Source organism: Magnolia sinica, chromosome 9, assembly GCF_029962835.1.
Source record: "Magnolia sinica isolate HGM2019 chromosome 9, MsV1, whole genome shotgun sequence".
In the NCBI taxonomy this organism is placed as follows: Eukaryota; Viridiplantae; Streptophyta; class Magnoliopsida; order Magnoliales; family Magnoliaceae; genus Magnolia; species Magnolia sinica.
Window position 1 is genome coordinate 8,826,402 of NC_080581.1, and position 72,089 is coordinate 8,898,490.

The following is a 72,089-nucleotide window of genomic DNA, read 5'->3' on the forward strand; positions in this document are numbered from 1 at the left end:
TAAAACTGCATTAGATGGAATTAACACCATTTTTGCACAATGATTGCATGCTTGCATATACCATGGTATTTGAACCATCCAATCCCCCCTTATTTGGGATCAAATTCTTCATTTGAGAAAAACATTGTATTAACAGATCATGGAATTGTAACCAATGGATCATATTTCACGACCCATGCCAGTCACCTGTACACATGCAACATTCAACATGGGGCCCACAGATGAGTGGATTTTAAAATCCACCTGAAATCCAGTATATACTATTGGGACTGGATAATGTAATACTTAGATTAATCCAATCATTTCCATCATTTCCAAACACCATATAGAATTTGCACGGAACCAAATGCAATTCCACACCACCTAATCCCACGGTCCAAACAGGCCTATGCATATGTAGGCATAATCTATAAGGCATATGGATGAATGACACGTGGCATAATCCAAACCACTGATGTAATATGCAAGTGAGCTCTCCTTATTTATAATTCACTCGCAAGTGTAAAAATATCATCTGGTAAACTCCGGCATTCCTGCTAAACTCCTACAGTATCTAATATCCTGTACCCAATAAATTCCTGCATGTCAGTCCGTGAATGTCGGTCTGCCGTAGAAAACAGTGTGTGACAGACAAAAATGAAACATCTGCTTTTTCTAGCATGCGACCTGATCTCTCCACATCATGTAATTGCACCGGTCACCTTCGTTTTTTACGTCTTCACAAAGGGTTGCTTTCTCTACAATGACATTGGAGCTACTGTTGATTCTGTATGAAACCTTGACTCCTTCCAATATCAAGTGATATGTTACATCCATGGCAGCATTTGAGTTTCCGTTAGAAACACCATCTGATTCAGCATCATCATCGTCGTCCTCTGATACAGATGATGGATTATCATTCACATGTATTTCTTCCTTTGAGTGAGCATGATGGGGACGTTTCCGCTGCGCCACTGACCTTATATCCCATGAAAGTACTTGCCTGATTAAGCTCTGAAATTCATCTGGGGAAGCATACAACGAGTGTTTCTCCTGGAACGAAAAACCAAAGACCAACTCATGGACTTGATAGAATGAAGGTGCGTTTGGATGCACTGTCATCAATCGAATTGCAAGTGTTTGTCTAAGAAAGTGGAAATAACGAAATAATTTCCTGAGAGTTCATATGGACAGCCCAGGGTTTGAATTGCAGTAAGGCTACTTTCAATTATGTTACAGCAATTTGTGGGCTACTAGTTCATTAGTAGTTGTAGGAGATATCATTTATCTTCTCTTCTTGATTAGATTAAATATTCATGATCTACAATTAAATTCAATTGTGCAGTCAAACGCAGCATTAGGGCCTGTTTGGGTGCCACCTAAAAAATGAGCTAATCTCATTTTAGTGAATCATAATTATGTACTAGAGATAGTTAACTCTTTTTGTGGTAAGGGTTAGAAATAACCAGATCTCTAATACATAATTACAATTAATTAAAAATGAGATGAACTCATTTTTTAAGCAGCACCCAAACAGGCCCATTTCCACGCCCTATTTCAATTGGGCGCAGTCTTTCATCAGAATGCCCACTGCTTCTAGAATGATTCCAAATCGCCTGAACTATTGTTGTGTGTAAACCAAAGGCTCAATCCAAAAAATTGCCATGCATTCCGAATTTAGTGATGGGTTAGATCAGCTGTGTGCAACTCGGTGTTTGACTTGGAATTTGGGTGAGTCAAGATGGGCCTGAAGTGTCTGAAGCTTCATTTTACATGACATTCCACAGAACAATCACCAATTCGGATGATATCTTGATGAAAGCAGTAGCCTTGTCATTATCTTGAGCAAGTGAAACTCATGAAAACAAGAGCGAAACAAAAGCCTAAAAGCCAAGCCCAAGTCTATGAGTGTGGGGTTAGAAATTTGAATTTTGTGATAAATCCATCTAATACAAAAGGTCAAATGGATGACAGGTGGATCATTCTAGAAGATGACTTGACTGAAACGCATCACAAAAGGTCACAGATTGCAACTTGGAAGCAATCCAGATTTGAACCTTCAACAACAGTCCCTCCCAAAAGTAAAAGGAAAATGCAAGAAAAAAGAAAGAAAGAAGAAAAAGCAGGAATTGTTGACTTCTAAAGGGATGAAAAAAGAACTTACTGCTGTCACCCAGCAACTGGCAAGAGTGGTTTTGAATTCTGGGGAGAAGTTAACAGATGCTGTAGTTAGTGAACTATCCCCCTGCATGGGACATGTTGTATTAGTTGCAGACCTGCAGTATGTATATAATGTGGCAGTTATTGAAATACCTGAAAGCTTTCTCAACAAAGCATTTACCTAATCTGCCATTGAGTTCATTTCCTGGAATACAAGAAGTGAACTTAATGGTGATTTTATTCCAGATAAACAGAAAAACCTACTAGGCAAACTGTTGATGCACTGTTGGAGCTAACTAAAAATGGAGTGAGAAACAAAAACAGTAGTGAATGCCACTGAAATTGGGGGTGCATAACCATTTTGATGCTTATCCAAATGCAGCCTTAAAAGTTAAATCTTTAAAAGCTATATTTAATTGCCACAAACGACTTGTTTCCACCTTCATTAGGCTTCTCCAGCTGTATAGAGAAAGCAATTCTTTGCAGTTTCTTTTTCAAGTCTTCATTTTAAGCATGACAGCAACAACAATAGAGAGAGGATGAGGAATATCAATATTATGATAGTCATCAAGCGCTCATTATCAGTACATGCGGCAATCATGTATGGCATCGAGACTTTTCATGTGTTGGGACTTGGGACCTATTGTGTATAGGGTCGTCGTCATCATCATATAACGCTTATCCCAATTAATTGGGGTTGGCAACATGAATCCTTTTCTGTCATTCCACTCCATCAAGGGCCATAACTTCAGTTGGATGATAGGTCATCTTTTCTTACAACCTCCATCCACGTCCTTTCGGGCCTTCCCCTTTCCCTTTTAGAGCCTTCAACTTGTACCTATTTGTGGATATGTGTAATCCCAAAATCACCATAGTAGGGTGATCCAAGCCATTGATTGGGAGGACTCTTGAGGATTACAAATGGCCAGTTAGGAAAAAGTCAAACCAACAGTTGATGTTCATGAGGGGAAAAAAAACCCCCCAATCGACAGCTAGGATTATCTTACCGATGTGATTTCTGCTGTAAGGCGTATTCACTGTAGGGTACGACAGATGAATATTTGGGAACTCAAACATGTGTGCCATGTGTATGGATATTGGGTCTTTCATAACTTCAATCTTAGCGTTTAACACCAAATATTTCTAAATAAAAAAGCCCATGTACTATTTCATACCACTGGAGAATATGGGTGCATGTGAAACAAAACAAAGATTACTTGTGTTGAAGAAAGAAAAAGATCCATAAACAACTGTTTTCATTGGACATTAGAGGTTTGATGTGCTTTCCTAATACATTCAAGTGCGTTTAATGAGAAGTTCATCATAAGACATAGACCTACATCCTGTGAAGCAAAGACCGAAGATGACTCCAGTAAGGAAGGGGATAATTAAGGCTGAAGGGCCTGAAAAGAGGATGTGAGGAAGACCCGAACAAACTTGGATTGAGGTGACGGGAAGTGATATGAAGGCTTGACAAGGCCTTAGGATTGATTGGCAAAATAGAATCACCCTGAATAGCTGGGACAAGGCTATGATGATGATACGAGCTAAATCCCAAAACAAAAACACACTGCATATGAATCTTAAAAATAAAGAGGAAAAAAAAAACGCAAATTAGCCAATTCTTGAGGATAGCTTGCGTAAATTCACACAAAATGCATTAAGGCATTGCATTGACATGAGAAGCATGTAAAGCATGCAACACAAAAATTCTACATAGTATTGTGGAAGAAATACCGTTACCCACTTCGGTACCGTTGCTCCTTGAATGCTGTCAGAATATGGTAGATAAGGTTTGACATCAAGTACTGGCTGTCGATAAAGGTGGAGCCGTGAGCACAAATTCAGAACTAAAACTGCCAAACCCGCAAATGCTACTTAATTCTGCACTACGACCAAGAAGACAGTTAACATGTGACTGGCACACGACAATAATGGAAGAATTTATACCGTGCCATCAACTAGATCCACACCAGAAAGTAGAATAACACGCCCATGCACCGCCTCCACCTGGAGAACGAAAAGCAAAAAATAAAAAATAAAAAAATGAGGGAGAGGAAAATTAGAAACATAAATCACATTAGATGCATCAAGAGTGGAGATGCTACTTTCGGAGGTTGCTGAAAGAATGTGCGCGCACAGCGATAGAAGTAGGGGGTGCCCAAAACCTTGGGGGTTAGAAGCACATGTACACTACCGTCAAATTCGGGTAGGGAAAATAAAGGTAGCCTTTACAAATATGAGGGAAGGAAAGGCTGTGGGAAGTGGGGACGGATGATATTTATAGGTGGAATATATTGGATGAAATCAGATTAGTTAGGTTAACTATTCTTTTCAATAAAAATTTCCAGAGAAGAAAATGCCAAAATAAATGGGGAGAAGCGTTGTAATACCTATTTAAAAGAACAAAGTAGAAGTAAAAAGTTGCACCAACTGTTGGAGGATTGAATTTATGAGGCATGCTATGAAGCTCTGAGAGAGGGTGGAGGAACAAAGATTACAACAAGATACAAGGGTATCAGAGAATCAGTTCGGTTCATGCTATGGAAATTGATAGCTGAAACATTTTTTCCACTTAGACAGTTGATGGAGAAGTATAGAGATAAGGAGGAAAATTTACACACGGTTTTTATGCATCCAGAGATAGCATAAGAAAAGGTTATGTGGTGGACCATAAGTAGAAGGGGGTCCCAGGAGGGCAGAAGAATATATCAACGCCATTACATACATGTATGAGGGTGTCATTTCAAGAGTAAGAACCACCTTTAATGGGAGTAGGAAGTTCCAATAGCAGTGGATCATCAACAGGGGTCAGCAATAAGGAAGAATAAATTGATGCAACAAGAACAAGGTCTGTGTTTCTGGCAGATGACATGGTGTTGGTCGATGACATGAGAGAGAGAGAGAGATAGCAACGCTAGCTGGAGGTTTGGAGGAAGGCCCTAGAATCTGAAGGCTTAAAAAATTAGCAGCAACGAGAAAGACCAATTGGAATCAACTTGGAAGAATTATTGATACAAGACTTCAGTTAAAATTGATAGTTGATAAATTCCCTAAACTGATGTGTTCCATTACCTTGGTGCTATTATTCAAAAGGATATGCAGATTGATGGGAATGTTTCCAATAGAATTAGAGCCAGCCAGCCATGTGGATGAGGTGGAGATATGCCTCGGTGTGTGTGTGTGTGGGGGGGGGGGGGGTGCAGCCTATGAGTAGTCCCAATAAGAGCTACAACAATGTGGAGTAGATTGACATGGTTCAGTCAGGTGCAACAAAAACTGGAGACAATTTTCGTTAGGATGGAGGAGTGTTTTTGAATAGGATTGCAACGCCTGGAAAGAAGATGAGTGGAAGAACTAAAAGCACATGGCTTAAGGTTTTGAGAAGGGATATGAAAGCTTGTTCACTTACTGAGAATTGGCATTAAATAGAATTGGCTGGTGAAACATGAATAGCTGCTTCAAGGCTATGATGATGACTGACTACCAGGGTTTTGGTTTTCTGACTCATTATCTCACACGTAAGAAGGTATGATGAACTGATGAAGCTACAACTTTCCAACTCTGGACTTTCTCAAAGAAGCCAGCAAATGGATGGAAGGATTCTAATATCCGTTTTAGGGTGCAACTCATCTGATAATCAGACTGAGTCATATCACTGATATTGATATGATTCATCCGATGCAGGATCAGTTGGCCGTAGAAAGAAAAAGGAAAACAGAATAGAGCTGATGCAGGACATGGAAAATTAAATATGATATGCAAGATTGCAGGCTTAGATCACACCAATTCAGAAACAATCACACAACTTCCACATCCCACATGAAAATCCAAACATTCAATTAAAGGGGAATCTATGCTGGTCCAAGGCGACACAGGCTAGGACTGGACCAATAAAATTATAGACCAAACAATGTCAAAGGGAAATAAAATCAACTACTCATGCATAAAAATCAGTCCCTAATCCAAGGGATTCCCTAATTTCAATTCAAGGAACCCTAAGGTGATAAAAAGGGGCAAATCAATTAGGGATCATGTAATATAGGGCTAGGATTCATGAAAAAAACGGCTATGAGAGGATAAAAGAAGATAAAAACCTGAACCAAAAGATGATCCCGCGCGTGGACAGCAACAATGGTCCAGATGGACGTGTGTGTGATCCCGGCCGCACGTGTGTGGAGCCCACTATTCAGAAAAAGGCCACCTTGGCCCTGGTCGGCCAGGGATGGACTCCAAAACCTCCAAATTTCAGCTCGATCCGATGTACAGTTTGTGCGTGGTGCTCCGCCGAAGTTTCAGCTCGCCTGCGGGCCGAAATCTGGAAACCTGCTTCAATGAAGAAATCTGATGCAACAAAAGGACAAATTCGAAGTATGGATGGTGGGGGAAGATGGAAAAAAAAAGATGATGGAAGATGGGGGTGAATTGGGATCGATGTGGCTTCGCACCACGGTAATTAGCCCTTCGAAAAGGGAGGGCTTCACACCCACTTTTGAATTTTTCCACAACTCACGAAGAGAGCAGAAAAATAAAGCAGGAATTTTTTTATTAACTTCAATGAATGAAAAGAACTACAAGGGGTGCCTATTTATAGGGAGAAATCCTATACTCAAAAACTCGCACCATGTGCGACACCTATTACTTGGCGATGAAGTAAACTAAAATAAAAACCAAACAAGAAAATCTAAAACGTTCACGATGTTCTAAATAATAACAATAAGCAAAACTTAAAATATAAAACCAATCCGACGAGTGGGCCACGATCATGAGATCTCATGGTGGGCTTTTCTTGACTATCGGGCCACTTTTCTGAACCAAAACTTGTCTTCTAGCTAGGAGGCCCTCTCTGGACGTCGTCATCGAGCCAGATCGATGGTGGGGTCCTCCTTCTACGTACGTACGTGCGTAGGGGGGGCGACGTGAGTGCGTGTGTGCGCGTGATGTCCCCATCAATTCTCCCCGGCTGCAAAGATTTCGCCACTGGAGAAATAAAACTCCTGAACTGCTCCAGGATGTCAGGATCAAGTCTCTGAAGCTCCTCCTCAGTGAGCCACATGCTGTCCGAAGTTGGGCGTGACTTCCATTTAACCACGTACTTCTGAAACCCGCCGTCCGACGTTGAAACTATCTGATGGTCCTGGATATCCTCTATTTCCTTTTTGGGTGTGTGAAGGTTAGGTATGGGAGATAGAGGCTGGAAAAATGAGTCGGGAAGGATAGGTATGGGAGGTAGAGGCTGAGAAGATGGGTCGGGATGGGTAGGTATGGGAGGTAGAGGCTGGGAACATGGGTTGGGACGGGTAGGTATGAGACGTAGAGGCTGAAAAAATGGGTTGGGAAGGGTAGATATGGGAGGTAGAGGCTGGAAAAATGGGTTGGGATGGGTAGGTATGGGACATAGAAGCTGGGAAAATGGGTTGAGAATGGTAGGTATGGGAGGTAGAGGCTGGGAAAAAAGGTTAGGAAAAGTAGATATGGGAGGTAGAGGTTGGGAAAATGGGTTGGAAAGGGGCCATGGTTCAAGGGATAAATATGAGGAATCAGGATGGGTGGGCGAAGGGCCGGACAAAGTATCAGTGGTCCTCTGAAAAGTAACTAAATCCTCCACATCAGATATGAAACTAATTCTCATGGAAGGTGGAAGATCTATCTCATACACATTGAGACCGTTTCGTTTTATAATTTTGACGGGTCCAGCGCTACACGCGTGTAACTTACGAACGGCCCTCGAAGGATACCGCTCGGGCTTGATGCAGACCATCATAGAGTCCCCAATATTGAATCCTTTGAAACATTTATACTGGTCTGTATAAAATGTGTAATGTTCATTATTAGTCATGATCTTCTGCCTGATTTCTTGATGCCATGAATGAATGTGATGCGCAAAAGACTCTGCAGACTCTGACGGCCTATGGGACAGTGACATAGGGACAAGATTAATAAGTTTCCTAGGTTTATAATCAGTAACGACTTCACAAGGACTTAGACCTGTGGACCTATCGACAAACTTATTCAACGTGAACTCGGTTGTAGGTATTACGATGTCCCATATTCTGGTGTGCTCTATATCCTTCCTAGGGGACTCATCCGGTAGATCATCAGGAAAGATATCACGTAACTCATCCATTACGGGAATAGCCTCAGTGGGTAACTCTACACTAACCGCTGGTGCACTCTCTCTAGCCACAAGGCCACACATGTTGTACCCCTCAAAATAGTGGTCTTTATGTCTCTCATGGGGTGGGTGTCTGGGTGCACACCCATAACTGATTCCTTGACCAACTCCATTCATTGGTGTATCCTCCAGGCCACCTGCTTGAGATTGGACATCTACCCCAATGGTGGGGTTTGTCCTAGCGATGGTCTTTAGTCGGGTAATGCGTACATCAAGCTGTTCACAGCATTGGTCCATTTCTAAGCGCTTAATCATAGACTCCAACGTCTGAGATATCTTGTTTAGTGACTCTTGCAATTGTTCCATGTTTAGTGTAGGGTGCAAACCGAAACTGCGACCTGTACGTGTGGGCATATAGTGACTTGCTCAACCTAAAGACCTTCTATGACAACTATATGTGTCTAAAAACTAAATGACCCTACGAGACTCTATATGAAGGAGACTACACACTGTTACTAAAATTCAGCTATATATGATGGACTGAATGCATGAAGGACTCAAACTAAACCCTAAATATGTTGTGAATTCCCCTACAAGAACCCTAGGCTTTGATACCAAATTTGATGCAGGACATGGAAAATTAAATATGATATGCAAGATTGCAGGCTTAGATCACACCAATTCAGAAACAATCACACAACTTCCACATCCCACATGAAAATCCAAACATTCAATTAAAGGGGAATCTATGCTGGTCCAAGGCGACACAGGCTAGGACTGGACCAATAAAATTATAGACCAAACAATGTCAAAGGGAAATAAAATCAACTACTCATGCATAAAAATCAGTCCCTAATCCAAGGGATTCCCTAATTTCAATTCAAGGAACCCTAAGGTGATAAAAAGGGGCAAATCAATTAGGGATCATGTAATATAGGGTTAGGATTCATGAAAAAAACGGCTATGAGAGGATAAAAGAAGATAAAAACCTGAACCAAAAGATGATCCCGCGCGTGGACAGCAACAATGGTCCAGATGGACGTGTGTGTGATCCCGGCCGCACGTGTGGGAAGCTCACTATTCAGAAAAAGGCCACCTTGGCCCTGGTCGGCCAGGGATGGACTCCAAAACCTCCAAATTTCAGCTCGATCCGATGTACGGTTTGTGTGTGGTGCTCCGCCGAAGTTTCAGCTCGCCTGCGGGCCGAAATCTGGAATGAAGAAATCTGATGCAACAAAAGGACAAATTCGAAGTATGGATGGTGGGGGAAGATGGAAAAAAAAAGATGATGGAAGATGGGGGTGAATTGGGATCGATGTGGCTTCGCACCACGGTAGTTAGCCCTTCGAAAAGGGAGGGCTTCACACCCACTTTTGAATTCTTCCACAACTCACGAAGAGAGCAGAAAAATAAAGCAGGAATTTTTTTATTAACTTCAATGAATGAAAAGAACTACAAGGGGTGCCTATTTATAGGGAGAAATCCTATACTCAAAAACTCGCACCATGTGCGACACCTATTACTTGGCGATGAAGTAAACTAAAATAAAAACCAAACAAGAAAATCTAAAGCGTTCACGATGTTCTAAATAATAACAATAAGCAAAACTTAAAATATAAAACCAATCCGACGAGTGGGCCACGATCATGAGATCTCATGGTGGGCTTTTCTTGACTATCGGGCCACTTTTCTGAACCAAAACTTGTCTTCTAGCTAGGAGGCCCTCTCTGGACGTCGTCATCGAGCCAGATCGATGGTGGGGTCCTCCTTCTACGTACGTACGTGCGTAGGGGGGGCGACGTGAGTGCGTGTGTGCGCGTGATGTCCCCATCAAGAGCAATTGGGATAAAAATTTAAACCTAAATCTCCTCCTCTTTTTCTTCTTCATCATTTATAGACGCACACACACACGCACACGAACACCCACATAGATATATAGTCATTGTATAGACTACAGATGCACACACACACGCACGAACACCCACATAGATATATAGTTATTGTATAGACTATAGACGCGCACGCACACACGCACGAACACCCACATAGATATATAGTTATTGTATAGACGCACACACGAACACCCACATAGATATATAGTTATCGTATAGACACACACACAAACACCCACATAGATATATAGATACTCAAAAACCAGCTGTCCCTCTCTCCAACAATCCCCATCATGCACATCTTTTTTGGAAAAATGCATCTCTTGAGATGGTTCAACCCAGTGTTGGCACGGTCCGACCCGTCCAACTCAGGATGACCCAAACTGAGTCCAGGTTGAGTCACCTAATTCTCATGTACAGGTGGCCTGACGCATCCTGTTTCCCAATTGAAACCTATACGACTCTGTAACAAGTTGGTGTCGTATGATATTTTAAACCATGTATGGATAACAAGTCGAATAAGATGTGGACCATTCATCTGACAGATGGCAGTCCCACTAATCAAGGCATGCTCATGAATGTTCATCTAATAAACTTCAACACCAATGTGAAAACATTCAATATGAATTCTTTCACAACAGTGGAAATTGGGTACCTTTCCGTCTTCTTTTTTAACCTAGCCGAGCGGATAAATTTACCCAAGTCCCAAGAGAGATTACTTGATGAGCACATGAATCCTGAACTCAAGGTAGTATTTCTTTAATATGCTACATGTAGCGCTCATATAGTGGTCATGTGTGCACTGGCAGTACTTTAATGGCTGATTGGGTTGCATATCAAAGACAATGTTACCTTTGCAACAGTAAGACCAATAGGGCAAGGTCGATGCGGAGATCTTGTAGCAAGCACTCCCATCTTTCCACCTTTCAATTTAGGTACTCTTACCTATCCATATAGCAAGTGAGACAATTAGATCAAAATGAATTATATTAATCAGGCATCGGGTCTTAAGAACCACAGACATACAATGAATGAAACAAGAGTCCATATAAACAAGAACATCAAACATGCTACACCACAAACCTTTGCCTTAAGCTTCGATTTGGATGGTTGCTTCCACAACTTCTCCAGGTCAGTGTTCAGATGGAAGATATAAAGGATCCAACAATGAGAGTAGTCGGCCAGGCCCTCGAGTGCTTCTGCAGGAGCCCGGCCCGAATCAAGTACCAAACATGCCCTAGCGAGTGGTACAATTAGAGGTTGCCTTGGTGTTCCATTTCTGCACAAGGATGAGGATTGAGGGCAGATTGCTTTTTTAAGGGATATCACATGTATGTGTGCATAAATGCATGCATATGGAGCAGATGTATATCCGTATCCATGCCTGTCAAACTCAGTGGAAATATTGTGATATTACCATACAAAAAGAGAAATGATCACCTATAACACAAAGAGTTTCTTAAATGCCAACATGTCACCTGTGTAGGACATCCTAACTGTGCAAAAGGTGGCCTACCATGAAGATCCCAACCAGCAAAAATTGGTATGGTCCACTCATCAGGCAGGCCACATATGTATGAAAACCAGACCATCAGCGGGTTTGATTTAAATCGTTCGTTGTTTTCATACACGAGTGCCTTGTTTAATGAATGGACGATAGGCCAGAATTTCACTCCAGGTGATCTTCGTGATGGGACCTACCTTTGAAATGGCTCAGATGTCCTCCACATGGCACATGAGAACCCACTGCTCGGATGCCCTTCAAATGTTAGTAATTAGAAGAACTTGAATTAAATTCAAATTAAAAAGAAATTGATACAGGTAAGAAAGCTTAATCACTACAGTTAGGATCACAAAATACCTGGTAGAAAAGCATGACTGAACAGTAGCAATGGGTGTCATTGGGAAAGAAGCTGGCTTTGATTTGTCGGAGCCATGTTGTTCCAGTGTTTTCCTCAAAGCCTGTATGTACCAAAATCTAAATCACAGTCAGCATTATGCCTGGCGAGCCCCATCATGGACAGGCCTCAGCACAAGATCACCCTTGTCAGATGATCCCAACCATTCAATCAAAAACACTTTTCACATCAAATATGAACCTTTGGTAATTTCAAGAAAATAAAAGCTGTTCAGCAAAACAAAACAGTGTTTTTATTCAGCCAGCCAATGTACGAGTTGACCTCACCATTCCATGACCCACACCGTTCACCCGATAGGCTCATCATGAATGTGCCATACACTAAAGATATCCCCATCAGAATATTTCAGTCAAACTATTAGCAGGTTCTTTCCTGTTAAAATTTGGACCGTTAGCTAAACTGTCCATTTGCAGGTCATCAATCAGACAATTAGGATCATCCATTGGAGAAGGTTTTCATAGCGTGGTCCATTCATAGTAGGTCACACCAGACATTCTGGATCACTGGAAAGTGGGCCCAACCTGTATGGTTTTGCAGCACATAATAGCTGGTTATTTTGGAGGAAATGTAAAATGGCCAAGCCCAAAATTACAGGCGTCAAGCCCACCTTTTTTGTGATTCAAAAAATCCATCCAGTGCAATACACCATGGATGATCTTTGCTGCAAACGAGGTGGACATCATAGCCATCCAGTTGTTGAACTGCAAATGGATAGTTGACAACATATAGCCAACAGTTAATCTGAAGTGAAAAAGGTACACCTAGCAAAAAGAGATTTTCACTTTTCAATCCATCTCGCATCCATGGCAGACCCCACCAGGTGAACGATCTAGATCACTAAAAGCCAGGACCCCTGTAAAAAAGATGGAATTGATTGAAAAACGCTAGTAATTTAGTTGAAGCATTGCATAAGAATAACACCCCACTGCTTTGACCATCTGTTTCTGAACCATTGATTGTACAGTTAGGAAACATCCAATAAAAATTCAAAATCAATATTACAAAAATATAAGAAAATAAAAGATAGGCCAAGAGTTTATACAGTACACTTGGGTCAGATTAGAACTGCTGTTGCAATCTCTTTCTTAATCGTCTATTTGTGGACCACCCATTGAAGGGTGGAATTGACCAAATCTAGAAGTTTTCAGTGCATGGATCATACATTGTTTGGCAGATGAGGCCCCTTGAATCAACGGCTTTGATCAGTTAAACATTGGCCTCACTTGCACAGAACTGAAAATTCATGGGCACGTTACACAGGTACAAACTTGACTCCCACCATTATATCACATGATTTAGTAAACCAGACAACTGGTCTGTTGCGTCCTGCGGTTGGATAGACCATTCCCATAATAAATATCATAACCTTTCTTACTTGAGTCCCCAGATAGATGGTCCAAATTCTTATGACAACTGAAGTCCTGAGAATGGTGCCTATGATCTTCCAACCTGGGAGATTTACGGGGCATGCTCCATCCACATGGAGATGCAACAGAACAATGGTCTGGACTGCCCAACCATGGACCCCACTTATCAAAAATTCAAACAAATTACAAATGAGAAATGCTCATGCACAACTAGCTGTACGTCCAACTAGTTGGCGCGCAGGACCCACCATAGTATTTGAATGACATCTCACCCAACCAGCAAGGTCATCCCACAGTGAAAATGGGGCACCCCAAAAATAAGGTCGATCCAACCATTAGATGGGTCCCACGTTACTGTGGAGGCTTATGGATGGCTCTTCATTGTTTTCAATGCTGTGGCCCACCTGATCAGTAGATCGACCTGAATTTTTGGATGTCCCATTTTCATGGTGGGACAGCCTTGCTAGATGGGTTGGATGTTATACAAACACAACGGTTGGCCCCACACCAACTACTTGGGCGTACGAATAAGTTGTGTTGTGTGTGAGAATTTCTAATTAGAAATAAAAGGTTACCTGTTGAGCCCTAATTCTACCTTGTCTTTCAGCAATAGATTTCTTCAAAGAAGCTTTCATAGAGATTTCTAGCTCCCGAATCCTCGACTCCAAACCTTTTGATTTCCTCCTCCAAATGCAGACTGCATGTTACAGGAAGGTAACACACAGATTTTGCTAAGCGATCCAAACCATTGACATGATGGTCCCACTTTCGATGGACCATCCACGAAAAAAGAACCTCCAAGATAAGAAAATCCTAGCCCTTGAATTCACGTCCTGAAATTAGATGGTTATGAAGGAAATAGAGCAATGGTCCAGATTCAACTAAAACAAAAGGAAAAAGATCCAGTGGCTAGGGTCTTCCAAAGTTGAGGCGTACATGGACCATCCAAGGTGGCGTCCATCATTTCAACGTCTTGAGAGAGAGAGAGAGAGAGAGAATACCAGAGAAAGCTGCAGCTGCAGAAATTGCAGCAGTGACTGTTAAAACGATGGTCGATGCCAGCCATTTCTTGTTCTCAGAGAGAGCCATGATCGGCTCTGCTCTGCTTCTCCAAAACCCTAAACCTTATTGGAGGGCGGGGAATCGCGCAAAGAAACACTGAAGGAGAGAGTCGTGTGCACGTGCCAACGTAGAACACGTGTGCCACGTCTTCTCCTCTCATCATCAGGCGGATTGAACATGGCCCCAGTATTTGGACCCTATCTTCCGGACGCGGTTTGGCCAGTGACCCCAACATCAGCTAGCTAGCTGGTATCAAAGCTCTGTGGGGCCCACCATGATGTATGTATTTTTATCCATGCCGTCCATCCATTTTGTCAGATCATTTTAGTACATGAGGACGAAAATGAGGCAGACCCAAATCTTAGTTGGACCACACCACAGTAAAAAGTGAGCATTGAATGCTTACCATTGAAATTTTTAAGGGGCCACAGAAGTTTTGTTTTCCCTTCATCCAAGTCAATGCGACCTTATCAACAGGTTGGATGGCAAATAAATATTACAGTGGGCTCTAGAAAGTTTTAATGGTAGACGTTCAATCAACACTGTTTTCCTGTGGTGTGGTCCACCTTACATTTGGATCTTACTAATTTTTGGTCTCATGCCCTAAAATGAGCTGGAAAAATGGATAGATGGCATGGATTAAACACATACATCATGGTATGTCCCGCACACACAGTGTCCCTATCTTCTAATTTGTCAGACATGTCCCAACGCACCACGTGTCACCATCCATTTGCGCCCACATAATGAAAAGAACCTCAAAGCTAACTTTTCACTGTCCTTACACGTGTGCCACCATCCATCTTCAATCGAGCCTTACATATAAAAGCACCACGCATGTGCCTCGTGTGCTAATTCTCCACCGTTGATCATCTTTTGTGGCTTACACATGCATGCTGGCATCTATTGGATGCAATCCGCATTTTACATGACATTCATGACTAGTTTCTTAAACCACTTGAGGCCCACCGTCCTGATGTTTGGACCAACGAATGTGCAGCCATCTGGTAAATGGCGTGGATCTTGTGTTTGCACGTGTGCAGGATCATCGGACTGTCTCAAGTGAGCTTCCATCCGTGACCCAGACTCCCTGCCCATACGTACGAATGTTCAATCAAGACCGTCCAGTAATGACCCCTGGCACGAATAGCACTGTACCAGTTGGACCACATGTCGGGTTTTAGGATCCGACATGACAACGGACCCGTATTAAGACCATCGGGCCTGCACGGGTGTAGTTCATCAAGCAGCCCACATCTAGAATACATCCTTTTAGCCTTCGGATCAGGTCGTATTAAAAAAAACCCAAACCGTTCATATGATGGGCCTGCCGAGGTTTTCTGTTCTGGAAAGTGGAGCCCATAATTCAAAAATAGCAAAAATGGGGACTAGATCTTCTGATTTGGGGAGTTTTAGGGCATGGTTCATCAACGGTTGGGACACGACATGGTCAGCGGTCCAAATTCAATGGGTGAACTCAAGCGGCTCAGATGGTCTTGAGCCTAATACCTAATAAGCTTTAGTCGGTTTGCTCGGCCTGACTTTTGGGAATTTTGGGCTAACTGTTGCTTACCTGGCTCAGGGATCTACCAGAGTCACCTTCTCTAACGTGGGAAACGACTTAACATACATGAAATCCACTCCATCCATTTTTGTTTATGCTTGTTCCTCTAAATCAGTCTGATTCAACACTTAAGTGGGCCACCATATAAAATTATGTATAAAAACCTCTAAATTCAAGTAGCACAGCTCACCCAAATTTTGAAACATTACGACCTTTGGGCAATTCTTTAGTTCAGATGAGAAACATCAGATGAATGAAACATAAACATGTTACCATAGGTGGGCATCCTATCCCAACTTTTTCCTAAGGTGTGGCCTATCTAAGTTCTTGTTGGTTATAAAGTGTTATGGCAGTGGAGAATATATCTCGAGGGATCGACTCTCTCTCCTCTCTTATTCTCTCTTGCCACACACCGGCTTTAGCATGTGAGCTCTCTGTGATCTATATAAGCAGAGCTACTGGTGATTCTATTCTGTTGTATTAATCTCCTGGAATATTTCTGAGCACGATATTCTTAGTACTAGTTGGAAAGTGACAAGTCTTATATTTTTATTTCTTTAGTTTATAGTCAAGAAAAAAATTCTACGTTACCAGCCCGTAAAATAAATATATTGTCAAACCATAAAAATTCTTATGCTTCTTGTTTTTTGTTTTGATTTGGCCATTTTGGCTTTTATTTAGCCTTAATCAAGTGTGGGCACTTTTCCACAACATGAAGTACCCCTTATGAAAAGTTTGCCCACATGGCTCTTGGTGCACAAGGTGCCTATAGCTCAGGAGTGAATTTAGCCAGCTCAAGATAACACCAATTTCAGTTAGGCTCTGACAAGGCACCATTTTATTCTTCCTACCAGACCCTTGTCTAAGGGCACCTACCAGTATCTAGCCGGCCAATGAAATAGTGCCACATCATTAGACTAACAAAACTCAATATTACTGTAGCCTGACCGAATTCACTCCCATTGTGTTTAGACTGGGGCACCACGTCCATGTCAACAGTCCACCGTTTAAAAACACGTACAAAGCTTGAGACGTTTGTGAGGGCCCTCTACAGACCCCTGTACTGGGCTAGCACCAGCCGCTTCTCTTCCAGCACGCTCGCAACATGTAATGCATGTGAGCTTCAAGCCACCCATAGGGGTATGCACAATCCCTAGCCCAATGATAAAAACCAGTTCACTAATCAGATGGGGCACACAAAAATAAGCACTCTAAAATCAACGGTCTACATTCACTCTATATTTATGACCCGATAAAAATGAACCAGTCGGCTTCATTGCATGCACGCATCTAGATGGTATAGTTTCATATTCTGCGAGTTAGATCTTGACCACCAATTTCCATGTTGGCAAGTGTGTAATAGATTCTCAAGCTCACATCCCTTCTGCATGAGTCCAACATCCAGCCCCGTCTCACATGTGTGAGATCAAGACCATTCATCAAGCATGGCCGCTATAAGCATTTTATTGGATCAGATGTGCTCTCAGTGTGACCCAAATGACGAAAGAATGTGAATGGGCAAAAGTCCTCTAATTGGAGGATCATGGAGCTCCAGACCCACACTATATATTAAACGGTACACAATCATTTAGAGAGAGAGAAGAAGAAAAACAGCTCTTCAGTCCCTCAAGGGCCTGTTCGGAAGCATGGGATAGGGGTAAAACAATTTTCTTTGATACCATAGCTGAATTTAAAGGAACTTTGATTACCCTGGCAGATTGAGATGAATGATACACGGGCACTCAGGAAATTACTTTGAAATTGTATACGAGGCATGCAACTTAGTCAAATTAAACTGTCCAAGTTATAGTTCCCAGTTTAGACTTGCCATGAACCAAAAATTAAGTTGGTGGGCATTTTTATTGGACGGTTAAAAATGAAAAAAAAAAAAATCCAATCAGAGGAAAAGATCAATGGTTCAAACAATCTGTTTTTTGGGACTGTGACTTAACAACACTGGATTACAAATTTTAGTTGGTTTAATGTGACTTTGTTTATGTCATTGTGTACAATTTCTGAGTGCCTGTGCATCAAGTGTCATACACCGCCTGAGTTCCATGTAACTCCCCATTATTATCATATCATTATTTTGGAGTAACAGAATGAAAGTAGAAAGAGATTACCCACACAGGCAAATTTAATCACATGACAAACAATGCAGTGCACAAAATCCTTTTATCGCTTATCATGGGCCGGTTGATGACCAATGCCCCTTGCATCTTGTACCCACATAGACGGAGAGTGGAAAAGAAGAAGAAGCAACCAGTGCATGTCTGCATTTATGAATGTATCACATCATGCGTGAAAAATCACAGATCATCTACAACCACAAGCCAAATTGAGAAATTCCTTGGCAAGGAATAAAAAGCTGAATTAGTGTTATAACAGCCATTGTCTTATTACCAACCCCGAAATGTGATTTGATTAAGAAAAAATCTCAGAACATCATCAAGACTACATCGAAAGAAAGATTAAACAACTAACCTGAAAAACCCAGCCAACTCTATCAAGGCACACAATCCACTAGACATCTTCAGCCGCAGAGACCCCCCTTCCCTCTAGAGTCACTCATCGGGTGAATCCGAACGAATGGCTAATGGACAAACAAACGGAGAAAATCATCAGCCCAGGAATATGTTTTATACAAAAATGAAGGGAAAGATTTACTCAACCAATGCATGCATTTGCCAAATGTTTCTTGTTCTGCAAGGTCTCATTGTCGAAGCAATAAAATGGAAAATGATTCATGGCAAGATGGTGGAGAATATCACAAGAGAACAAAGTGAATGAACAAGATCCAATCTGATCTGTTCTACTGTGGATAATCTTTGCAAAACAGGCATGGTGCTCCCCAATATATGCCTTCTTTATTTCAAGGATGCAGAATCTGTGGACCAGTTATTTATTCATTGTCATCTTGCGAGGGAGGTTTGTAGTATCCTTTGACTGTTTGGCACTCAGTGGGTAATGCCACCATGGCTGATTTGTTTTGGGCTTGGCACTCGGGTGGCCAGGTAAAAAGAAATCAGCTAGTCGAAAGATTGCGCTCCTTGTGGTCATCTGGAGACTCTGGCTTGAGAGGAATGATCGCCACTTCAGGAATAGGAGCTGTTGTAATCTTAGGGTGATCAGTAGGGTTAATCAATGTATTAGGGAGTGGGCGCCTTAGCTGGCTGTTTGCATTTGTATTTGTACCTTTCTCTTGTTCTTTTCTTTTGTGGTTCTGTTTTCTTTTCTTCGCCTTTTGTGGCTTCAATAAATTCAGTATCTTTCACCAAAAAAAAAATAATTTGCAAATTCATCAAGCGAACTAGGAATCATATCTGAAGTAGGATAGGTGTGGTGTTCGGAGTTCCCAAGGCTGAAAGGATGTGTCACTGCCAAATTCTATCCAAGACTGGGAACCTGATGTTCTTATCTGGCTTGTGAATTGGGATGGAAAAAGCAGCAACACTAGCCTGCTCAATGGTATCTGCTCTCAGCACCAACCCAAACAAGGAATGTATTAACTACTAAAGGCATGTTTGAAAAGAAAGGAAAATAAAGCACTTCTCCCATAATGGGACATTTCGCTGGATTTGGTTAGCAAACAAAATAATTGAATCCACATAGTGATTCATTACCCTTCCCATAGTCAAATTCTAAAGCACAAGATACAAGGTGACTGCTGTGAAAGGAATATGAGATTTCCTATTCAAACAAAACCCCTAAAAATGGAATTCATGGGAATCAACATTTCAAAACTGCTCATCAAATTCATCATCAGATAATTACATTACATTTTCTTTTCTTTCCCCACTAATCAAACAGGCCCCAAGTGAACTTGGGAAGGCTTCACCAACTACAATTTGGCAAGCACTCCTTAAAGCCACCTTAACCTCACCCACCAACCTCATCGATCTCCACAGCCATGCAGCTGGAAGAATCAATGAATATAAACTACTTGACCTCAGTGCATGGCAAATCTTACTTCTCACAATGAAAGTAGCATCAGCATTCAGCGGTCAGAGAGATTTTCAAGATCTACCTTAGAACAAAAAGGTTGCAGTTATGGACAAGCTCAGAAATCCAGCTTGCAGATGGCCAAACCTTGATGAAAAGAACAGTTCATCAATGGTTTGAACTTTGACAACACATCATCATCATCGTTGTCACCATCATCTAAGCCTTGTCCCAACTAATTGGAAGCCATTCCACTCTATAACGGATCCTATATCCCTGGTTAAACATTAGCTCATCAATTTCCTTACTACCTCTCCCCACATCCTTTTGGGCCTTCCCCTTGCCCTTTTAGAGATGATGATGGCAATTACAAGCCAGGTTTAGTTCCACAGTTCAATCTATGAGCTTGTTTGGATTTGGGCAAAGTTGTGTCACAATTAGCAATCCATGAATGACGTCGGCACAACCTGCTCTTGGACATATTGTCACTAACTAGTTTTTCCATCCCTTATTGGTCAAATACTTTGGAATTGGAAAAAGGATGGATTGTGACACATTTAGAAAACTTAAAATATTGATTGGTGGCCCATTGAAATGTATATATGCACATTGACACATGCCACATTTTTTAGTAACTGAAGATTGATGGTGGCACACATGCACTTGTGAGATGCTTGAACTTGGTCATTATACAAGTGTCACATTGAAACATGTCACACATGTGCACATATGAGAATGATCATCATGCGCACTAAAACCATAAAATTTTATTGACAAGCAGTTCCCATCTCTCTAGCAAAGATGGGCTAATCCATAGTTAAACAGTCATATCCATGAATAATTGTCCAAAAGTGCCTTCTTGTGCACAAGAGGGTTGACAAGTCATGGATGTACTTTTGTCCATGATTGGGCTTTTTGGACTCAGTTAAAGTTGCATCATTGACAAGTAGTCGGGACTAAAATACATCTGCATTGCAGTGTCTAGCTACATGAATTAGCTTAGCCATCACACTATGTAGCTCATGAAAATAGCTTAAGTCGCATGTAACTTATGCTACATGCTATATAGCCTACGTTACAAGCAATGTAGCTTACACTACAAGCTAATTTTCATCAAACAATAAAATTAATTAATGTTTTACATTTTCCGATTTAAAAATAAAAATACTAAATGTCTTCCACGATTTTAGTAAAATAGCACAGGTAATAGTGTTGAACTAATTTTGTTCTATTTCTTTATTTTTATACTTTACATTTGCCTTATTTTTCTTATTATTTTAGGACATGTTTGGTTGATGAAATTTCATAATGTTTGGTGCAAACAAGTGCGACCATAATTAAACATCTATGTAGCTTATGCTTCACAGTTCAAAGGGGTGAACACTACGTTACACACTATTTGCTTCTATGGTTTGTTGACCCCCTTATGCACGGAGACTTAGGCACTTTTGGACAACCAGTCCCAAATATATGATCGTTAAAGCATGAATTGCTTGTTTATATTAAAGCGGTGAAACTCCTTATCAATAACACTATAGTTTCGATGCACATGAGGAACACTCTTATCTGTATACAAGCATAACATGTTCCACTATGCCACGTATATAATAGCCCAAGCTCAAGCACTCCACATGTGCTCATAAGCCACCATCAATCTTCAAGCACCCATAAATGTAGCACATGTCAAATGTGCACATGCAAGTGTTAATGTGTCACTATCCATATTAAGCTCCCCACATATGCCACAATTTATCCTTCTTCCTCGTTTAGAGGGTTTGACAAACAAAGAACCAAACAACTAATCACGACAGCATGTCAACAAACAACTAGAGCCGACAATATGTCCATGGATGACTTATCACCACAACTTGGCCTCGATCCAAGAATAACGTCTTTGTGTTCCATGGCCAAGGTGAATGGCAAATAAAATAAACTTACCATCTGCAAAGCGTATTTGAATCATTAACATTATTATTCATCTATGGACTAAATATAATATGCATTGTAGATGAACATGGGCACAATTTGTTGTTTTGATGCATTTTGAACACCATTACAAATTGTATCAATTTCATACAATGGTTATCTTACAACTTACAAGCCAATGGAAGTTCTATATCATCATCATGATCATCAACAACAACAACATCTAAGCCTTATGAGAACTAATTGGGGTAAGCTACGTGAAACCTGTTCAGCCATTCCACTATAGAAGTTCCATATGATTTATCTAATCAACTGATGTCACCACTAAATTGAGCACAGAGCATGTGTGCAAAAATGCCCAAGGGACATTTTTGTCGTTCAATGAGGCCAGTGGCAAGTTTTAAAATATCAATATCAGCAGCCTGATCGGTCAGGCCAAAATCATTGGTTGCATCTGTGCCCATGTCAGCTGAACCAATGTCATTTTTTCACGTATAAAAAATATAGCCCAATAAAAAAAATGAAAATTACTAATATTTATATTTACTTTGTTCACAGTATTTTTTATGCATGTACAACACTGTTATGGCTGCCATCTCTACTGACCTTTCCGGTGACCCTATGTACTCTATTGTTGGAGTTGTGAGGCACTCGGTAGTTTTCAAATCACATGCATTTGTCTGTGAAGGTGCAGAACACACTAGAAAGATATAGGACAAGCCAGGGATAAGAGTCCAACAATGGAAAGGCTATTCTTAAGCAAGCTAAAAACTGCTACATCATTTCCTTGCCTCTCACCAAACATGATGAGAGGAAATATTGCAGGAATTTAGTTTTAGATTTAGAGTTTTGAGGGCTGTAGTACTTTTTAAAGCAATTAAGACAAAATGTGTAATTTGTTATATGTTGCATTTGCATGCAGTGTCTTTTATTATGTTTTACCTATTCATGTGCACTATACACCCTGCCGTATGCGGAAGGGCCCTAGGGTGTGGACCCACCTAGGGGGTCTAGGGGCAAGCAACCTCTTGGACAGAAGCGATGCCCCAACCTAAACTTTTTTAGGGTATTTCTAGTGTAGAAAATATGTAACCATGTTTGAGATAAATTAGAGTTAAAGAGCATAAAAGATTTCGATTAGCGGTGGCTCTCAATTGACTGCAAATTGAAAACTCTCCAATTGTTTTCTTCCGTGGATGATCCATGCAAATTCGTGTTTCTATTTTGTCCCTTTCATTTATATGCTTTTGTTTGTGCCATCACAATCACATACCATAAATGACAACTCTACATGTGAAAGAAGCCTTTCACCGCTTCCGCTACGAAAAAAGACAAAAATAAATAAATAAATTTGTGGAATTGAAAATTGTGCATCAGCAGGTAGATATTGGCTAATATTTGTTTTATTTTATTTTATTTTATTTTATAGGCAACACAATTTTTTCATCAAGAAACTTATCAGGGTCTGGCATGATTTGTAGAAATGACCAAGTCACATTAAAATTATTGTATCGGGAATATGTATCCCAATTAATTGGGGCCAGCTACATGAATCTTGTTCTACCATTCTACCCTATCAAGGGCCATAACTTCAGTTAGACCATAGGCAATTGAGTCATTTCTAACTACCTCTATCCCCCTGCCCTTTTAGAGCCTTCAACTCGTGCCAACTCACTCCTAACCAATGCGGTTTATGGTCTTCAATGCACATAAACAAACCATCTAAGTCTACTTCCCCTCATCTCATTACCTATTCGTGCTACTCCTAAGTTCCCTAGAATGCATTCCTAATTCTATCCGTCCTCATCCTGCCACTCATCCATCTCAAAATCCTCATTTCAGCTGCACTCAGACCATGAACATCCTGTTCCTTGACTGACCAGCATTCTATCTCATAAAGCATGGCAGGTCTTGTAGCTAGCCTACAAAATTTCCCTTTCAATCGAGTGGTACACGACGATCACATAAAACTACATAGGCACATCTTTTTTTTCCCACCCAGATTGATTCTATGGGCAACATCCTTCTTGATCCATCCACTCTTATGAATTATTGATCCAAGATGTCGAAAGTGGTCATATTGGGAAACTTTTTGTCAGCAATCTTAACTAATTTCTCATTTTCACTCCTATTGTTACTAAAATTGCACTCTAGATACTTTGTTTTAATTCAACTACTTTTAAATCCTTATGATTCTAAAGCACCCCTCCATAAAACTAGCTTTCTGTTTAGATCTTCCCTCATCTTGTGAATCAAAATTATGTCATATGCAAACAACATAAATCATGGGATCTCTTCATGCAAATGCCTCATTAACTCGTACGTAGCCAATGTGAGAAGCTACAGGCTTAATGCCGCCCCCTTGTGCAAGCCTACAGTAATTGGCAACTCACTTGTCTCTCCACTAATGGTCCTCACATTTGTTACCACTCCCTCATTCATAAACTTAATTATGTCAAAATATCATCTGAAAACTCCTTTCTTTCCCAACACACACCATATTAACTCTCTCAGGACCCTATCATATGCTTTCTCAATGTAGAGATCCTTCCTTCACTCCCTATATTTCTCCATCAATTGTTTGGGTAGGAAAATAGCTTATGTAGTAAACCTCATGGGCATGAAACCAAACTCATCTTATGATACATTCGTCTCATCCCCTAGTCTTTGCTCAATTGCTTTCTTCCAAAGTTTCATAGTATGGCTCAGAAGTATAATCCCATGATAATTAGTGCAGCTTTGTATGTCTCCATTATTCCTATAAATAAGTACCACGGTACTTTTCTTCCATTCATCTAGCATTTTCTTTCATCTTACAATCTTGTTGAACAACTTTGTCAACCAAAATAACCCAATATCTCCCATATACTTCCAAACTTCTATTGGTATACAATCTGATCCGAGGGCCTTTCCTATTGTCATCTTTATCAAAGTTTCTTTCACTTCAGATATACCTTAATTCGACAACAGTATCTATAGTTTCTAATGTCATTTGAGTTTAAGGTTCCTTCTATACTTATGCTCTCAAAGAGGTTATCATTTAACAAGTTCTGAAAATAGAGTCTCCACCTTTCATTGATTTCATTGTCCTTTATTAGTATCCTTTGGTCATTGCTCTTAATGCATCTAACATAATCTAAGTCCCTAGCATTCCTCTTTCTCACTTATGCAAGTTTTAAAACATCTTTCTTACCTTCTCTTGTTCCCAATCTATTGCAAAGATCATCATAAGCCTTGAGTTTCGCCTCACTTGCTACGTTCTTGGCAACCGCTTTTACAGTTTTATATTGTTCAAAATTTTCATCGTTTCTTATCCCTTCTTAGGCTTTGAAATGCTTGAGGCCTATTTAGAATCATGGAAAGGAAATGAAAGGCAACACCATTTCTAACGAAACTAACTTTCCATTATTTGTGAAGCCTTTCTTTGTTGGAATTTGTGGGAAACAAAATTTCCTACTTAATTTTTTTGTTGGAAAATTAATATATTTATTTTCTAACCTCCATCCCTAAGAAAGGCATTTTCCTACAACGAAAGGAAAATGAATTCTTTAAGAGTTAAACCCAAAGATGCCACCATCCACCTTTAATAGCCTCACATGTACCGCATTTACCAATGTAACCCACAATGTGATTTGATTCGTATGATTTGAACCATACCATTATAGCGTCGTGTGCGCCCATTGTGCCATTTGGTCCCTATAACCCTCGCATTTGTCACATGTAATACCTATAACCCTCGCATTTGTCACATTTAATACCTATAACCCTCGCATTTGCCACATTTAGTCCTTGTAACACATTTGGTCCCTATAACCTAAATGTGCTACCATCCACCTTCAATAGCCTCACATGTGCCACATTTTCTAAAAGCTTGCTTGTTTCCGCAAGTTCCACTGTAAAGTAGTGTAAAACGCACACCAACCAATGAAATCCGACAACTAGATATTTGCTTTACTGCCGAATTTTCTTTAAGGGGAACCAAGCCTTATTTATTTTCGCATTCCACCACCATCCTTCCAAATTCGGATGATTTCTTCCCTGTCATCGAAATCTCTCCACAGAGATACGACACAACTATGGTGGTCGTTGGATCACGGCATTCTGTAGACACGCTTCCCATGCAAGATAAAAGAACCCCTTCACTCTCACAACGTTACTCCATCACGTCACCATTTGATGATACGAAAGAAGAGAAGCTTTCTAAGCAAGCAGCTCGCAAGTTCGGCAATTGCATTCAAATCCCTAATGTTGCAAATACCGTGCAACGAGGAGATCGCCGAAATCACAAAAACCGTTGAGTGCTTTGAAGGTAATGTGAAATATGTGGACCTGCCATGCTTGCTTTGAGATGAATATACCCTCTGATCACTAATTCTAGTTTTTCATGCCTAATCTTCAATACCTTGCCTGCATGCATAACCATACCACCTCTAATCATTCCAAATCCATTTTTATGTGATGGCCATGACTCTTGTGAAATCTATTGCGGTTTGGCCGTATATTTCTATATGCATGGCTTCACTGATTTGATGCATCCAAAACCCAGCCCGTCAATGACAAGGATGGCTTGATTTGGGGCCCGCAAAGAACCGTCTAGTAGCCAGCAACGTCAATAGCCTTTCTGCGTCAACCTAAGGTCCCGAAGGTGAACTGTCCATGCGCAGAAGCATCAAAAGACCGCATTTCATAGAACAGGTGGTGTTATAGAATCCAATCACCGTAATACGGTCCTTAAGTGGATTCAAGCAAATCAAGGGTTCGTGGCCCGATATTGTAATGCATTTGCATAGTGTAGGTAATCATTACATAAATACACCACTTTATTGTGGAACTTGTAGAAACAAATAGGCCCTAATGTAACCCCCAACTCGATATGGTCCCCATGAATTGGAGAATGCCATTATAGCATCACGTGTGCAATGTGCCATTTGGTCCCTATAACCCCCTTGTGGCGGTCCTGATAATGTGCCATTTGGACAATACCATTACAATGTCACATGCATGTGTTAAATGCAAGCCCCATGGTGGAAAGGGAAATATCATCACTTCACATAGGGGAATCTTTTCTTTTCTAACATCTAATATGTACACATGATGCTTTTCATTGGACCGCATCAAGGGTTATAGGGGGCCCTTTAACCAAGCGTTACTAGCAATTCACATCCCCTACACTCCACATGTACAAAACAACCGATGTGTACCAATGTGACACATGTGCCTTTGTCCATCTTCGATTGCTCCATATATGCCACATGTGCTAATGTGCGCAAGTGTTACCCTCTAGCTTTTAAGTGCCCGCGTGTCAAATGTGCCAATGTATCTCTTGTGCCACATGTGCCACTATACAACTTCAAGCACCCCACATGTGCCACTATACAACTTCAAGCATTCCACATCCGTTGCATGTGTAGCTATTCATTTTCTAATGTCCCAACTCCCATATGTGCCAAATGTGCTAATTTGACACATGGCAATAACTAGTAGGAAACTTTTTTTAAGAAAAAATTTTTGTTTTGCCTAACAACAATTTGAAAATAAGTCTTAAATTTCTAGGAAAATCTTGTGGAAAAAAAAAAAAAAACAAGGAAAACTATGTTTCCTTTCCCACAGTCTCCTAGAAATAAGGTTTCCTGATAAACATTATTTACTTTGCCGTGCTATTCACCAATCCAAACAAGCCCTTAGCAATCTTTTTGTCCTTTTTAAATTGTTCAAAATTTTCATCATTTCTAGTCCATTTTCAGGCTTTGGAACATGAATGTTTCTCATGAATAGCTTTTTAGAAATGGTCATTCCACCACCTACCAAATTTCCTTAGGGTCTATTTAGATTCACAAAATGCATAGAAACCATATTTTCAAGAAACCGCGGGAAAGGAAACATTGTTTTCCTTGTTTGTTTTTCAACAAGATTTTCCTAGAAAGTTACGATATGCGTTCAAATTTGTTGTTTGGCAAAAAAAAAAAGACGAAGAAAATCTTGGGGAAAAAATCTAGGTAGTCACTAGCATGTGTCAGATTAACACATGTGGCACATGTGGGATGCTTGAAGATAGATAGCGGCACGTGTGGCATATGCAGCGTATGTAGGCACTTGAAGCTGAATTGTGGCACACATGACGGATGTAAGGTTCTTGAAGCTATACAGTAGCACGTGTGGCACAAGACACACATTGGAACATTTGACAGGTGGCCAATTGAAGCCAAATGGCATCACTTGCGCACATTGGCGCCATTGGCACATGTGGCATATTTGGAGCAATTGAAGATGGGTGATGGCATATGTGGCACATTGGTGCATGTGGAGTCCTTTGCACATGTGGCACACAAGAGAATATGAATGATGATTCATGCGGCATGTTAGCACATGTAGGCCATAAGAGAAGATGGATGGTATCACAGGTGGCACATTGGCACACGTGGGACGCTTTACGCATGTGGGGCGCAAGAGAAGATGGATGGTTACACATGCAGCACACTGGCACGTGTAGCATAGTGGCACATGTGGCATATAACCGAAGATGGATAATGGCTCATTTGGCATATTAACACATGAGGTACATGTGAGGCGATTGAAGATGGATGGTGACACATTTAGGCTTAACTCTTGAGAAACTCATTTTCCTTCTATTGTAAGGAAATGCTTTTCTTAGGGGTGGAGATGAGAAAATAAATTTGATTATTTTCCAACAAAGATGGGAAGTGTAAAATAGTGTTTCCCACAAAGACCAGCTTAACAATCAATGGAATTGACTTTCATGTTCCTTTGCTTCCCATGAATCTAAACAGACCCTTATATGATTGGCTTTTCCCTTCAAATACTCCTAAAACATCTTTTTTGACTTCCTTAATGCACTCGGCCAACTCATTCCACATAACATTTACTTCTTCCTCAACATTCCACTTTCTTTCTTCCATAAATTTATTTCGTGATAACATTATTCTCTCCTTCTGAATTCAACCACCTAGTTTTTGGACACCTGTTAATTTCATTCCCCTCTTCATCTCTTAATGCAAACATCCATAATCCTTAACCTATGTTGCGCATCATACTCTCTCTTGGTTACAATCTTTACATATTGATTGTTTTATTTTCATAAGTAGAAATAAATCTATTTGATTTGTATATGATCCACTTTTGAAAGTTATTATGTCCAACTCTCTTTTATGCATGTGTCTATTAGAGCTAGATTCTATGCCACTGGGAAATCAAGATAGCGTCTCCTAAAACCGTATCCTCTATGTATGCTCTCATATGCTCTCAAGCCAATTGATCAAGATTTGAAGAAACGACCAACATCTCATGCGTGCTTGCTCCACACGTGTGCATAAGAAAAGGCCCACTTTATTTTCTTTTCTTTTTTTAAGCTTATCTATAATTTCCTTTCCTTTCGCATCTCTATATTAGGAAATACGTAGTCTTAGAATTTTCTTATTTCCCTTTTTAGCCTATCTCGATTTTTCTTTTCTTCTGTACCTTTATATTAGGCAATAAATAATCTTAGATTTTTGTTATTTAAGTGCTTTCTTAATTAAAGCACTTCCTTATTTTTAGAGATTTTTATTTAAGTACTTTCTTATTTAGGTACTTTCCTACTTTTCAAATATTGGCTACATAGGAATTCTATTTTTAGATTCCATAAGATTTTATTGAAGATTGTCAGCATTCATTATAAATAAGGCTTAGGCCCATGGAATAAAACATTTGAATGATATTCTCCGAAATGCTTTACAGGTTGTAAATCATTTATAGCTTTTAGTTGCAAATAAATCCCTCTGAAATGCTTTGATTCCATTTAGAGCTTGTTTTGATGCCTATAAATTTCGTAAGTGGTAAATGATTTGCAAGTGTAAATCATTTACAACCTATCTTGTTTGGCTTTAAGCTGTGATCTGTTTACAGGTAAATAGTTGTTCGTGTTTGGATAGTCTGTAAATTGTTTGAGGGATTTCATTTGCAAGTAAAAGTTCAAAATTATAAACATTAGGCTGTAAATGATTTGCAAGGACATGAAATCACAGCTTTTCAGAAGGATTTCATTTGCAGCTAAAAGCTGAAATTTTTCAGCATCCAAACACTGCTTATAAATCACTTAACTGTAATTCATTTACAGTTAGCCCAATTTACAAGCATCCAAACGACCCCTTACCTGCGAATGCAAAACAAATCATTTACAACCTAACGGCCATAATTTTCAACTTTCAGCTGCAAATGAAACTCTTCTAAACAATTTACAGGCTATCCAAACACAGACACCTATTTACAGCTAAAAGCCAAACAGGAAAAGCTGTAAATGACTTACACCTGCAAATCATTTGCCACTTACAAATTTTACAGTCATCCAAACAAGCCCTTATTGCAACTAGTTTCTTCCTTGATCTAGTTGCATTACCCCTGCATCTGACAATCACACATGGCACTTTTTCATTGGACCACCTCAGTGTTTACAGGAATCCCTGTAATTTGTATCCATCCTATCATGTCATTTCCCTCCAAATCAGGACATGAAACAATCTAGAAACCGAATACTGGAATCAGAATCCGAGACAGAAAGAGGAAGATAAGGATGATTCCCGGGTGCAAACCAAACCCTAGATTCCATTTTTTAGATCTACAAAGCATTTGGAGAGATACGAGACGGAAACCCTAGATAATGAAGAAATCAAAAGAACAGAGTTGGAATCGGAGCTTACTCGGTTTCTCGGGCTTGCCGTCAGTCCATTTGGAGACAGCGAAATGGACTTTCTCACGGGAAATGGATTCGGATTTGTAGGGCTCTTTGAGGCAGCTGCGGACGAGAGAGGCGCAGATGTTGGAGTAGGTTATGTATGTCATGCCTGCTGCTCTCCAGAAGGGAACGGCCGCGTTCGATGCTGCTGCTGATGCCATCGATCTTCTTCGTTCTCTCTCCTTCGTCTCCCCAATTCTATATATATATATATATATATATATATATATATATATAGCGGATTTAAAGTTCCTGCGCTGGGAAGTTAGTTGGGGCCCACCATGATGTTTGTGATCAATCCATCCTGTTCATCCGTTTTGTAAGTTTATTTTAAGACATGAGACGAAAAATGAGGCGGGCTAAACCAGAGGAAAGATTGGAGAAAGAAATGTCTACCGGCGAAAGCTTCCCGGGTACACCTTGATGTTTATATGCCATCTTCACCCTTTATAATGTCACCCATTGCATTAACTAAAATCTTAAAGAGTCATTCGGGATTTGGGGACCTGAGAAGGCGTGAACCTGTGTTAAGTTATGAAATTATCCTTAGGGCCTGTTTAAATGGCTATAAATTTTATTTAAATTGTAAAAGAATTGTATATAACTTACTCACCGATGAAAGAAAATTACAAGTAATTATGTTTCGATGTAAATTGTAACTTACAAGTAATTATATTTTTATGTTTTGATAACTTATAACTTTATTACAGGTAATTATATTTTTATGTTTTGATAACTTATAACTTTATCACAGGTGATAAGTTGTATATTTACGCTGAGTAGAACTCGAAATGAGGAATGGTTGGGAAATTATATTGATAGAAACAAATAATAATAATAAATAAATAAATAAAATTATTACATTTTATTAAACTTAGATAAATGAATAGTTTAATCGATTTTTATGTTAAACTAATCAACAAGTGGGCTATAAAAATAGACCTGCGTTTTCAAAATGCTTATAATGTGAGAAAAAAAACTTAAGATAACACATAAATCATAGTAGGCCCACACAACACCATCAATAGCAGCCACTTTTAGCTGACTACTATGGTTTGGTTGTTGACATGTTATGTTATAATGTATTTGTTTCATCCACACTATCTATCCATTATTTCATATCATTTTAAGTCATTAACCCAAAAACAATGTATATCCAAATTTGTTAAACCCCGATGTATGGATAAAACAAATACAAGATGGTGGGCCCCACAGACCACCAACCATTACCCACATATCCTAGCCAAGTCGCGTTTGTGAAACCCGATGAAAAAAAAAGGACAAGGTTTTCCAATCTTGCTGGAGGTCGACAAGAGAGGGAGAAGGATTCTGGGAGAGGGAGAAGGAGATTGAGAGAGAAGGAGACGGAGACATTAGAGGGGGATAAGGTGTTTATATAAATATAAGCTACAATTCTTCCCGTTAATTTTGATTTCAATATAGATAACTTAAAAAACGAAAGTGCCTGTATCATTTTCACATTTTTATCCTGTAAGAAAGTCACAAGTTGAGAGAAAGTTACCTGTGACTTTTCTCTCCCAACACCAACTATAACAATCTCACCTATAACTTTGTTATATTTAAAAAATGTTATGAGGGGCATCCAAACAGATCCTTACCTCTAATGTGTAGATACTTTTTGTTAAAATAGGATTATAGTATTTTTCTTATAGTTAGATGTCCAATAAATGTCCACCTGTCCATTAGTTAGATGATCAAATAAATTTATTTTTTAATCCATGACACATCTAAACTGAATTTCACAATCTGCTGATTTTATCTAGAGATATTTACCATTGTAGATGCCACCTCATATCTTAGTAATTAGAGATATTAAAGTTGATTTAGTAATTAAATTGAAGTCCTTGTAAATATATCATGCATAGGTACTTTTGGATTAAAGTTGATTCATATTCTAAGGTGCCTAACACATCATGAGGATTGTAAATTTAGGGAGTTTCGAATCCATGCTTCTAAACAGATCTTAAAGAAAATGGTGTGCGGTACCTATTGCTACGGTTATAATCCGTAGCCATAGGGCCTCCCAGATCGGTGTGGCCCCACCGAAGAGGCTCGCAACTGCCGCGCGGGCCGGGGGGGGGGGGCACTAGTTCGTGAGCCCGTGCCCGTCCCGATCCGGGTTTATTTTGAGGTATGAATTATGTAATATATGGCTACGGTTATAATCCGTAGTGATAGGTCTACTTTAAAGTGCAAAGGTATTGTCCTAACTACCCGACCGTACTTGCAAAGTCTAAGTTGACAAGGTAAGGTTTGTATTCTCCGTAAAAATCGCTGGATAAAAGGTAGCTTCTACAGTTGTAAATTTCTCTTTTATCTAAGTTTTAAGTGCCTGCTTATGATCGATCACAGCTTGCTGAGTATCAAAGTCTCTCCTTCTCCAACAACTGTCGTGGGTAATATATATGGCATCCATACCGTCCCAAAGGAACTATCCTCCATGATGTTTTACCCAGCTTGAAAATCAGGGCAATCCAAACCTTAGGTGGGCCACACCATAGAAAACAGCTTACGACCACCCAAAAACACTGTTTTCATGTGCTGGGCCCTAAGTGGTATGGGTATGGTCTTCAACCGTCCAAAAAATGTGCCTCAAGACGACCATCAGACGCCCAAACTTTAGGCCAATCTACTGGGCCCCATTACTTGAATCCGGACTTTTTTGTATTATTTTATTTTTCATACGGAATGGGCCATCTAACGGTTTGATTGCTCCGATTTTCGGATATTCTGACCATCACGGTGATTCTCGCATTTTGGACGGTTTGGATGTCACAGTAGGCACTTGATGTCCACAACAACATGGCACCACCGTTCCTTAATTGTTGGATTGGTGCCTTGGCGATTGTAACCATCACGAGCCAAGACTGCAGGTGGGACCCATGGGGCTTCGAAATCCAAAGCGTCGATGTGATACACCTCATCCTTGATGGCTCACTCACTGAAAATTTCCCAGTTGGATGATACTGGAATTTTAAATTTGCCCTTTTATGGGTTGAATGTAAACCATTGCTGAGCGTACATTTGTTGGTCCACTAATTTGTTTCCATCTCTGATATTTTTAGTGATCCATCCTTCAAAGTGGGCCCTCTGTACCAATGGTTTAGATCGTCGAAAGATGGGCCCTAGTGAAAGCCTGAATCGTCGATGTACAAACATCGGTCCGAGCATTCTGTAGCGTAGAGAGAGAGAGGCCGGAATCATCCACAAAACCTGTTTTTCGCAGCACGCAAAACACCCAAGCTCCGTGGGGCCCACTGCGTTGTACAGGAAAAATCCACTCCGTCCATTAGGTGAGAACCATTATTTGGACCGATGAGATAAATCTAACCCATATAAAAATCTATTATGGGACATACCAAAGGGAAAAACGTAAAATTGCTACAGATCTGCCAAGCCATACGGTGTGTCCTGTACAAGTTTTTTGTCAGGCTTATTTTTGTATATTTTCTTCATAGTGACGAGTTACACCTGATTAACGGTTTCGATGAAAGATAAACACCATGGTGGGCCCATGCAATCCTATGGTTGGCATCGCATCTCCATTGTTCCATCTGTGCGGCGCCCACAGACTCGTTGTTTCGGAAGCGGATTGGCTAGTGTACCACACAGCAGCTATATATAGCTGCTGTAGGTACGTGTGGTGCGAAGACGTAGCACTGACGCTCCTCGAGCTCCGAGTTGCACGAATGGATTAATGGAGATCAAAGTTACATGGCCCCAAAGTGATGTATTTATTATATCTACACTGTTTATCTATTTTTAGACATCATTTTGGAGCATTATAAAATAAATGAATCATATACAAATGTCCTCTGGACCACACCAAAAGTAGAAGTGGAGATAATGATTTTCACCGTTAAAAAATTTTGCAGGGCCCACCATAATGTTTATTTTCCGTCCAAGCCGTTCATAAGGTCACAAAGACCTGAATGAAGAGGAAAAACAAATTTCATATTGATCCAAAACTTTTGTGACCCCAAAAAGGGTTTCAATGGTAGACGTTCAATCCCCCACTGCTTTTTTAAGTGTGGTCCACTTGATAGTTAGATATATCTTATTTTTCGTTTCAAGACTTAAGACTAGCTCGCCAAATGGATGAACGGTTTGGATATAACACAAACCTCATGATCAGACCCACAAAACTTGTGGACGTCAATATATCAGCCACATAGCTGCTGTGAGGTACACTAGCCAATCCGCTTCCGCTGTTTTCAGCACTGGGTAAATCAGCTACAAGCCAGGTGGATAGTTGCGGGGCCCACACACGCGGTTTGGCTAGTGACGCTGCCACCAGCCAGGTGGCTAATAGTCGGTGCTATGTAGACCCCACTATGATGTATGTTTTTTATCCACCCCGTCCATCTATTTTGAAAGATAATTTTAGGGCTTGATACCAAAAATTAGTTAGATCTAAACCTCATGTCGATCACACCATGGGAAAACAGTTGTCATTGAATGTCCACCATTAAAAATATCCTAGGGCCCATTGTAATGATTATTTGACATCTAACCTGTTGATTAGATCATACAGACTTGGATGAAAGCAAAACAAAATATATCAGCTTGATCCAAAACTTTTGTGGCCCCCAAGAAGTTTTTAACGGTGGACGTTCAATCAACACTGCGAGGGCCATTTGAGATTTGGACCAACCTCATTTTTGGGCTCATAGCATAAAATGATTTGAAAGAATGGGTGGACCGCATGGATGAAACAAAAACGTCATGGTGGGCCCACAGACGAGTAGCCATTGGCTAGTGGCCGGGGTGAGTAGCCGCTCCGTTTCCGGTGCGGCAGAGCATCTTTCAAAAAAACGGAAAAGCAGGTATTGCAGAGCACTTCAGGATTGCTTTATATGACGCGAAGGTAGGTGGGGCCCACCGTGATGTTTTGGGTAATCCACCCCATCCGTCCGTTTTTCCAGATCATGTTAGGTTATGGACACAAAAATAAGGAAGATCAAAAGCTCAAGTGGGCCACAATAAAGGAAAAGAAGTGTGTAGGCAAATTCCTACCATTGAAACCTCCCTGGGGTCCACCGTGATGTTTATATGCCATCCATACCGTTCATAAAGTCATTCCTACTGGGATGAACTACAAAACAACAAACTAGCATGATCCAAAAGTTATGCCGCCCCATGAACGTTTCAACGGTGGATATTCAATAATAATTTTTTCCTATATTGAGGCCCACTTAAGTTTTGGATCTGCCTCAATTTTGGTCCTATGTACTAACATGATCTTGAGAAATGGATGGACGGAGTGGATTTCTCACAAACATCACGGTGGGCTCCACCTAGTTTCCCGACGCAGGACAGAGTAGCCAATCCGTTCTCGAGACGGTCTCAACGAAGATGAGAGATTTTCGCCACCCCACACCTGGCGTAGGTTTGAATAACACCTACACACTCGGTGAGAGAGAGGGTGGCGCAGGTTAGCAGTAGCCAGTCTCTGGCATATTCGAAATTCGAAATCAATGAAAACCCTAACAACAGCGTCCTTCTCATTTCCAATCACCGGCAGCAGCAGGCGTAGATGCACGTCTCGAGCCTCTTTCTCGATCTCTCGCCCCTTCTGCAATTCATCTTCACTGCTCTCATCCTCGCCATTGGATTTCTCTACCTCCTGAACGCCACGGCTTCCAGCTACTTCGTCGTCGACGCGGAATTCGACGGTGAAGAACCTGCCGACGAATTCCGGGCCCCACTGCAGCAGAACCAGATGCTGGCTTGCGGCGGCAGAGGCGACACTTGCTTCATCTGCGACGGCCCGGCCAGCAAGCAGTGCTCTGGATGCAAGGCCATCCGATACTGGTAGAATCTCTCTACCCCTGCCCGCCCCCTTCTCTCTCTCTCTCTCTCTCTCTCTCTCTCTCTCTCTCTCTCTATCTGTATCTGTTATTTTGAATTGGAATTTGGGAAATATTAGGGGTCGTTTGGATGGTGGTAGATGGGGCAAGTAGTAAACGATTTACTTGCAAATCATTTACTACTTGTGTTTGGATGCTCTAGTTTGCTAGTAAATCATTTAGTACTTGTAAATGATTTACTAGCGAAGCCCCCTTCTCATTTACTAGCAAAAAGCTGAGATTTCATTTACTAGTAAACGAGGAGATGGCAAAGGCTCTATTATTTTGAATGAAAGCATACAAAACAGATTTTATTTACCATTTACATGCTATCCAAACACTGTAAAAAAATGATTTACTAGCAAATCATTTACAACTTAAAGCCAAACAGACAAGCTGTAAATCATTTACAGCCTTCAAGTGACTAGTAAATCATTTACAACGTAAAACCATTTACCGCCATCCAAATGACTCTTTAGTCATTATATATATATATATATATTGAGGTATTTGTTTTGTTTTTAATTGGAATTTGGGAAAATATTAGTCTTTTTTTTTTTTTTTTTCATTTTTTTTTTTGAGTTGAATTATTGGTTTGAGTGTTGATATTTTGGTTTTCTTAGTTGAAGTGTTCAGCTTCATGTGCGTGTGCACGCACGTTAAAAGGTACTATGAAGTCCCATGAGGTCGAGCTATGTGGCCCCCACCATGATGTGTGTAATACATCCACACTGTGCAATTGGCGGGTCCCCTTTAGGATATGGGATGTCCCAAAAATCAGTTGTATCTGTAGCATAAGTGGGCTACACCATCTCAAATCATGCCTAAAACTTCTAAAAGCACTTGGCAGGGCCCACCCGAGTTTTGGAATGGCCTAAAATTTGGTGTGCTCTCTTATCCAAGTGGGACACACAATAGATGGGCTGGATGTCTAAGCCACATCTCAATGGGCTCTATAAACAATTAGGAAGGTTTCAATGGGTGGGGATCTACTCTTAACCAGGTTGTTCTGTAATGGTAACAGTGGCCATAACGGTCACCACCGTTACCTTTACGATACAGGGCATAATGGCTGTTACGGAATCTTTAAAAAAAAGAAAAAAAAGAAGAAGAAAAAAAACCTCGAAAAACCTGTATCTACCCCGTAATATTGATTAAAAAATTATGAAAAACTTGTATCTGCCCCGTAATAGACCATTATGGGGCTGTTATGGCCTTTATAGGGGATGTAACGTGCCATTAGCGGGAATTATGGGTCATTTTTTTCCATTATGGTTGTTATCCCCGTTACTACCCCGTAACACGTAACGGTTGCTATCGTTACCTTTACGTGACGGCCTTTACGGCACACCATGCTCTTAACCGTTGTTTGTGCTGGCCAATTTTTAGGGCCATGACCTACAATGGAAGGGTGCATCTGGTTGCTGGTGTGGATGGATGACTGTTGGATTTTTGGGTCCAAACACAACATATTCTGAATATCCAATTTAACATTCCTCTTGGAATCCCCATTTGCGATAATATCAGATTTCTAAAAGATCAAAGTTAAGGATGAAGGGGGGATATCTTACCTTATACAATTGAATTGTTGCACACTTTTTCCACGATGATTTTATTGATGTTGATTCCCTAACGGAAGAGGTCATTCCCCGATCTATCTCAGGCGAGAGATGTGAGAAAATTGCTGTCTACTCTTCTGGTAGAGGCTGTGGGAGACTCACACCATATACAAGGTGGAGCACACACGCATCACACACGTGAAGGAGAAGAGAAGGTGATGGAAGATGGGAAGGGAATTAAACTCTCTCTCTCTCTCTCTCTCTCTCTCTCTCTCTCTCTCTCTCTCCAAGTGACGTTTGGGGAGAGGGGTGCCTAGGGTTTTCTCTAGGTATCGGATTGTGAGTGAAGTTCGTTAAACTATCTTGTCCATGCACATACTTGTGATCTAATCCTTTTATTGTTTAGGCCATCTTTCATAGATCTACCCATGCTGATCAACTAGTAGACCATTAGATCTGGGCCATAAGTTATCATCTGGTATGATTAAAGCAATTTACGGTTAAAGTAAAACTTTAATGCTTGAAAAACCTCTTAAAGTCGATTAAAACCTTTTAAGTATTGGGCCCGGTGGAAAAACCATTCGATACATCTCTAATATAATAAAATCCAAGCCATAAATAGGTCTCTACGTATATCTAGTGGATCTCATGTTGACTTGAACAAAAATCAATGAACCCTGATGGATGTACCCAACATCACCAACTTTTAGTTCCCTTTAGGAAACCTCTTAAAGTGAAGCCAAAGCCACCTACTTAAGTTCATGATCTTTACACGCATTCAGGTATAAAGATTGATTATCTTTCGTGCAACATCAAGTCCTTGATCACTATGATCATAATCTAGGCTAATGGGCCCTTAGACTATTGACTTGAACTTGATCCTCCAATGCAAGTGTCAACAGGTCTAATACTAGAATTTTATATCTATGGCACACTTACACTCATGGGTAATTGTAAGGTAAGGGCGTAAACATAACCAACTCCAAATCGGCTCCCGATGGTGGAGAACGTTCATCACGACCCAAGTCAGTCTCATCACACAGAATGACCGTATGTCTCATAGAATGATGCTCACATATGTTGTAAGCATTTGTGACGGTCATAACACATCAAAATATTGAGATCCATGCACCACAAGTCTCCTCGGTATATGACCACTATGTCCAATCTCAAGTTCCCAACGACTATAGATGAATCACTTGTTACATAACTTTTGTTCATATAAGTTTAAGGCGGCATTAGATATTAGTTAAAGCATATCTCACTTGTCCAAAAGGACCCATGGTCATTAAGATCAATAACTGGCCTTATCACTTCCATAAGGCCAGTGGATTAGGGCGCACATTGGTTTTCTAAAGCATAAATCCAACACAACACATCATGGTGGGGCCCATAAAGCTCGACCTCATGGGGAGCTCCAAGGAGGTTGACCTCATAGTACCTTTTCCACACACACACACACACACACACACACACACAACCATACACATGTGCGCGTGTACACACACAGTTGAACACTTCAACTAAAACCCAAATATCAACACTCAAAACCAATAATTCAACTCACATAGATAGATAAAGAAATGCTCACATACAACTAGTTGGCGTGTGGGGCCTATCATGGTGTTTGTATGACATCTCACCCATCCACCAAGGTTATCCCACCATGAAAATTGGATGCCCCAGAAATTAGGTTGACCTAACCCTTAGATGTGACCAACATGAATGAAGAGTTTTTTGGTTGTTCATTGTTTTCTATTGTGTGCCTATGGGGGGGCATGGAACTTTAGTAACATATGCTAACATTTTAAATGACACACGGGGTGACCTATTGTCGATCTGATCAATAGCATAAAAGTGGGCAATTAAGATGACCGGGTAAACAAAATAGGTCCAATCATCATCTCAAAATGTCTAGTAGATAAATCCGACTTTGCATGTGCTTGTATGACATCTCACTTGTCCAGCAAGGTTGTCCCACCATGAAAATTGGATGCCCCAAAATTATGTTGATCCAACCATTAGATGTGCCTCGTGGGAATGTGGAGTTTTTTGGGTGGTTGTTCATTGTTTTCTATTGTGTTATCATATTTAGGGTATCCCATTTGCATGGTGGGACAACTTTGCTTGACAACTTTGCTAGATGAGCGAGATGTCATACAAACACTATGGTGGGCCCCATTGGCCAACTAGTTGGATGTATATCTAGTCGTGTGCATGCGTGTCACACACACATATATGGGTTTTGCTAATGCCCCACCTTCATGGAATGTTAGCACATCCACCAACATTTTAAATGGCACTCGAGGTAAACTATTGTTGATCTGATCAATAGCATGAAAGTGGATAGTCAAGATGACCGGGGAAACAAAATAGGTCCAATCATCTTCTCTAAACATCTAGTAGATAAATCCCACGTTGCATTTCTTATGATTTTAAAGTAATACTTTGGTGTGATGATTCTGACCATGCGATTATGGTTTGTAACCGACAGATGGTTGTAACAAATTGGTTAGGATCACTCAATCAGCATGATTTTTGCACCACATCTTGCTCCTAGTTGTATGATTGAATGAATGGTTCAGATCAACAATAGGTCATGCTGTGTGCCACTTAAAAAGTTTGGGGAAATTGCTAACATCCCCATGAAGGTTGGGATGTTTGCAGTATGAATTTGGGATGTGAAGACTGTTTGACGCAAGGTTTAAAGGATCGGCTGAAATCGGTACTTATTGCACGATATGTGCTGGTGGTTTCGGTACTTGACGATCCGGTACTACCGCATCTTTACAGCAACTTTGATGTGAACCAACCCGACTCGGGTTTGAATTGGCCGATTTGGTCCCTTTAGTCTGAGTTGGAATGATTCAACTGGATAAGTTTGAGTGTGACATGTCTTTTCTTTGAGTTTTAGTGTCAGCTGTGTGAGGCTTACTGTGGTGTAAATCTAAAATCCCCCCGTCTATCAGATTCTCCCTTGCATGTTTGTTCTGGAAGAATGGGCCAATCAACAACTCGGGTGGGCTACAAGACAAGCAACAATGGGGACCGATGCCCACATATAGAAGAAAATAGATGTTTGTGGGGCCTAGGTGATGTTTATATGCCATATGAATGATTCATAATATGCGCCCAACAAGCGTCCACGAATTAGAGTTAGGAACTTAGGATTGCTCAACCAATCTGATTTTAGGACTTGAGACTTAGCGACGCTGGTTTCCACAATGTTGATGATTTAATTTTATATACTATATGCTACTTGTATAATTTGTAAGTGCTTGCATATGAAGCATCCTATATGAAGTAACCAATCTGATTTCGTGCATCTGCAGGGAATAGTCTCGCCTCAAAATGGGGCGGGGACACCCTATGTTGTCAATTTTTTTATTTTATTTTATTTTATTATTATTATTTTTTTTTAAATTATAAACAGTACAAATCATGAAAAGTCATAAATAGAGCAAATCAGACCGTTTGTTTACCTGTTCCACTGTGGATGGGCCGCATATGTGTGCATTGGCCCTTATCGGCCAAGAAGGGCGATATGTTTCGGTATTGGTAGTGATTGATACAATGCATCAAAACCTTGGTTTTTAATGAGATATGGATACCGAGTTTTGCCTGTGTTTGGATGCAACATTGATGTGATATGATAAAGCGAAAATTCTACTGTTGCATTAGGAATTAGGATTGAGGTTTAGTGGTCCAAATTGCAATTATGTTTCATTTAAGCTAGACTTGAAAGGAATTCAAACAAACATTCCTAGGCTACTTTCTCATGATGAATTGATGGGGACATCATGTGCACATGCACACGCACACGCACGCCGCTCCCCCTATGCACGTATGCCAGGAGAAGGAGGGCCCTGCTGTTGATCTGGATCGATAACGACATCCAAAGAGGGCCTTCTAGTTAGAAGACGGAGTTTTAGTTCGTTGGAGTGGGCCCGATAGTCAAGTAAAGCGCATTATGGGATCTCATGATCGTGGCCCATTAGTCTAATTGATCTTATATTTTAGGTTTTGCTTAATAATGTTATTTAGAATATCATGGATGGATTAGATTTCTTTAATTAGTTTTTATTTTGGTTTTCTTCATCACCAAGTAATAGGTTGCGCACATGGCGTGAGTTTGGGATATAGGTTTTTTCTTATAAATAGGCGCCCCCTCGCACGTGCGGCCAGGCCCCTGTGAATGTGTGTTAGGCCTAGTCCACTGTCTGCGCGCGGGAACTGTCTTCCGGTTCAGGTTTTCTTCTTATTTTACCATCTCATACTTGTTTTTCATTAACCCTAACCCTAGATTGCATCATCCTTAATTTATTTGCTCATTTTCTCACCCTAGGGTTCCTTGAATTGAAATTGGTGAATCCCTTGGATTAGGGACTGATTGCTGTGCATGTGTGGATGATTATTACTTATCTTTGAGCATCGATTGATTTATAATTTTTTACAGATCCAGCCCTAGCCTGTGTAGACCCCTTGTTTGAATGCTGGAGCTTTTGTGTAGGATGTGGAATTATTATGTGATTGTTTTGAATTAATATGATCTAAAACCTGAGGTCTTGCATATCATATTTAATTTTCATGTCCTACATCACGAATGCTAGGAAACATCATTAGTTGTAACCATTCCACCTAATTAAACTGAATGTTCGTGATGCAATTCAATTGTGCATCTGAGCAAGGCCCTGTATTTGTCTTTTTTTGGGTTTTATTGTGATGTCAGCAGTGGCTGGTCAGTACACATTGTGGTGTGCGGTTGTGAGGGTGTGTGTGTGAAAAAAAGAGGGGGGCAGCTGGTCAGTAATCTGATGCAGGTTTTCTTTATAGTTACTTTATATACCCCCCTTGGTATAAATTTTTTCCTTCTGATAATTTTCCCTTTGGTTAATATCATTATCGCCACACCTGCTATCAGAAGTTGTGGTTTTTAACTTATAACTGTTTGTTTTTTTGTAACTTGAAGCTTAAAAAGGTCTCTCTTGTTATTCTCAGCTCTCCCACATGCCAGTCAAAGCATTGGAAAGCAGATCACAAATTAGAATGTAAGGAATTAAGGTTATTACGCAATATAGGTTCAATAAAATCTGACAGTAGTAACTGTGAAAGGAGGAAAGCTTCTGGATGGGCTGATATTTTTAGTAGTACAGCTTCACCAGTGCCTGGCCGTGGAACGTGTAATGTACTCCAACAACCAAAGAAGGTGACTGAATGACCATTTTCTCTTCTCAAAATATAATTTAGTGCTTTTGTAAGGTGCATATAGTTCATTCTCGTACAATCAGATACATGAATTGCCCTATTTCTGTTGCAGGTTCTTTTCCCATACGATGAATTTGTGAAACTGTTTAACTGGGACAATCCAGGGTGTCCATGGTTCCCACCTTGCGGGCTTCTAAATTGTGGTAACAGGTTTGAGTAGCATGCACACTATCAAGATCTTGGTGTCTTAGTTCTCTGGGTCTTAGTTTGAACCTTATTTGCAGGATCCTTCTAAATACAAGCTACTCTCCTTCTAACTACATGCTACTCCCACTTTGGACTCTCTCTCTCTCTCTCTCTCTCTCTCTCTCTCTACACATACACATACTTGTTTACATTTTGAAAGAGACGCTTCCCCACTCTTGCACCCGAATTTGTTGCCACTTTCCTTCATGCTTCGTTCAACTATAGTTTTAACCTATTCCATCAAGTTCAAAAGGAAAAAACAGTGAATCATTAGGCACTTAAATTCGTCGTCCTTTTTTTTTTCCCTTTAATTCTCAACTGCTTTTCCTGTGCAGCTGTTTTGCCAATGTTGTTTTACAATGTCTTACATGCACACGGCCACTTGTTGCCTACCTGTTGGAGAAAGGCCACTCAGGAGAATGTAAATACATAATGTCAACCAATTTATTCATCATTTTTATTAGATAGCATGCGAACTGTTGCCTTGCCTAGCTTACACATTGATCTTTGTTGTTCTTCAGGCAATCGGAATGATTGGTGCTTCTTATGTGAACTTCAGTGTCATGTTCATAAAGTGAGCCAGAGTCTGCATCCCTTCTCCCCAATTAATATTCTTTCTCGATTACCTAATATTGGTGGTAATCTTGGCTATGGAAAACAAGAGGATGCTCATGAGTTCATGAGGTACCTTTACTTCTGGTTCATCGGCATTTTTGTTCATTTGGCATTTGAAATATTTCTCTAACTGAATTTTCATAATTGATCTTTTACTGTGAGCAAGAAGAAATGTACATCTTTTACCGTGAGCTGTTTGGGTTGATTTAAAATTTATATGCCACAAATTTCAGTTCATCATATTTTACATTTTGTAGGTTTGCGATCGATACAATGCAGTCAGTTTGCCTCGATGAGTTTGGAGGAGAGAAGGTCCTGGATCTTAGCACTCAAGAGACAACCCTCATTCAACATATATTTGGTGGCCACCTCCAGTCACAGGCAACTTCTTATTTTCTCCTAATATTTCCACATCTTGCTTCTTTCCTTAGTAGTTGTCTGCTATCTTCCATATGTGGACGTTGCTGTTAAACGATTCTGAAGGAAGCACAGTTTTTTGTGGATCTGATTCGAATTAAAAAGGAAATTTGAAATTCAGCATATGCCTATGTGAACTAATTCCAAAAAAATTGCTGTGGCTGTTGCTGCTTAAGGAGATATGCTCCACTAAATCTCTATGAGTAATGACTGGTTGCAGCTCTAAAATGATTTCTTGTTCATCACTTGCATAGTGCGTGGACTCCTGGAATAAACTCCTTAATTGGGCCAGGATTATTGGATGACTCTCCTATAGATGAGGCCAGATGACGAGTCCCATATTTTCTTCGTTTGATGCTGAAACATGTTATAAGCTGTTTTTGTTTTCCGTCTCCGTGGGTTCTTTTGTGAATAAAACTACTGAATTGTGAGTCATGTAGTTACAGGCACATGGACTGAGGTAATTGGATGACTCCCCTGTGGAAAGGATTAGGGCAGATGACCAAGTCTGATATTTTTTTGTATTTTGATACTGAAACATGAAAGTTCTAAGCTGTCTTTGTTTTCCATCTCTCTGGGGTCTTGTGATTTAACTTCTGAATTGTGAGTAAAGTCATCAGAGGCATATGGGATTAGGTGATTGGATGACTCCCCTATGGGAAGGATTAGGACTGATGACTGAGTCTGATATTTTTGTGTTTTGATGCTGAAACATGAAAGTTGTAAGCTGTCTATGTTTTATATCTCTGGGGTCTTCTGCTAGTTAAATCCTGAATTGCGAGTCAAGTCGTCACAAGCACATGGTCTTATTTGATTGGATGACTCCTATGGGAAGGATTAGGGCAGATGATTGAGTCCAATATTTGTATTTTGATGCTGAAACATGAAAGTTGCAAGTTTTCTTTGTTTTCCATCTCTCTGAAATCTTCTTCAAATAAACTCCTGAATTGTGAGTCAAGTCATCACAGCATATGGGCTTGGATGATTTGATGACTCCCCTATGGGAAGGATTAGGGCAGATGACTGAGTCTGATATTTTGTATTTTGATGCTGAACATTTTCTTTTGGGGTTCATTGCTGAAACCTCTTTCCTCCTTCCCCATCAAACCCTATCCCTAGAGAGAAGTCATTGATTTGGTAAGGAGGAAGAGCAACGTCTATTTCTTGGAAACTGTTTTTTTTTTTTTTTTTTTTCATGAAACACTCCTTAAGTTTCTCAAATGATCTTATTAGGTAAAAGTTTCTCAAATGATCTTATCAGGTAAATAGTCCTTTTGAGTGTTTTAAAAAAAAAAAAAAAACACTCCAGAATTCGTTGCTGGACTATGAATTTGGTAACTGTTGCTGTCTTGTATTACTATTCTAATGAAGTTTATCATCATGTACAGAAACAAGTAGGCCTTCCTGCATGGATATTTTATAGATCAAAATAAATTCATATTTTTCCTTCTAAATCTTTTAATTTCTGTTGAATTATGTTCTTGGGCATCCTCTTACAGATTCGGTTTTATTTGTAGGTTATATGCACAAAGTGCAATAAGATCTCTCATCGTTATGAGAATATGATGGATTTAACTGTTGAAATTCAAGGAGATGCTGCTTCTTTAGAGGATTGCCTAGACCAGTTCACAGTTAAGGAATGGCTTGATGGGGAAAACATGTATAAATGTGACCGGTATTCATGCTTCTTTATAACATTATGTATCTTTAAACTGTGTATTTTCTATGCACACTAGCCTTTTTTTCCCCTCTTCTATGAACTTATTTCTTGGATTTTTGCTTCCTATTAAATGCATTAAAATGCATAACCAGGTATTCTCAAAATTCTCAAACACTATAGAACTAGCTAGCTTAACAGTTAGGAAGATATCTCGGGTTAAGATTTTAGCTTTGGTGTATGCTACATGTACTCAAAGTTTGTTCAGAGCATCCTAGTGGTGTGAAGCCATCAACTTATTGAGGAAAAGGAGGAATATTGATTTCATCTCTTGTTTCAGCAACATGAGTGGCTCATGAGGAATGGAAAGAAGCACACTCTCTATTTGATGTCGAAATCCTCATACTGCATGAGGAGCTGCTGTTAATTTTTAACAAAAAGGGATGACTGCTTGAAAGGGCTGTTGTTCCCTATCAGTAGAAATGTGAAACCTGTTGAGCCTTCTTGGAACAGCAGCATTTTCCAGTTTGTACATCACCTGAAAGCCTTCTTCTTCTTAGGCCAATTTTACTAAGCATAACTTATTATCCAATCATATCTTGTAGCTAGGAAGCTCCTCCAAGTTTTGAATCTTGAAGCATCACCACATCTGGTTTGTGTTTGCTAGAAATGGATCCATAGCCAACTTAAGTGAATTACAGCATATTTCCTTAGAAATTAGAATTCTGTGCTTTATACTTGTTCATGTTATAGATGAGGCCTTATATGATTCTTCTCTAGAGGAAATGTGTAGTATCCTCTGGTCCTCAATTTGTATAAGTGGGTGATCCAGATTGTTGATGTGATTGCCCTGCATTGGATGGATCACGCCCCCAAAGTCTTCTTGATATGTTAATCCCAACCCTTCAATCGTTAACCCAAAGATTATAGTCAAGGAAAGAAACACAACAATGGTCCATATATAAACGAGATGAGTCTAAATATTGGATGGCCAGGATCTTCTGGTCTGGGAGATTTTTGGAGCAAGGTCCATCCAGCGTGGGGTCCATCACATCAACAGCCTGGATCACTGAACCTTGGGTGGCACTTGTACAAACAGGAAACCTGCTGTGGATGTCCTCGAGCACAGGATCATATAGTTCCTTGCTGAGAATGAACTTTTGGTTTGCTTCTGCAAATCGTAATTCCATTTTTGGGTATTTGTTCCTTTACCCATTTGCAGATGTTGTGATTATGTCAAGGCATGGAAGCGGCTCACTATTTATCAGGCTCCAAATATCCTAACCATCGCTCTCAAGAGATTTCAGGTTCTAACCACAACATCTCCTATGTTTTATGTAATCGTTGTCTCCTAATGTGTAGTTTCTGATTGTTATGCATCATGCAGAGTGGGAGGTTTGGTAAATTGAACAAGAGAGTGACTTTTCCAGAGACTTTAGATCTCGGTCCATACATGAGTGAAGCAGGAGATGGTGCCGATGTATACAAGCTTTATGCTGTTGTTGTCCATGTAGACATGCTGAATGCTTCATATTTTGGCCATTACATTTGCTATACCAAGGATTTCAGTGGGAACTGGTATCGGATTGATGACTGTAAGGTAGTCTCTCATTCAATAAATTTTATTTTTATCAGGTGTATGTTTCTTGAGCCTTTTAGTCCTGCTGTAACTTCACTGATTATGCATCTCAGGTCATGAAAGTTGAAGTGGAGGAGGTACTTTCTCAGGGAGCTTATATGCTTCTATATAGCAGGCAGGGTTCTTCATCTTCCTTCCCATATTCCATAAAAATAGGAGAAATGTTATTATGAGAGCACACTTCCACTGTACATATGGTGAGTGCCAATTGGGCCCATTGATTTGGTGGGCCGCCATGTGAATGGGCCACTGCCGCCCCAAAAAGTGGCTGTGGTTGGACTATCCTAACCATTCAACATTCATGAGTTTTCCATCGACATGGACCATTGGTTTTTTTTTTTTTTTTTGTGCTCAACCATGTCAGGTCCGGTTCTGTATGGTGATTGGAGGGTCAATATAGTCCACTTATGTGGAAATTTTAGCCACGGCTTGTCCACGTGATAGCCGGTGAAATCATTGCTTCTGATCACCATACAAAAACGCCATGTGTATGGAGGTGATGATTTACTGGACACTTCTAACTGCATGAAGTGTGTGGCTCACAGTAACATTCCTCTAGACACAAAATAGTTGTAAAAAAATTGAAATGATTGTAATCTGTTTTTGTATAGATTCCTCCAATCCATGATTACTATTATTATTATTATTGTTATTATTATTATTATTATTTTTTAAAATTTACATAAATGGATATCTTTTGCTTTTACATCCCTTTTTGAGTCCTTTTTACTTGTTTGCCTTACTCACTTGATCCAAGGTTCTGATTATTTGTTTTAAGAATCTCCACCCCCTTCTGCTGTAATATATTCTTTTGGCTTTCATGTTTAGATTTACCATGTGCATATGGGCAACTCGCTCATGCATGTGGGTCTGCATGAACATAGTGGATGCTTCAAACGATTGACTTTTGCATATTTTTCTGCTGTTGGACAGGATATCTGCGAGGCAGCCTGGTGATAAGCCCAAGCCCCTGGAAGCTGAATGGGAGGAGGAAAAAGAGTCAGCAGAGGTGGCCGAAGAAGCATTCCAGGCTTCGGTCGAATCTGTTGAATCATCTGACTTTGCTCAGCCAGTGAACCCTGTTAGTGCTTCTTGCTGCTTCTCTTCTGACACTGAACTGCAGTCAACCGATTCTGACACTGAGCTGCAGTCAACTGGTCCTGCCGAAATAGTTCCTGTAAACATAAGAGAAGAACCTGAGGATATGGATTTTTCCAATGCCATCAAGGTTATTTCTGAGCCTGTGAGAGAAGCTCGAAACGACATAGGGTTGGGTTACTCGCCAAGTTGCTCAGGGTCTGTGGATCTTGAACTAGGGAATTGGAATCACTGCTCTCATGCCTCATCTGCTGAGCTTATGCATTTAGTTTCCGCTGATTCAGCTTCATCTAGCGAGCTGTCACCATCCATCGGGCCTACAGCTGAATGCCGAGAACCCAACACTCGTTCTATGGCAAATAGAAGTTCCGAAGATGAAAATGTCATAAGGATCAATTGGGATGGAGGGTTCCTGCTACCAGAATCCTCATCAAACGACTGTATCATCAACCAGAAGTCTGAGGCATCATCTGATGATTCTCCTGATGCTTTAACCTCATTTCCAAACTCCCCAGATGAAGCAAATCTTTCTAGCTTCACAAGTTCAGATGGAGCAGCGATGATCTGCGATCCATCATTTTCAAGAACTGCAATTACTATCTCACAGAAGGTTTTCCAGGCAGCTGAGAATGCAGCACTTGAAGTCTCAACACTGTGTGGAGATACATCTGTTAGTGGCAGAAAGAAGTCCATGGAGAAAGGTGGGAAGACCCAATTGGAAACAGTTGAATACGGTCATTCCTGCATGGTCGAGAGAAGCAGCAATGGTTTTGCAGAAGTTGCTGAAGTTGGCTGTTCCTGCACAGTCGATAGCAAATGCAAATGCAGTGGGGTTTCCGAAAATGTTTCTGCTCATCAAAACCATAGTAATGGTAGTGACGATCATGATAGTTTGGAAATGATGATGTGTGGAAACCATGAGAAGAGGTTTCTGAGTGAAGTTGAGGCACCTGATAGAGAAACTCCTATAGATGGGCCCCAATATCCTGACTGTAACGGATGTGCTGAACCAACCTTTTCTGATAAAAAAGGCAGTAAGGTTTACAGCTGTGATGTGGGACTTGAGACACTTGGTGGGGATGGCAATGATCTGTCTTTGTCTTCCAAGAAACCTCTGAATGTCGACGAGAAAGCTGAGGAACATGCCAAAGCCGTTCATCCCATGAAGGTTGAAACCAACTGCAATGGATGGGTTGGTCCACTCATTGCTGATCAAAATGGAAGTGGGGTTTACAAGCACGATACTACATCAACCCCCATCTGTGAAAATGGAAAGGGTGTCACTTTGGACCACGGAAAGCCATTGATTTCCCCAGGTTTTCTTAACAATCCGCCGAGAAAGAAGTCGCATAAGAACTCTGAAGCAGTGAGAAAAAATCCAGGCGGAGCTGTCTGTGATTCCTTTAATCTTACAAACAGCAGCAATGCCAATGGAAGCATGATTTGCAATCATGATTTGGGGCCCACTACTTCCCAAGAAAGCGACAGAGATGGCTATATAAATTGCAAACGGCAGAGACATGAGCATGGTTGTTTCTAGAGTCAAATCGAGAAGGAGATGGAAGGAGAAGAGACATGGGCTGTGACCTGCTGGATTTGGAGATTCAAAGGATCAAAGAACATTGGCAGGCTGGCCTTATCATTTGATGATTTAAGGTGCATTCTTTCCCCCTTATTCAAATTTTTTTTTTCATGGTCCCACTACAAATAGGAAAAAGAAAGAAAAAGTGGTGGATTTGAGCCCTTATGGGTTTTCATTATTGTAGAAGCCCATAAGCTCCTATTCCATGTTTTCCAAACTATAAATAGTCCCATATTGGGTTTTCATTTCGTAGCTTCCTTTCTTTTCCCCTCTTCAGAATAGAATAATAGATTGATACCAAAATCAAAGTCTTTTGGTTTTCATTTTCTTGGTATAGATGTTGGCATTGTGGACCACCAGATAAATCTGGATTGAAAGCATGGTTTAAAAATATAGTCCAATACCGAACTTATCACCCATGATACGTACCAGTTCGGTCCATTATTTATACGGCTATATCGATCTGAAATGACCCAGATTCTTTGGTGACTGTTAAGAACATCAGAACCGATGTGGGCCCAAATCTACCCATTGACAGACCAATGACAAATGATAATGAGTTTTTGTTTTTTTGCCCTGGCGGTTTGGCTAGTGACCACAACACGAGCTAGCTAGCTGGTGTCAAAGCTCTGTGGGTCCAACCATGATGTATGTGTTTTATCCACACTGTCTATCAGTTTTGCCATCTTATTTTAGGGCATAAGCCCACAAATGAGGCAGATCCAAATCACAGGTGACCACACCACATGAAAACAGTATTGATTGAACATTCACCATTAAAATTTCTAGGGCCCACTGTAATTTTTATTTGCCATCCAACATGTTGATAAGGTCACACAGACCTGGATCAAGGGAAAACACAAATATCAGCTTGATCCAAAACCTCCGTGGCCCTCAAAAAGTTTTCAACGGAAAGCGTTTCAATCCCCACCGTTTCCTGTTGTGTGGTCCTCCTGAGATTTGGATATGCCTCATTTTTGGGTTTGTGCCATAAAATGATGTGGAAAAATGTATGGGAGGCGTGGATAAAACAAATACATCATGGTGGGGCCCACAGCTTTTGACTCCACCTAGCCAGCTAGTGTTGGGGTCACTAGCCAAACCGCATGGGGCTAATTATGCTGAAGTGTAGGGGTGGCAATGGGCCGGGTGGTCTGGGCTGAGCTGGACCTGGGCCAATGATGAACGGCCACTGTCATACAAAGGAATAAACAGTAGGGTTGAAAGTCGGGCAGGTTCAACCCAACTGACTCGCGACCGACCGGACATTGGGTTGGGCTCGGGCAGGATGTATCGGGTTTGGTCTCTAGCTTGGGCTATATAAACACCAACCTAATAAAACTTGGGTTGGTCTTGGGTTGCCCGATCCAACCTGAACCTCATCGAGATATATATATATATATATATATATATATATATATATATATATAGTGTTCATATATATATAGTGTTGTAATAATATTTCAGTCTATAGTGTTCATATATATATATATATATATATATATATATATATATATATATATAAATTACTTATAAATTATAATTGAGTGTGGATTGTCTGTGTTGAAGGCACATGAAATTCCAGTGTTGTCGGGTCTCATTGATCCATGGCATTTGCGATGACTCAAGCTACCAAGATATGCCAGATTTCTCTCTCCCAAATAGATTGGGTTCTACACCACGACTTTTAAAGTAGTGGTCCTATATTTTAGCTTGTTTGTGTAGAAAAAAAATAAAGTTTATGATAAATAACTACATATATAATTAATAAAATCATAGGTACAAAATATAAGTGGCGTATTGAAATATAATAGACTAATGTAAGACCAACCCGATCAACCCAACCGAGCCCGCTTGGGTTGGGCATAGGTTGAGAATTTCCAACCCGAGGCTGGGTTGGGTTGGGTTAGGGTTGAGGTATAGGAACCTTAGGTTGGGCTAGGGTTGAGCACCAACCCGACTCAACCCAACCCGCCCAACTTTCAGCCCTAATAAATAGTGCTTGTGAACGGTTTTGGATAAGCGTATGTATGGACTTTAAAGGTGTCCATTGGCCGCCTGATCTATGTTTCAATGATCAAAACCATTTACATGGTGGTACTTGTGGATGGGTGGGATAACGCTGAAAGAATTCTTCAATTGGACTTTTAAACCCTTGATCATTTCACACTTTTGGCTGGAGAGCTGGCCCCGGCTGCCAACGTGACAGGATTTGGTTGGCCTGTAGGGCTATTTTAGAGATGGGGCCCATGCAAAGCATGTTCGAAAGTTGTTAAGAGTTGAGTATATAGTCGAGTGGGGCCCATCCATCTTTGAGAGGCCTACGGACCAACTAAATCCCACCACGTCACATCCATCTCCCGCTGTCTTGGTGGGGGGTAGTACTCAATCCCCGTCGGCCCCTGGCCTGTAGGGTCAGGGCTGTTCCTCTACAAGTGTTGTAGATAAGAAGTTCGTGCAACTATCTACATGTTTGGATGACCTTGGCATGTATCATAAAGCAACGAAGAAGAAAGCTGGATTCAATCATCAGGTAGGTTGTACCCTAAAGCAGACAACTATCCAAAATCCTCCAAATTAATGTGGTGGTCCACTCGACTTGGATCGGTCTGGTTTGTGGGGGATGTCCATTTTCATGGTGTGGGCAGTGGTGCTGGATGGGCTGGACACCATTCACCATGCTGGGCCCGGTGAAAATCTTCAACATATGGGCTGTTCAGGTCTTAGATATTCAATAGAGGCACAGCCCTTCCTGGTCCTATAGCATTGCAACATGGTTAGTTATTTGGCTGGGCTGCGGTGTGTGGGTCTATGTCATGGGTGGGCCCCTCTCATTCCACTCTAACCCATTTGCACCATACATTCAATGTATTGTGTCTGGAATAGCCCAGGTGGGCCAGTCCCACCCTATATAGGCTCTGGTTCAAACTAGACCCAAGGTCTGGGCCTGGGCTCAAAATCCAGCCTGGGTCAAGCACTGAGAAATGTTCCGTACATCCTGTCCGTCCATTTTGGGAGGCCTGCCATTTGAGATGCCGGGCCCAAAAGGTAAGGTTGATAACTTCAAGAGGGGGCCACGGTGTTAGAAATAATGGACGGCTAATAAAAACTCACCCAATCTTTTCTTGGCCACTTGTTTTATAACTGTTGCACTTATTTCGTGAATAAGCTTGATTTTTCTTTTTTCGTCGGGGCATCACGACTAATGTGGGGCCCACCTTTTTTATTATCTCCTTTTTTACCAGGACGGCCTAGAGACTAGGGAAGGACAGATTATCCGGCGGTGAGGGCACATGCCGCTGCCAGAAATGGGCTCACACATGAAAGTTACCCGTCTATGACAGCTAGAGCTGTAGATGAACCGAATTAGCTTGGTTAACTCGCTCAACTCGGCTTAGAAAAGTTCTACTCGACTCAGCTTGAAAGCCGGATCAAGCCCTGTTGAGCCGATTTTTTTAACTCGAAAAAATTTCAACCTCAGTCCAAGCTAAACCAAGCCCAACTTGACTTGGCTTATAACTTCACTCAACCTTAACTCCATTCAAATCTATTTGACTTGGATTGGGTTCAAAATATATATATATATATAGCTCTAAAACTTAAACTTGAACTCAGCTAGTAGGCTTGGGCTGAACTTAGCTCGAAAGATCGGGCACAAACTCAGCTCAAGTTAGTCCGAGCTACCATTTGAGCTGGGGTAGCCTATTGGTGGAGCTGAGCTAGGCAAGCTGGACTCGGTTGGGCTCATGTACAGATTTGCTGACAGCTACACATGGTCCAATTAAATCTACCCTTGGTGGTGTCAAGGGCCTTTTGGAAGCAACTGGCAATGGTCAACACTAATTGATCCAGATCATCCATCATCTGCCTGGGTCAGCACTGGATCTTGCACCATCCTATCAACGGGCCATTTCCTGAAATCTGTAGCCCAGAAATATAATTGGAAATTCACAACGAACCAAATTTTTTTTTTTTTTCTTATTTTTGGCCCCTCATGGGGCCCATTAATTGTGTGGTCTGGATCCCTCATTGTGCGTACATCAGCTCATGGGCTGGACCACTCATCGTTGGTAGGTCTTATAGGTTAGATTGATGATACCATTTAACATGTGGCAGTGGATCCAGACCATCTATTTAGTGGGTCTTTTTCATGGATGATCTATGGTTGAAAATAACTCTAATTGGATGATCCTATCCATATGAACGGTGGTATTCAAATCACATTGAGTCAACCGCTCTGGTTCAGTCCACGATGGAGATGAACTAAACCTTTTGGCCTCGGGTCCACTGGATCCGGAAGGGGCATACTAACTCCAATACATGACACGTGGCAAGTGTAGCTTTTGGACCATCCATCAATTGGGTCCTTTTCCAAAGATGACTGGCGTCGAAGTCCGTGTATGAATCTATCCGTATATGTTGCATTAGAATGGACGGTCAAAAAAGTATTCAACCATAAAAACTGATGGCCACAATCAGTCACTGTGATTTTCGACTCAGGGCCATTTATAGGGAGGACACACTAGATGGACGGCCCGGATCATCTCCCCCGCCTGCCACGTGTAAGGTAGCCAAACAATTAGTGGATTTGCCTGAAGAGGAGCAGCATCTGGATGGAAGGTGGGACATGGGTGACAGATTGTGGGCCCCACTCGGTCATGTCAAGGTGAAAGAAACAACACGCGTGCGAGTGAAGGTAAAGAAAGGTAGTGGGCCCCACATAGCAGACCAAAAAGGCAATGGAAAAAGAGAGGAGAGAGAGAGAGAAAAAAGAAAAGCAGTTGGGGGTATTGGAATTGAGGATGTTTGGATGCTTTTGAAAGACTACAAAAGGAACCCTTTTACCCGAATAAGAACAAACAGAGAAAAGATAGCTAATAAAAAGAGGAAAAGGCTTTTGTGTGAAGAATACGTCATTCTATCAAAATGTTCCAGTGCTCTATCAGCACCATAAATTGTAGTGCTCCTATTTTCATCCTGACACTTGAAAAGTCCAATCGGTAGATCTGGTCCGTCTAGTTGCTTATTGCACATTCTGTGCGCTATTGCAAAAAAAAAAAAAAAAAAAGATCACTCGGATCTGACAATTTCATCCATCTGATCACAAGAATATAAAATGAACAGTTAAGATTGAATGGGCCCGAGAAATAGATTAAATCCCTATTTTTTAAAAGTAGGTTTCCACAAGTATACAAGAGTTTTTTTTTTTTTCACATACCAACGCCACACAACACACTCACACACCCACCTACACCAAAGTCACTCAAACCTATGATCTCAATGTTGAAACGAAGTTGGTAGATATAAGTTTGGCGGGTTAGATCGAACTAAAATGATGGGAGCTAGAATTGGCAATTTAGACTAACTTGACCAACTCAAGTTTTTTTTTTTTTTTTTTTGTTAGTTTGGTAGTACACACCCACTATCAGTACACACCCCACTGTTAGCCACACCCCACTTGAAAATCGATACCAAGAACTCAGTGTTGAAACGAGCTTATCTTCACATTATTGATTAGTAAATATTAGAAAATAATCACTATAATCCACCACATTTAGTTGGTTGTCAGGAACTTTATTTAATATTACAAGTCATTAGTTTTTTAAAGTACTTGTCCAAGCGGATAATTCCCATTTGGTAAGAAAAACACTTACTAGTTAGATTCATCTCCAAGCAAAAGTAATCTATGAAGCCTTTTCTTACTCAAAGAGAGAACAATATTTCATGCTCATGGTCACATGATTTTATATCCAACCCATGATTTTATAATAATACTTAGTTTATTTTTGGGCACACGATAAGCCCTACAATAGAATAAATCAAATCAGGAGAGGTCGACTCATTTGAAAGAGACCATGTTCGCTAAAGTGTCAAAACATAGGTGCCACCCATCACATAAGTCATGTGCTAAAGGATACTTCTAGTATCTGGTTCCGAATAATAATACAAGAGGCTGACTTGTGGGGTTAGGGAATGGATCGATGGTAAGTGCCTTTGTTGGTGATTCGGAAGTAACGAATCCCCCCCTCCCCCACCCCCAGTCTGTCTCCAAAAACTATCTCCAAAAAACATACCTTTTAAGAAAGATAACAAGTATATCAGTGCTTCTCTTTCTTCAAGGAGAAGCGATAGAAAGATAAAGGGTTCGCTAGTTAGGAAGACCTGCTTAAGAGAGCCCTAGGCGGTTGGATGGAACTTTTCTTTCTTAATACCTAACTCTTAGGAGGTGCGAGTATGTTAGAAGCTAAGTTGTTTTAGTAGAGGTAGTTACTCGAAGTTCTTCGAATCAAACCTTTATAGGTGCCTTTTCTCGTGTGAACTTCTAGCGGGCTCTTCGAGCTTTTCCACAAGAAAAAAGGTAAAAGCACGATAGCGACTCAAGATCGCCATCGAGTTGTTGGTCCATGGGGCTCACGTGGAGAGATGGTCCGGTAATTTGAACCCGACCAAATTCTATAAATGAGTAATGGTCCAATAATCACGCTTTAAGGATTCTTTGCCCTTTGATTTTTTGAATTTTGAAAATTTTCTTTCCATTGCTCTAAAGTCATAAAAGATAGTAGTGAAAATCATCATGGCATCTAGAACATGGACCATTTGATTATTGGAACATCACCGAATGGGCCCCACGGGCAACACATATTAGGAAGTCTCAATTGTGACATTGGCCAAATGGATTCTTTGAAAAAATAAAATAAAAAAGACCCTTGTAAAACCAAAACAGAACTTTATTTTGAAATGCATGAAACACATGAGGCTCAAATGATGAACGGTTCAGATCTCAACCACGTTGTGTACTGACACCTAATGGTTGGTAAGAGTGCATTCTCTCTAATATATATTATGGTATGTATAGAAGTGAGGGAAAGATAGAAAAATAAGGGAGAGATTTTACAAAAGTGGGAGCAGTTGGTGGGGTTTTGTTTTAGTTGCAAAAAGGCTGAGGACAAGCTTTGGGTCAGATTAAGGGATAAAAATAAAGAGAAATGATCAAGTGGGCCATGTGCATGGACACCTCCCCATGCACCTAGTTGCACGTGTACTCTTCGCCGCATGCACTACCTATCTGGACCGTTCGTTAGGTCCAGTCCACTATTTCTATTCTGCCTTTCGAAAAATTGTATTTGATCAAAACCGTCTGTTTAATGGTTCAAAATGGATGGACAAGATTGGTTGTCGAAGGTGAAGTTTTAGGACCATTGGATTGTTGTGATTTTAAAATGGTCTCAAAAGAAGAGCGGACGGGACATAATGGACGGTTTGGATATCCGATATACGTGCCGGAGACTTGGCATGCAATGCATGAGTAGGTGTCCACCATGGCCCACCATATCATTCCTCATAAATAGAATATTAGTAGGGTTATGTTGGAGAGTAATATAAAAATAGTGCAAAGTTGTATGATTTCTATAAAGTTAGTTCTCATTTTTAAAGATAAAAGCTAAGGCGTGGTTTGCCAAAAGCCCACAGATCTTCCAAAAGAGCAGCAATAAAGCATGTTGGATTTTGTCAGTTGCTTCTTGTTTCTATGCTCTTGTGGGCCATGGTAAGGTCATGGTCCACCACCATTCTCTAACTTGTGTTTTATCGCAATGCAGTACAATGCGAACCATCCATGTTCTAGGGCCCATTTAAGATGGACATATTTTTCGAGTGTTGCACCGTTCTAATGATCTGAACTATTGATTGATTGCTATTAAATGGACGGTTAAGAAGACAGTGGACATTGATATAAATTCAATGGGTAAAAAGTCAGATAGTTACTATGGGTGGCAATGGTGGGCCTAGATTTGGGCTGGGAGGTGGGCTTGGGTTTGAGAATGAGGCCCAATTTCTTTGTTGATCTGGTCTAATCATAAAAGGGGCATGGGAATGGACGGTGTAAAAACGATTGTCAACGGTTTCATTTAATGTATTTTTGAATATAAGGTGTTATTTTAATAATCAAAACCATTAATATGATGGGACCCATGGTGAATGGAAGAGACGCCTTGTCAATATTATAAATTGAGATATTTTAAACATTTGATCATGACACTTTTTCTAATGATCATAACTATTTATATGATGGGACTTGTTGTGGATGGAAGGAATGCCTTTAATTGTATTACTTTTCAATGATCACATCTATTGATATGATGGAACTTATGGTGTACCGAGAGGATGCCTTACTAATATCTAGAACTAATTCAAATCTTTGATTATATCATTTATTTTTATTTATTTATTTATTTATTTTTATTTTTTTAATTTTATGATGCTTGTTGGAGGTAGATCTGATTTATGGGCTGACCTGTAATTTGAATCCACTCAATTTCATGAAATATCATAAAAATTTATAATATATTAGACCGGTTAATCATGAAATATCACGAAATTGAAATTCAGTGTAACCAAACACACCCAAAACTATTACTTCTTGGGCCTAAAAATCTATAGAGGGTCAAGCTCGGCTCACGTCTTGTGCTTTTCGGGTCGGGCCTGATGATTAAAACCGTTGACGTGATGGGTCCCACCTTAAGTGGTGTATGCCTTGAAATCTTCCAAACTCCTTTTGATTTATGTCACTTTTTTTAATTGGACATGGACCATCCATCAATAGACCATTATATACAACTGTTGATTTTCCAAATCATGGGGAATTTTGGGTCATCTCCTATCCATGATGAAGCCCATCTTACCAATGGTTTGTGACCTTAGATCACCGAACTATGGCCCACGTGCATGGAATCCTGTATACCGAGTCAACTCAAGAGATTGGTGAGTCACAGGAACCGAGTCACCTGTAGCTTTCAAGGTGATGTGATTGTCGAATAGCCGTTGATTTTAATATTAGAACTTCATGGTCAAGACTCTAGGGTCAAGATTATAATTCCAACTGAGCCAATCCAATTCTCCTAGAAGACTATTTCACGCGTTTTTTGCACTTTCCTTCTTCTAGAAACTGAGTCACCGTCTAACTCGTTTTGACTTACTGAGTCAGTCAACGTTAGCTTAGTAATGATGTGGCATTTTCCTTTTGGCCAGACTAACGTGCGCGTGGGGTCACGATATTGCTGAAATAGGTCAGATTCAATGGTTGCCGATTTTTTATAACTCCACTTTCTGCACCGTACACGTGCTAATTTTGTACGGTGATCTGAACCATTCATTTATTATCCACCATAGATGGACTATTTCTGGGGCAAACACATCTCAATGGCTGGCTGGATTTTTTAAGGCCATTTTGATGGTTGCGATTGTCTGATCGTTGCGATTTTGGCCAATATTGGGAGCACTGGAACTCGTACGTTACTGAGACGTGGCAAGTTATGGACCGTCTGCATTGCATAGAGTTCTGGGGGCCATGATAGAGGTGGGCCTAAATTAAAACTTGATAATCTTAAAATTCTGATCTTAGCCGTTGAATTTTAACAAGTGAAGATCTTATTTTACCCTGCTGTTTGATGGGTGCAAATTGGACGGTTAGGATATTATGATTGTCTAGTTAATGTGAACGTTGGTCTATGCTCAATCCAAAAGGTGGGGCCCACCATTACCATCTGGACTGATGGTCAGGCCGGATAATTTTTCATGCACGGAATCTACACGTGGGGATTAGCTAATGAGCGGTTACACGTGTGAGGCAGTACTATTTCAACATGCACTCGCATTTCTCCTGATAAAATGATAACAGCTCCTCACGAGGGAACATCTTTGCTGAAAAAGCGGCCCAGCGGTCCATGTGGGGCCCATAGTTTGATGATCCAGACCGTTGATGTTGTGGGTCTCATCGAATGAAGTGCCCAGTAAATATTCTCAATCAGAAAAAGCTAGCCTTTCAACGGCTGGCAGTGGAAATAGATAGGTTGAGAAGAAATATTCCAACGATCCAGATCCAATGGGAAAATGGCTAAATATGGGGCGGTTAAGATATCCCAATTTGGAATACTTAACTGGCCTGATCTATCCATGATAGAGCCCATCCATCAACGGCTTGGATAATTCACTCGTGCGGCCTTCACAAACGAACATAACAAGCAACAGCGAAGCTCCCCAGCAGTCTGTAATAGATAATAAAGAAATCAGAAGGGAATGATATGAGAGTGAGAGACGTATATTTTAAAATACAATGCAATCTATTATAATATGAGGATTTGGACGGATGGGATAAGACGAAGATTGACACGTCAGCATAACGGAGGGTAGTCAGCTTTTCCGCGTTGGAGTTGGGTGAGACTTGAATACGTCCAAATGAAAGCCTTTAGATGTTTGAAATTTTAATTTTTATTTTAAATTATATATAAAAAAAAAAGGAAAAAAATGTTCAGTGCACTTGCGCGAGTGCACTGAACAAAGTACTCTCCTCCCAAAGGCGTCCACGTGTCTAGCATGTGAGAAATCCAAACCGTTCATCATGTGGGTTCGTATGTGTAAGTGCCCAGGTGGCCCACATGTTAATAAAGGGAATGGAGGGAATCCATGTTGAGCATATATCAATGGCCCACCTGATGATCATACCCTTCAACTCACGAACGGATTGGATCGCTTACATGCACGCCAACCTTCCACGTGTCAACTTAAAACACTACTTCGAATTTAAATCACATGCATGCACACCACATGGATGAGAGAGAGAGAGATTGATTGTTCCTCTTTTGAAAAGGGTTGTTGGGTTTTTTGTTTTCATTCGCAAAAGGTAGATCCCAACGCGTGGAGTAAAGGAGAGAGAGAGAGAGAGCGAGCTTTCAATAGACGTTACCAGCTTTTCTCCTCCTTTCCTGCATTCAAGCAAAAGAGATGGGCTTTTGCTTGGAATGGGAAAGGTATGTGGGGCCCATCTGCAATATTACAAAATTACCCAAGAAATGATACATGATAGGCTTCCACAACTTAAAAAGTATAGGAGACTCTTAACCCGTAAAGTTATCACAGTTATCCGGCAATCCAGACTGTCCAAATCGTAGAACAAACTGAGAAGGTTAATATTAACCTGATTTTTCATGTTGATTTTGGACCATTTATCTTTTACTTGTAAAAATTCATTCGATTTTATTGTTTTGATGGTTTGGATTGCTTGATCGGTTTGATTTTAGAGGTATGCTCCATCGACAATGGTACCCATAATTTGAATGGTCTGGATTGCGGTAAAATAATGCCACGTGTGAGTAGGATGTGTCACTACTATTTATTAAATTGTGTAAAACTAACATAGGAGTATCTGTACTTATGAAGGTGCCTCTCTTCTCATATGGGAATCTTTTGATACTCTGCCGGGGCGTGACAGTTGATACTTATCCACTACGAAATTGAATACGTGGAATATCAACTCACACAGATCTGACTCAATTGGACTGTTAAAATAAAATTAACCAACGGTCCTAATTCATCAAACAGGTGTCCATGGGTACATCAACATTCTAATTTTGAGTTTACCATATTTATAAAGTGGCCGTTTGGACAGTTTAATTAGAATTATGTTTTATACGTGTACAATATCTGAGTGCTAGTGTATCAACCTTCACACTCTTTCAGAGTATGAAATAAACTGGTGGGCTTGGGACCACCCAACTTATTCGTGGGCATTAGTTGGAGTACCGAATTAGTTGGTCCCTTGCTATCCATTAGGGGATTAATCGGAGCCGTTCATGTATTTGGTCGTCGCCCTAAAATAAGTGGGCCCCACTTTGTCTATCAGATGTGGATCAGATGACTTCAATAGTTCAGTGGTCTGGTGTACTACCAAAGGGAGAGTGGTCTCACAAGGGAGATGCTGACCAATGTGAGGGAGGAAAAGACTAGAGAAAGGCAATTAATGTAAGCACGTGGACGGTAGGTGTAGGTGGGCCACCATCTTTTTGTTTTCATAACTAAGTATTCTTGTCTCGTTCGTTGCTTTCCGTGACCGTCTCTGCATCATTCATTGCCATTATTTCGTGACATATGTTAGATGTGAATACCAGATTCCAGATTCCCCCATTGAATTTGAAGTGCCGACCGTTCATTTCTCAATGGCCATCCATCCAACGGTTACGATGACTCCAACTCCCCCATTTTGGGTCTATGTTCCATCCATGATGGGACCCACCACATGAACGGTCTGGATTGCCTCCCCGTTTGCCACGTGAACTGTAGATGAGGTGGGCCAAACATACATGGTGGCCCACCCCTTGTGATGTATTTATGAGTATGGTGAGGAATGACTTTGCCACCATTTCAAGGACAAACGGCAAGTGTATCTCATTAATGCAAAAGGACTCTATTGTCCTGACCTTTTATCCCACAGACATCCTTTCATGCTTGCATTTTCCCACCCATGTGGCCCACCTTGGACTTGATTTGGGGTCAGAAAAGAGGCTGTGTCCTCTATAAAAATCTGTAGAAAATGCTTTTTCTACTGCTCTAAGTGTTCTTATTCACGCACGTGTAAAGGTTATGTACGTGCGAGTAAAAGTTACTAACATGCGCGTACCTTATTTGCCTAGGTGTATATATCGTTGAAGTCTTCATCAGCTGTACGGCCATAAGTGTGTCCCTCCATGATGATGATAGGATGACTCAAAATTCAAGTCTACAAAATTATTAAATGGGCCACACCATAAAAAATAATGATGATTGGTTAAGAAAAATTCATGTGATAGTTCATGTGATGGTTATTTTATAATTTTTTACCATTTTTAGTAGGTTAGCTTTTAAATGGGATGAATTTAAAATGGAAATTACAGTGACCCACCAATAAAGTTACTTAAAAAAATGGTAGATGATCAACTGCTAGAAAATAAGAGAGTGATTTGATATACGGCGGAGAATGACACTAGATATGTATTGTTATAAGATTTATATCGTTTTTATTTTAATCATCTTATATTAGGATAAAAGCTATAAAATAACGTCGGTTTAAAATCATATAAGACATGAGATAAAGCTTGAATTCAACACCCACTGGTGAAACCTTCTTATGGGCCGTAGAAGTTTGGGATGACACATAAACATTAAGGTGGGCCCTAATAAGGGTTCAATGGTGTGGATGTTTCCATTTGGAAGCAGATTGCCGTTGATCCGAGCATAGAGATTTACATCTGCAGGGGCTTTATGGGTCCACAGTTTTCCCTGACAAATCAACTTTGTCCATCTATTTAGAAAGACCACAATAGGACAGGACTCCAAAACTCAGGTGGGCCATACCAAACGATAGTGTTAAAAATTTTCTGGAGTTGACCATGATGTTTATATGCCATCCAAACTGTTAATAGGGTTATTACCACTCAGATAAACGATAGGCACAACTATCATCAGGATACAAAACTTCTGTCAACCCCAGGCGTTCAATCCCTACTATTTCATGTGGTTTGGCCCACAACCTGATTTTTAGATTCTTGTTACGTTGTGTTCTTGCAAAACAGATAGATAGTGGATTTGTCATAGACATCTTTATGGGCCCCACACAGCCTGTTGCACGCAATCAACTTTTGTTTTCACCTCAACTTTTTTCATCAGGGTGGCTTACTTGAGTATTTGATCTGCCTCGTTATTTACTTCTCCTTTTAACGGAAGCCATTAAAACCGTGCAAGAAAACTTGTATCGCAGGTATTTTTTAATTTTAAATGTCCAATAAATGGCCACCGATCGGATAGCCATAAAGCAAAATAACCATTATTTTTCGTTCATGATACATCTAAACTGAGGGGGCCATGATTTAGACACTTTATTTTGAATTATTGTGCACCTCATATTCGATATTGAAGTAATTTCTAAGTGTCCGTGCATGAGCAATCGCACTCCGCCAAAGTATTAAAGTTTTCCAAAAGAATGATGTTAGTGGGGCCCACCTTGCCAACGCAGCAGGCCATCGTGTCACTTTGTGGGAAGAAAACAACAATGATGGAATTCCTTGATTGAAATCCTGCAAAACGACAAGAGCCACCGGTGGGGTGGGCCCACACAACTTTGAGATGATCATCTAGTACCTTCACACCAGTCTTATTCCTGTAGCTGATGGGTCTATTAGAGATTAGTTCACATTAGAACGTTTGACCATACGTGGGGTATGGCCCACATGGCCTTATTTTACAGACCTATACGTGAAGAGGCCAGATCCAGTTATATGAAACTTTTTTTTTGGGTAATCTGGGCCCACCATGTGTGTGCATGAAATCTAATCCGTCCATCGTTTCAGTTCCCTCGTGCTCTCCTAGACATTTAAATATCAGGCTGATCCAAAATTCAGATGGGCCACAATATAAAATCATGTGTAAAACTTCTAAAATCACATGGTGTGCCCCACATGAGTTTTGAAATGGCTTGATCTTTGGCGTGTCCATTCTCATCATTGTGCTCATCTTCTGAATGGAATGGATGGTATATACAAAACTAGACCCACATACAATTTAAAAGCATTTAATGGCCCATGTCCACATCCCATCAAGGATCTTATCCTTGGTTAAACCATAGGTCATTAAATATATTGTTTTTTACTGACCAGCAGACCAACTAATTTTTGGACCGACTTGATTTTTACGATATAAAGAGAACATAGGAGGCACGCATGATTGATAGATTGGATGTCATTCCATCATCATAATGGGCCCCACCCAATTACTTGTGGGTTAAGCTTTGTAGTGGATCCAAACTCATTTGGGAATATTGTACGAAAAATACACGCTCTATCAAATCATACGAGAGCACACTAATCCAAGTATTACATGTCCGCCGCGCTAAATGAAGAATTATTTATTTTTAATTTTTTTATTAGGGATCAACGGCCCACCGCCATCGGCCTCTTTACCTTTACAGGGTCGTATGATATTTTGATATGAAATTTATATACGTCTTTTTAAATTATCCTGTGATGAACGCCTCAACATAAATGTCCCATGTAGCAGGATATGTGAACAACTTTAATTGTTTGCCAACATGTTGTTTGGTTTTCTTTGTTAGCTTGTCCACTTGTTGGGTGCCTATTAAGGGATTAGAAACTTTTCATTTGGGAGATTTTCTGCGTGTGGACCATCCAATAATAAGGCCCACAATACCAAAATTGGGATCATCAGATCATGAAACCCACTTGAACAAACTAAAAACAATCCTCTTTAAGTTTCCCCATCTTTAAAAATGGTACAAATAAGGCCAAGTTCAAATTAAGATGTTTCACATGTAATATGAATTATTTTATGTTGCATGTCCATCCATTAATGCTCCAAAAAAAGGCTCTTTCATCCATGCATCCTCCCAAAAAAAGATCTATTCATCCATCGCATCAATCTCTGATTCATTTTACATGTGGGCGGCGCAGATTGGTCTGTGTCAGATTGGCCATCTTCTTTCATGTCAACTAACAGAAGAAAATCATAAAAGGGACCCTTCTTAAAGGGCTCTCTTTTTTCACTTTGTGATTTGGATGAGAAATCACGCATCTGAAACCCTTTTCAGATTCAATTCCTTTATAAAGAGAGTCCAGAAAAAATGGGACTCTATATATCCACGTCACTTCAAAAGGAGACTTATTTAAATAAAAAGAACAAAGCATTGTGATCTTAAACCTTAAACCCTAAACCTTAAATTGGGTTTTTTCCTTATATCTTAAAAGGGTGGAGAGAGTAACTTCAAAAGGAGACTTATTTAAATAAAAAGAACAAAGCAATGTGATCTTAAACCGTAAACCCTAAACCCTAAATTGGGTTTTTTCCTTAAATCTTAAAAGGGTGGAGAGAGTATTTTAGGAAACAAATTCTCTATGAGAGAGAGAGAGAGAGATTGTTTTTATAGCATTTCAAAAATATGATTGATAGAAGGGAATTAATTCCGAACGAATTTGGGACTTAATTCTCAATAAAGAATCATAAAACAGCTGTATGTAAAACCGATTTCTATAGGAATTCCTCTCTAGCCGTTTTCAATGACTTAGACATGCATGTGAAATGGGTCTTTGTAATGGATTCCGTTTCCATAGGGCTACTCAAAAGTAGCCAAGTGACCCCACAAGAATTCAGTTCTTGTGAAGGAATCATAAAAGTAAAACCAATTCATGTAGGAATCCTTCGCTAGCCGTTTTCAATGACTTAAACATGTGAAAAGGGTCTTAGTAATGGATTCCATTTCCACGGGGGCTACTCAAGTACCCAAGAGACCCCACAAGAATAATAACGAATTATAACCATGTATCCATTTTCTCATTGCTTAACTATAATTTTTAAGTGAAACAATATAACGTCTTCCATAGGATGTCTCACTAGGATTAATGGTCCAACGGAGTCGTCCTCTTTTCCTTTAGTAGGGTTTTTCAATGTTCATGCATTCTCATATTAAATTTGTATACTTTTTTTTTTTTGTCAAATTATCTTATCATGGACCTGACTATGGATGTCCCATGCATTGATATTCTTCTAGATTGAAAGTCCTAACTATATAATATGTAAACAACTTTTGGTTGATTGCCAACTTCTTGTTATGTTTTCTTAGCATGTCCACTTGTACGGACACTTATTGAAGGGTTAGGTATTTTCCACTAAGGGGATTTTCCTTACGTAGACCATCCAATAATGGGGCCCATAGTATTAAAAGTTGGAATCATTGTACCATTGAATCCTCTTGCACAAACTAAAAGCAAACCTCTTTTAGTTGCCCATCTTTATAAAATTGTGAAATTAATGCTTAGTTTGAATTAAGGAAGATGTTTCACATGGAATATAAATTACTTTTTGTCACGCATCCATTCACCCAAGAGTCCCTCGAAACAAATAGGCCCATTCACCCATCTAGAAACTCTTCTTATCAACTCGGATTCATTTTTGCATGTGGGCGGCGTTGATTATTTGGTGTAACTCAGATTAACCTTCTTCATCTCATTTCAAGCTAATGACAAAAGAAAATCATAAAAGGGGCCATTTTGGAAAAGATTAGCCTTCTTCATTTTGGAAAGTGGGATTAGGTGGGATCATGGGGCCTGTTTAGAACATGGGATTAGGTTGTATGGAATTGCATTTGATCCAATGTAAATTTTATCCCTCGTTTGGAAAAGATGGGAAGGATTGTATTAATCCATGTATCATATCATCTAGTCCTAACAGGAGATACGGTGAGATTTTGGTTAGTTTTGAAATCTACTAAATCTATGGGCCCCTTGTTAATGGTGTGTTTTATCCATGCCATTCATCCGAAGACATGTGAAGATTGGAGCATTATTCACTCCCCAAGTATAGGGTTGTGATGTAGTAATAAACTCGGTGAGACCGAGGTCGAATCCCAAGGGTCTGAAACCTATACGTTATCTGAAACTAGGTAGAATTAGAACTAGACTAAGATGAAATCTAAATTGATTATAATTTGAGGAATAATTGTGAAGTATTAATGTAAAACTTAAGAAATTTAGAGGTAGGAAACTAGGGATTCAGAGGATCCACTTGTAGAGATTAGGGAGATCTTATGCCTGTTTCAAGAACTCAACTGAACTTAAAATCCCATCTTCATCCAGTTGAAGGGTGTAATCATGAAAATCAACTGAACTTCCTTTGATATAGTTTTCAAGAGATGATAGGTATATGAATTAGAATGGATTCCATCACCAAACCATGCCCAGGAGACAAAGTAAACAATAGAATTAAACTAATTACCAACCAATCAATAATGTATGAATGTTAGGAAGGGTACCGTTATTCGACCATGCCCAGGAGGCGATGGTGAACAACAGGGCTTCCTGACGTCATAAACATCAAAAGGAGAAAGAAATACTCAAAGCCATCGCAGATCTATTGTAATTTCAATCACAACATACCATTAAAGGCTAAAAACATTCCCTTAATAATCAAACTAAAATCAAATTCAGTTCGAAAATTAAATTAAAAGCATAAAATAGAGTCTCCCATCTCACTACAAGCTTCACCTCTTAGCCCTAGCTAAGAGGTTCAGCCACTCATGAACATGATGAGGCTACACCATAAAAGAAAAGGAAAATAAAAGCAGAAAAACAAAAGGCACTCCTACTTCCTGTCTCTATCTCTCTACCTCCACGTCCAGCCCTAAGCTCTGATCCCTCTTCTCCCATTCTTCTCTTTCTTTTATAGCAAGGAAGGATGGTAGCTGCGTGTAGATCCTGCTGGAGTCGGAGAACCGACTCTCCTTGCGCAAAGCCAATCGCAAACAACAAATGCCGCGTGCCTTTTCTTTGCGTAGCAACGATCGGATGAGATTTGCACCATTTCCCTTCCATTCTTTCCAAAGAAATAGGGTTCCTTGGGGCGGTTTTCGACGGCCTACTCGATGAACGGTTCAGATATTCCATCTGATCTACGGCCATGATCGTGCAACGGCCAAACAGTGTCGGTTTTGGATGTTTGAAACAGGGCCTGCGTAACAACACTTATGCTGTTCTGATGGTGGGGCCTACATCGCTTTTGTTTTGATAAATCCACTCCGTCTATTGAATGCATGTCAAAAAAAAACTAGAAATGGATGGTTTTGGCTGTCTCTTGATGCGGCCCACCTGATCTATCGTTCGGTGATGATTCGACCCTTCAGCGAGCAAGAGAGCAGATTTTGACGTGTCTTGGGCCAAGATTTCCTAAGGTGCGGTCGATTTCTCCTCCTGAGTGCATTGGATGGATTGGATCAGCCGTCCGGATGATGAAGGTGGGCCGCTGATGTAGCAGCGGACGAACTGTGTGTGGAAGAAAACAGAGAGCTTCCTTCTCTGTTTAGGAAACCCAGTTGGTGCGGATTGGGTTTGATTCCCTGTCGACACTGTAGGTGAAAGATCCGGTGTCCGGTCGGTTTTGAGCTGGCTTCAAGATGGACGGTGTGGATCTGATGCTTGGTTGGTCCTGGTGGGCCCATAAACTCCCGTCCGCAGCTTCCTTCCGCATCAGGGACTGAAAAGGAACTTTACGTTTTGAATGGGAGTTGGGCCAAAGTCGGTTTGACCCGACTTTAGTTGCAATGCACCTCTAGTGCACTTGTACACGATGCACACACTATTCAAGGTGGGGTCCGCTGTGATTTTTATGAGAAATCCTCTCCATCCATCCGTTTTTTCACCTCAATTAAGGGGTTGAATCCAAAAGTGAGACATATGTAGATGTCAGGTGGGCCCCTTATTGGCAATTCATGGCTGATCTGATCTTTGGGTCACTTCTACAGGGACCCACTGCCTGAAATTCGACGTGTACGGTTAATTTATGATCTTCAGGCCCTGTATGAAGTTTCGAGCCGATCAGATGGTGGGAACCCTGTGATCTTGTATTCTAGACGTTTTTCAGGCCTGTTGAAGTAAGCAGCTGGAATTTCGTTGATCTCTGGTGTGTAAATCCTCGATCTTGGACCTATGGAGTCCCGTCCAATGCCTTGGTGATGCCAGAGTGTTAAATCCATGTTTTTAGCATTCTTTTTAGTCCCCGCTCGTAAGTCCACCTTGCTGCACAAACATGATTAAAATGGGGCATTAATTGGTATCATGTTCGTAAATTCATGTAATAAATGGGGTCTAATATGTAATATTTGACCCTCAACAAGCATCAAGGAAGTGAAGAACGTATATATGAAGTGTCTTGATGACCTTAACCTTGACCCAAAACAACTTTTAAAACTCTAGATAATTATGGCTTAAAAGGTAAACATTGTTTGATCATCATTTAGCCTTAGGAGCCCAATTGGAACATGATAAATAAGGCTAAAATAGGTGCATAACTACCGTAAACATTCATGCTTAAAATAACAATTTTCAAGTAATCCTCGATCCCATCGACAGTCTCTTGATAAGTTTCGACAACATCGAAGGACTAATCAATCTGATTGAAGAAATAATTTGGCAGCCCAAAAAATATATTTCTGATTTTTTTGATGGAATCTATCGTGCTTGATCCTATTGATAGAGCCGTTAACTAGTCATTTAAATACAATTTTTTATAAAAGGGCATTCGGTTGTTGAACATTTGAATAAGTTTTTGGTGCAATAAAAGTTTAGAAGATTTTCCACTCATATTCCTAGCGTCTAAATTCATGAGATTGAATTCATCTTCTTGAGCTTAGTTACTTTAAATGGAGATTTCAACCTTGATGTTGAAGATAGACTCAATCGCCACATTGTTCTAGAGTTTAGATTTGAATCAATAGTCAAATCCTAGTATAAATCCTCTATGACACTTATCTACGTAAATTTCTCAGGATTAAACTAGCTCATTAGTTGTAGGAGATTCTACCACCCTCACATCACTTTGGTCACCTCACATGGAGCATTGCTTGCAAGGTGTTTATTCATGAAGCTAAACCATCAGCATCAATAGACATAAGAACAAAATGGGAGTAGATTCAAGTATGGGAGAGCTTTGAAGAAGCAATCTAAGAAGACGCATTAATAGGGCTCAATTCAACAAGTGTTAATTGTAAAGTCCATTCACGCTCATTCCTTGTGTAGGATTGGGTGTAGAGTTTATAACCCAAACTCACACAGGTTCTTGTTTATGATTGTATTGCCACCGACATGGGTAATTACTTGGTAAGTCCTTGTGTAGGCCGTCGACACGGGTGAGTAGGTGGGTAAGTCTTTGTGTAGGTCTCCAGCGGGAGTGTATGCTTGTATAAGTTAAATGTGAACCTAATTTAAAACCTTTGATGAATGCTGATATACTCAAGGAGAGTGTATCTGTTGGGAGTAGAGTAGGGAAATCGAAACAATATACATGCTCGTGTTTGCGATTATGAATTATGTACATTCTATTCTTGCTTATCTGTTTGATTGGTTAAACAAGTTGAATGCTTGAATTGGATTGTATACTAGACACCTAACTTAACAACATCACCACATTAACACACTAATTGGTAATAGACTTTTAAGTTACAAAGGAAAAGGACATATCAAGGTGATCAAGTCTACAAGCCTTCGCGCACCGACTACTGCACTTGGAACGTCGTTAGCATAAGCTTACAAAAGCCTTAGAGGTGGTGTAAGTGTGACGCAAGGCATTAGCGCCAAGTGTAGGCAATTATCGTTTTAATGCGGAAGTAAATTGCGGTATTAGTCCATGAATGCTATCCCCTTTAAGACATAACCATTCATTCATTAGCTTCGCCAAGCTTTCTCACCTATAGCTCGAGTGGCCCATGTTGAGGGTTAAATATTGCATATTAGACCTCTGTTATTGCTTGGTTTTACGTACATGATAATGCTTAACGTCCTATTTTATGCAAGGTACACATATTGGAGCTCTTGGACTATCACCGGGTCTAATTACACCTCACACCGTATCGATCTCTAAGCTCGAAATCACCAAGACAAGTGGAAGAGAGCTCAGAGTGACCGAGATCGACGAATTTATACCCGAGATCGCAGAACGATCAAGTAATTGCAGCGTCAAACTGCTAGGCTTGATAGCCTCACTCGGATTAAGGCCACACCCCCTGTCCAACGATCACACTGGGATTCGCCACCATCCATTCGGACTCGAAAACTCGTGTATCCATCTAGCGAAGACCCTAGACGTTGGAGCATCTCCGTACCAAAAAGGTTCTGGGATTTTCACCCATGGACATCCTAAGTGCCCACAATGCTAAAGCCAATATTTTCGGTATCCGATTACA

The 72,089-nt window shown here is 40.3% G+C and overlaps 3 protein-coding genes and 1 long non-coding RNA gene across 15 annotated transcripts; 1 reads left to right on the plus strand and 3 right to left on the minus strand.

Annotated features, from left to right (window-relative positions):
- Positions 1-457: 457 nt before the first annotated feature.
- LOC131256824 (uncharacterized) lies at positions 458-16,162 on the minus strand. Of its 9 annotated transcripts, none has more exons than XM_058257873.1 (9): positions 16,068-16,162; positions 14,008-14,129; positions 12,008-12,108; positions 11,230-11,425; positions 10,999-11,091; positions 4,090-4,149; positions 3,887-3,951; positions 2,144-2,255; positions 458-1,032 (listed from the first exon to the last, which is right to left on the minus strand). In XM_058257873.1, exons 2-9 carry the CDS (start codon positions 14,065-14,067, stop codon positions 655-657), a joined length of 1,065 nt encoding a protein of 354 aa, XP_058113856.1. In that variant the 5' UTR covers positions 14,068-14,129; positions 16,068-16,162; the 3' UTR covers positions 458-654. The 9 variants fall into 9 exon arrangements, with proteins under 9 accessions (XP_058113856.1, XP_058113850.1, XP_058113849.1 ...); XM_058257867.1 differs by lacking the exon at positions 16,068-16,162 and adding an exon at positions 14,434-16,048 and having other exon boundaries at positions 3,883-3,947; XM_058257866.1 differs by lacking the exon at positions 16,068-16,162 and adding an exon at positions 14,434-15,684.
- A 2,234-nt stretch (positions 16,163-18,396) lies between these two features.
- Positions 18,397-30,866, minus strand: LOC131256825 (ATP synthase subunit epsilon, mitochondrial). The gene is made up of 2 exons (XM_058257876.1): positions 30,620-30,866; positions 18,397-18,651 (listed from the first exon to the last, which is right to left on the minus strand). Exons 1-2 carry the CDS (start codon positions 30,813-30,815, stop codon positions 18,623-18,625), a joined length of 225 nt encoding a protein of 74 aa, XP_058113859.1. The 5' UTR covers positions 30,816-30,866; the 3' UTR covers positions 18,397-18,622.
- On the minus strand, positions 22,054-29,639 carry LOC131256826 (uncharacterized). Its single transcript, XR_009176974.1, has 2 exons — positions 25,685-29,639; positions 22,054-25,622 (listed from the first exon to the last, which is right to left on the minus strand). It is a non-coding gene; the product is annotated as an uncharacterized LOC131256826 (long non-coding RNA).
- Positions 30,867-36,034: 5,168 nt separating the features above from the next.
- LOC131256827 (ubiquitin carboxyl-terminal hydrolase 18-like) lies at positions 36,035-50,865 on the plus strand. 4 transcript variants are annotated; one of them, XM_058257877.1, is made up of 11 exons: positions 36,035-36,489; positions 43,082-43,289; positions 43,401-43,498; positions 43,870-43,955; positions 44,056-44,218; positions 44,407-44,530; positions 46,084-46,241; positions 47,446-47,530; positions 47,611-47,823; positions 47,916-47,977; positions 48,796-50,865. In XM_058257877.1, exons 1-11 carry the CDS (start codon positions 36,212-36,214, stop codon positions 50,498-50,500), a joined length of 3,180 nt encoding a protein of 1,059 aa, XP_058113860.1. In that variant the 5' UTR covers positions 36,035-36,211; the 3' UTR covers positions 50,501-50,865. The 4 variants fall into 4 exon arrangements, with proteins under 4 accessions (XP_058113860.1, XP_058113861.1, XP_058113862.1 ...); XM_058257879.1 differs by having other exon boundaries at positions 36,330-36,489; positions 43,053-43,289; XM_058257878.1 differs by lacking the exon at positions 43,870-43,955 and having other exon boundaries at positions 43,401-43,491.
- Positions 50,866-72,089: the final 21,224 nt, after the last annotated feature.

Excerpts from the sequence above, each read along its gene's own strand:
- LOC131256824 (XM_058257867.1), bottom strand. The coding sequence starts at position 14,521 with ATGGCTCTCTCTGAGAACAAGAAATGGCTGGCATCGACCATCGTTTTA. Across the intron at positions 4,150-10,998 it reads TTGGTCTTACTGTTGCAAAG|GTGGAGGCGGTGCATGGGCG; the intron begins GTAACATTGTCT and ends TTCGTTCTCCAG. Across the intron at positions 2,256-3,882 it reads GAGCAACGGTACCGAAGTGG|GTCTGCAACTAATACAACAT; the intron begins GTAACGGTATTT and ends TACATACTGCAG.
- LOC131256825 (XM_058257876.1), bottom strand. The coding sequence starts at position 30,815 with ATGGCATCAGCAGCAGCATCGAACGCGGCCGTTCCCTTCTGGAGAGCA. Across the intron at positions 18,652-30,619 it reads CGGCAAGCCCGAGAAACCGA|CCATTCGTTCGGATTCACCC; the intron begins GTAAGCTCCGAT and ends TTTGTCCATTAG.
- LOC131256827 (XM_058257877.1), top strand. The coding sequence starts at position 36,212 with ATGCACGTCTCGAGCCTCTTTCTCGATCTCTCGCCCCTTCTGCAATTC. Across the intron at positions 43,290-43,400 it reads TACTCCAACAACCAAAGAAG|GTTCTTTTCCCATACGATGA; the intron begins GTGACTGAATGA and ends TTTCTGTTGCAG. Across the intron at positions 44,219-44,406 it reads GATGCTCATGAGTTCATGAG|GTTTGCGATCGATACAATGC; the intron begins GTACCTTTACTT and ends TACATTTTGTAG.